The sequence below is a fragment of the Balaenoptera acutorostrata genome, chromosome 9 (genome assembly GCF_949987535.1).
Source record: "Balaenoptera acutorostrata chromosome 9, mBalAcu1.1, whole genome shotgun sequence".
Classification (NCBI taxonomy): Eukaryota; Metazoa; Chordata; class Mammalia; order Artiodactyla; family Balaenopteridae; genus Balaenoptera; species Balaenoptera acutorostrata.
In genome coordinates this window covers 83,671,878-83,743,966 of record NC_080072.1, presented here as the reverse complement: position 1 = coordinate 83,743,966, position 72,089 = coordinate 83,671,878, and the positions used below count along the sequence as shown (strand labels likewise).

The following is a 72,089-nucleotide window of genomic DNA, read 5'->3' as shown; positions in this document are numbered from 1 at the left end:
ATAATGAGATATCGCCTCATACCTTTCAGGCATGGTTATTATCAAAAAACAACAACAACAACAAAAACCCAACAAGTGTAAGTGAGAATACAGAGAAATTGGAACACTGTTCAAGGGAATTTAAAATGGTGCAAACTGAAGGGACCTTTAAGATGGAAGAGGAGTAAGACGTGGAGATCACTCTCCTCCACAAAAATACATCTACACGTGGAACAACTCCCACAGAACACCTACTGAACTCTGGCAGAAGACCTCAGAATTGTCATCATTTGTCCTAGAGTTCTGTATGTCCTTTTTTTGGTTTTTTTTTGTTTGTTTGTTTTTTTGGTGTAGTTTTTAGTGCTTGTTATCATTGGTGGATTTGTTTTTTAGTTTGGTTGCTCTCTTCTTTCTTTCTTTTTTTTTTTTTACTACTACTTTATTTTTTATTTTTAAAAGTTTCTTTTTATTTTAATAACCTTACTTATTTTACTTTATTTTTCTTCCTTTCTTTCTTTCTTTCTTTTTCTTTCTTTCTTTCTTTGTTTTTCTCCCTTTTCTTCTGAGCCATGTGGCTAACAGGGCCTTGGTGCTCCGGCCGGGAGTCAGGCCTGAGCCTCTGAGGTGGGAAAGCTCAGTTCAGGATATTGGACCAAAAAAAGACCTCCCACCCCACGTAAAATCAAACAACGAAATTTCTCCCAGAAATCTCCATCTCAACGCTAAGACCCACCTCCACTCAATGACTGGCAAACTACAGTGCTGGACACACTTTGCCAAACAACTAGCAAGAGAGGAACACAACCCCACTCATTAGAAGACAGGCTGCCTAAAATCATAACAAGTTCACAGACACCCTAAAACACACCACCAGATGCAGTCCTGCCCACCAGAAAGACAAGATCCAGCTTCATCCATCAGAACACAGGCATGAGTCCCCTCCACCAGGAAGCCTACACAACCCACTGAATCAACCTTACCCACTGGGGGCAGACACGAAAAAAAATGGGAACTACAAACCTGCAGCCTGTGAAAAGGAGACCCCAAACACAATAAGTTAAGCAAAATGAAAAGACAGAGAAATGTGCAGCTGAAGAAGAAGCAAGGTAGAAACCCACCAGACCAAACAAATGAAGAGGAAATAGGCAGTCTATCTGAAAAAAGAATTCGCAGTAATGATAGTAAAGATAATCCAAAATCTTGGAAATAGAATGGAGAAAATACAAGAAAAGTTTAACAAGGACCTAGAAGTACTAAAGAGCAAACAAACAATGATGAAAAACAAAATAAATGAAACTAAAAATTCTCTAGAAGGAATCAATAGCAGAATAACTGAGGCAGAAGAATGGATAAATGACCTGGAAGATAAAATAGTGGAAATAACAACTGTAGAGCAGAATAAAGAAAAAAGAATGAGAAGAACTGAGGACAGTCTCAGAGACCTCTGGGACAACACTAAACACACCAACATTCGAATTATAGGGGTCCCAGGAGAAGAAGAGAAAAAAAAAGGGACTGAGAAAATATTTGAAGAGATTATAGTTGACAACTTCCCTAATATGCATAAGGAAATAGTCAAATCCAGGAAGCCAGAGAGTCCCATACAGGATAAAACCGAGGAGAAACTTGCCAAGACACATATTAATCAAACTATCAAAAATTAAATACAAAGAAAAAAAAAATTAAAAGCAGCAAGGGAAAAGCAACAAATAACATACAAGGGACTCCCCATAAGGTTAACAGCTGATCTTTCAGCAGACACTCTGCAAGCCAGAAGGGAGTTGCAGAATATATTTAAAGTGATGAAAGGGAAAAACCTACAACCAAGATTAATCTACCTAGCAAGGCTCTCATTCAGATTTGACAGAGAAATTAAGACCTTTACAGACAAGCAAAAGCTAAGAGAATTCAGCACCACCAACCAGCTTTACAACAAAAGCTAAAATAACTTCTCTAAGCAGGAAGGACAGGAAAAGGAAAAGACCTACAATAACAAACCCAAAACAATTAAGAAATTTGTAATAGGAACATACATATCGATAACTACCTTAAATGTAAATGGATTAAATACACCAACCAAAAGACATAGACTAGCTGAATGGAAACAAAAACAGGACCCATATATATGCTGTCTACAAGAGATCCACTTCAGACCTAGGGACACATAGAGACTGAAAGTGAGGGTATGGAAAAAGTTATTCCATCGAAATGGAAATCAAAAGAAATATGGAGTAGGAATTCTCATATCAGACAAAATAGACTTTAAAATAAAGACTATTACAAGAGACAAAGAAGGACACTACATAATGATCAAGGGATCAATTCAAGTAAAAGATATAACAAATTGTAATTATCTATGCAGACAACATAATAACACCTCAATACAAAAGGCAAAGGCTAACAGCCATAAAAAGGGAAATCTACAGTAAGACAATAATAGTAGGGGACTTTAACACCCCACTTTCACCTATGGACAGATCATCCAAAAGGAAAATAAAAAATGAAACACAAGCTTTGAATGATACATTAAACAAGATGGAATTAATTGATATTATTAAGACATTCCATCTCAAAACAACAGAATACACTTTCTTCTCAAGTGCTCATGGAACATTCTCCAGGATACATCATATCTTGGGTCACAAATCAAGCCTTGGTAAATTTAAGAAAATTGAAATCATATCAAGTATCTTTTCTGACAACAATGCTATGAGACTTGATATCAATTACTGGAAAAAATCTGTAAAAATTATATACACATGGAGGCTAAACAATACATTACTAAATAACTGAGATATCACTAAAGAAATCAAAGAGGAAATAAAAAAATACCTAGAATCAAATGGCAATGAAAACTTGATGGCCCCAAATCTATGGGATGCAAAAGCAGTTCTAAGAGGGAAGATTATAGCAATACAATCCTATCTCAAGAAATAAGAAATATCTTAAATAAACAACCTAACCTTACACCTAAAGCAATTAGAGAAAGAACAAAATGACCACAAAGTTAGCAGAAGGAAAGAAATCATAAAGATCAGATCAGAAATAAATGAAAAAGAAATGAAGGAAATGATAGCAAAGATCAATAAAACTGAAAGCTGGTTCTTTGAGAAAATAAACAAATTGACAAACCATCAGCGAGACTCGTAAAAAAAAAAAAAAAAAGGTGGGGGGAGAAGACTCAAATCAATAGAATTAGAAATGAAAAAGGAGAAGTAATAACTGACACAGCAGAAATAAAAGGGATCATGAGAGGTTACTACAAGGAACTGTATGTCAATAAAATGGACAACCAGGAAGAAATGGACAAATTCTTAGAAAGGCACAACCTTCCGAGACTGAACCAGGAAAAAATAGAAAATATAAACAGACCAATCACAAGCACTGAAATTGAAACTGTGATTAAAAACCTTCCAACAAACAAAAGTCCAGGACCAGATGGCTTCACAGGCGAATTCTATCAAAAATTTAGGGAAGAGCTAACACTTAGACTTCTCAAACTCTTTCAAAATATAGCAGAGGGAGGAACACTCCCAAACACATTCTATGAGGTCACCATCACCCTCACACCAAAACCAAAGATCTCACAAAACAAGAAAACTACAGGCCAATATCACTGATGAACATAGATGTAAAAGTCCTCAACAAAATACTAGCAAACAGAATCCAACAGCACATTAAAGGGATCATACACCATGATCAAGTGTGGTTTATTCCTGGTATGCAAGGATTCTTCAGTATATGCAAATCAATCAATGTGATACACCATATTAAATTGAAGGATAAAAACCATATGATCATCTCAATAGATGCAGAAAAAGCTTTTGACAAAATTCAACACCCATTTATGATAAAAACCCCCCAGAAAGTAGGCATTGAGGGAACTTACCTCAACATAATAAAGACCAGATATGACAAACCCACAGTCAACATTGTTCTCAATGGTGAACAGAAACCATGTCCACTAAGATCAGGAACAATACAAGGTTGCCCACTCTCACCACTATTCAACATAGCTTTGGAAGTTTTAGCCACAGCAATCAGAGAACAAAAGAGAAATAAAAGGAATCCAAATCAGTAAAGAAGTAAAACTGTCACTGTTTGCAGATGACGTGATACTATGCATAGAGAATCCTAAAGATGCTATCAGAAAACTACTAGAGCTAATCAATGAATTTGGTAATGTAGCAGGATACAGAATTAATGCACAGAAATCTCTTGCATTCCTATACACTAATGATGAAAAATCTGAAAGAGAAATTAAGGAAACATCCCATTTATTATTGAAACAAAAAAATAAAATACCTAGGAATAAACCTACCTAAGGAGACAAAAGACCTGTATGCAGAAAAGTACAAGACACTGAAGAAAGAAATTAAAGATGATACATACAGATTGGGAGATATGCCATGTTCTTGGATTGGAAGAATCAACATTGTAAAAATGACTATACTACCCAAAACAATCTACAGATTCAGTGCAATCGATATCAAACTACCAATGGCATTTTTCACAGAACTAGAACAAAAACTTTCACAATTTGTATGGAAACACACAAGATCCCGAATAGCCAAAGCAATATTGAGAAAGAAAATCTGAGCTGGAGGAACCAGGCTCCCTGATTTCAGACTATATTACAAACCTACGGTAATGAAGACAGTAACATACTGGCACAAAAACAGAAATATAGATCAATGGAACAGGATAGAAAGCCCAGAGATAATCCCACACACATATGGTCACCTTATCTTTGATAAAGGAGGCAAGACTATGCAATGGATAAAAGACCACTTCTTCAATAATGGTGCTGGGAAAACTGTACAGCTACATGTAAAAGAATTAAAGTAGAACACTCCCTAACACCATATTCAAAAAGAAAGTCAAAATGGATTAAAGACCTAAATGTAAGGCCAGACACTATAAAACTCTTAGAGGAAAACATAGGCAGAACACTCTATGACATAAATCACAGCAAGATCCTTTTTTGACCCACCTCCTATAGAAATGGAAATAAAAACAAAAATAAACAAATGGGACCTAATGAAACTTGAAAGCTTTTGCACAGTAAAGGAAACCATAAACAAGAGAAAAAGGCAACCCTCAGAATGGGAGAAAATATTTGCCAATGAAGCAACTGACAAAGGATTAATCTCCAAATTGTACAAGCAACACTTGCAGCTCAATATAAAAAAAAAAAAAAAAAAAAAAAACTATCCAATCCAAAAATGGGCAGAAGACCTAAACAGACATTTCTCCAAAGAAGAAATACAGATTGCCAACAAACACATGAAAGGATGCTCCACATCACTAATCATTAGAGAAATGCAAGTCAGAACTACAGTGAGGTATCACTTTACACAGGACAGAATGGCCATGATCAAAAAATCTACAAACAATAAATGCTGGAGAGGGTGTGGAGGAAAGGGAACACTCTTGCACTGTTAGTGGGAATGTAAATTGATGCAGCCACTATGCAGAACAGTATGGAGTTTCCTCAAAAAACTACAAGTGGAACTACCATATTGACCCAGCAATCCCACTACAGGGCATATACCCTGAGAAAACCATAATTCAAAAGGAGTCATGTACCACAATGTTCACTGCGGCTCTATTTACAGTAACCAGGACATGGTGACAACCTGGGTGTCCATCAACACCTGAATGGATGGGGAGGATGTGGCGCATATGTGCAATGGAATATTACTCAGCCATAAAAAGAAATGAAATTGAGTTATTGGTAGTGTGCTGGATGAACCTAGAGACTGTCATACAGAGTGAAATAAGTCAGAAAGAGAAAAACAAATACCGTATGCTAACGCATATATATGGAATCTAAAAAAAAAAAAAAAAAGTATGAAGAGCCTAGGTTCAGGACAGGAATAAAGACACAGACGTAGAGAATGGACTTGAGGCCACGGGGAGGGGGAAGGGTAAACTGGGAAGAAGTGAGAGAGTAGCATGGACATATATACATTACCAAATGTAAAATAGATAGCTAGTGGGAAGCAGCCGCATAGCACAGGGAGATTAGCTCTGTGCTTTGTGTCCACCTAGAGGGGTAGGATAGGGAGGGTGGGAGCGAGACGCAGGAGAGAGGAGATATGGGGATATATGTATACATATAGCTGAGTCACTTTGTTATACAGCAGCAACTAATACAACAATATAAAGTAATTATACTCCAATAAAGATGTTAAAAAATAAATAAATAAAATAAAATGGTGCAACTGTTGTAGGAAACTATGTGCTATCATTTTCAGCATGTGTGTGGCTAATACAGGAAAGTAATGTGAGTTAGAAAGGATACACACAAAAGGGATCCTTAGGCCTTTGAGTTTGTTAGAGCAGTATTACTATTAGTATGTCCAAAGCAAGATGTGGTTTGAATAGAAAGCATGGTTTTTTACAACTCTCATCTCACTGCTTAATCAGTCATGACTTGCAGTTGTGAAACATAAGTGCAGAACTCCAATGGACTCACCACATGTGAGAATTCAGGAAGACTCAGGACAACACTGCACAGGATTGATTGGATATTGCTAGGGAGGACCAGGAGGGGTCAAGTCTGACTCTTAGGTTGTCCTCTGCTGCAGATCTTATGATTCACTGACAGTGATTTATATTATAATTCTAAGAAGGAAATATTTGAAACATTATGAGAAAATATTACTATTCTTAGAAGACAGTTGCATGAAATTATAAGGAGTATATGTTTTGAGTAAGAGAGCTTGTATTACATGTATAAAGTAGAAATAATATGAGCGTGGATAAGATGTGAAAATATAAAAGATGTAATGCCTGCTGGGGAATGGTGATACTTTTACTATTATATTGATTGGGCATAGATGGCAATAGTTGCTCTATTATCCACTAGGCAGAGTAAGTGTGCAGTTTATCTACTAGTAAAACAGGGTCATGAAAAATGAGAAAAGTTCAGCTTGAGTAAAAGTATTTTTAAAATAGTAATCATAAAATTTATGGAAAAGCCATTTACTTTCTGCAGGCATAGGGTGTCATGTTTTAAATGTAATATTGTATTTTTAAAATTATTTTCCATTATAATTTATTACAAGAAATTGAATATAGTTCCCTGTGCTATACAGTAGGACCTGTTGTTTTATCAATTTTATACAGAGCAGCTTGAATCTTCCAATCCCAAACTCCTGATTTATCCCTCCCACTTTCCCCTTTGGTAATCATAAGTTTGTTTTCTATGTCTGTGACTCTGTTTCTGTTTTGTAAATAAGTTCTTTTGTATTATATTTTAGATTCCACATATAAGCGATATCATATGGTATTTGCCTTTCTCTGTCTGGCTTACTTCACTTAGTATGATAATCTGTATGTCCATCCATGTTGCTGCAAATGGCATTATTTTATTCCTTTTATAGCTGAGTAATATTCCACTGTGTGTGTGTGTGTGTGTGTGTGTGTGTGTGTGTGTTGTGTGTGTTTCTGTGTGTGTGTGTGTATACATATATATATACCACATCTTCTTTATCTATTCATCTGTCAATGGACATTTAGGTTGCTTCCATGTGTTGGCTATTGTAAATAGTGCTGCAATGAACAATAGGGTGAATGTATCCTTTTGAACCATGATTTTCTCTGAATGTATTCCCAGGAGTGGGATTGCTGGATCATACAGTAGCTCTAGTTTTAGTTTCTTAAGGAACCTCCATACTGTTCTCCATAGTGGCTGTACCAATTTACATTCCCACCAACAGTGTAGGAGGGTTCCCCTTCCTTCACACCCTCTCCAGCTTTTACTGAAGTATAGTTGATTTACAATATTATATTAGTTTCAGTTGTACACCATAGTGATTCAGTAGTTTTACAGATTATACTCCATTAAAAGTTATTACAAGATAATAGTTATAATCCCCTGTGCTGTACAATATATCCTTGTTGTTTATCTATTTTGTACATAGTATTTGTATCTCCTAATTCCATACCCCTAATTTGCCCCTCCACTGTCCCTCTCCCCTTTGATAATCATTAGTTTGTTTTCTGTATCTGTGAGTCTATTTTTCTTTTCCATATACGTTGGTTTGTCTTATTTTTTTAGATTCTACATGTAAGAGATATCATACAGTATTTGTCTTTCTCTGTCTGACTTATTTCAATAAGCATAATAATCCCTAGGTCCATCTACATTGCTATAACTGGCAGAATTTCATTATTTGGGTTCATTTCATTGTTAGGGTTTATCATGTTTCAGACCCTGGGTGCTTCCTGTATTCGGTGTCTGTTTTCTTCTTCAAGTTTGGGAAGTTTTCAGTCTTATTTCCTCAAATACATTTTCAATCCCTTTCTCTCTTTCTTCTTCTGGGACCCCTATAGTGCAAATTTTGGAATGCTTAATGTTATTCCAGAGATCTCTTAAATTGCTTTCATTTTTTAAATATGTTTTTCATTCTGCTGTTCTGATTGAGTGATTTCCATTATTCTATTTTCCAGATCACTAATGCATTCTTCTGTATCACTTAGACTCCTATTCATTCCTTCTAGTATGTTTTTCATTTTAGCTATTGAATCTTTCATTCCTGATTAAAAAAAATATTAATAATATTTTCTTGTTAGAATAATCAGTGTTTAGATCAATTCTTTTCTCTAATTCAGTTAACATTTTTATTACCAATGTTTTGAATTATTTTCTGGTAAATCATTTATTTCTGTTCTATTTATGTTTTCTGGGAGTTTTCTCTTGCTCTTTCAATTGAAAGTAGCTCCTCTGCCTTTTCATTTGCTTAACTTTCTTTGCCTCTATTAATTTAGGTGAAAGAGTTACTTATTGTGGTATTGAAGGGGTATTCTTATGTAGGAGCATCCCTATACAGATTGCATAAGCCCAATGCCTTTGATGGGAGGGTGGGGTTTGATGTGGATGTCAGTTTCATCTTTCCTCAGATAGTTCTGGCAGCTATCACCTTGGTAGTGTGTGGGACTGGAGATGGAGGGGCTAGAGCTGGCACCAGGTGTGGAGGTGAGACTTCCTCTGTACCCATTGTCCATCACTGCTCTGTTAGAAGCCCTTGTGGTCAGGCTCGAACAGGCTTTGTTCCCTTTAAGTGTATTTTAAACTCTCCCCACACTGAGATCTTTGCTCCAAGTGGGCAAAGATCTGAAGAAGCAAGTGCTGAAGATCTGCTGAAGCAAGTGAGGCCCATGAACAGACAGAAGTCTGATACACTGGCTGTGTAGGCATCTGCGGATACTCTCAGATGAAGCCTCGGCTACAAGTCCCCTTTGTCTCTCACAGCCTAACATAGCCCTGCCTCTTCCCACTCCCACCCCACCCTGTGTGGAGCTATTCTGCAAGGCAGGTGGGGCTTGTGTAGTTTCTCTGCATGTACTGGGGAGATGAGCTGTGGTGGAGTGACTGCCCTCAGAAATCTAGGCAGCTGCTGGAGTGCCACTTGTGTAAGTGCCAACAATGACCACCACTGCCCCACCTGGGCTCTGCCCTGGGACCAGGTCACCTCTGCATCCCAAGGTTGAGTATTTTCCTAACTGCCCCAGATCCAGTACCATGCTGAGGCATGGAGTTCACAGGGCCAGAGAGTTTGCTGGGCTTGAGCTGGGGTGCATGGTAAAGTAGTGGTTGGAAACCCGGCAGCCACTAATGCACACCTCTCTCTGCCTTGTCTCAAGGGCTAGCCAGCACGCACTCCTCACAAGTGAAGTCCAGGATTCTCTCAGCACTCAGCATTCCTCCAACCTGCCAAGGGTCTTGTCCTCTCCATGTAGGACCCGAGACCTGGGATACTTAGTCTGTGGCTCAACCTGCTCACTCCCCAGGGTGAGGATCCACCATGTAATTGCCCTTTTCCTCTGAGTCTCCTCCCATGGACACAGATCCTGACCTGATCAATTTTCTTTCCTTTCTATCCAATTATGTGTGTATCTTTCTTACAGCCTTAGCTGTACAGGAGTCTTTCTGCCAGTTTCTAGTTAGTTTTCAGTAAGAATTTTTCCTCATGTAGATGTATTTTTGATATGTTTGTGGGGAGAGGTGAGTTCCACATCCTCTTACTCCACCACCTTGATCCCCCTCTCTGGTGTTCCCAAGTGTTTTAATCTAGTTCACAATCAAGTGAAAGAAAATATCAACTGGTGGAATTGTAAGCAGACCATTTTTTTTTTTCAAGGCATGAAGAATTTATACTAGTCAGAGCTGTCCAGAGCTACCTCAGGAATTTTGACATTTATTTTTCCTAAATCCGAAGGTGATAAATGTGTATGTGTATGTGTATTTTATATATATATATGTATATATATATATATATATATATACATATATATGTGTGTGTGTGTGTGTGTGTATACACAATAAATAACTTCACAATATATATAACATATATGTACATATATACTATATATATACATATATATTTCATAAATATATGTAAATTCAAGAAATGGATTGGAGGTTATATTAGGTCCATGGCTCCAAATTTTTCTTCATTCTCATTTTGCAATCCCAAAGTCTCAGATGTGTAATAAATATGTAAATTTCCAAACCCATTTAATACTCACTGAGTATCTTGTGGTGTGGAATCCATAATTCTGCATTATTTAAAACCCTAGAAGTGATTCTGATGTGTTCTGTCTATGGAGCTGGTGACCTAGATGACTTTAATATCCTTCCAAATCTGACATTTAATTTATTCAGTTTCTATCAGTTCTTGATTTTCAGGGAATGAATCTCATGCCTTCTTCATTTGCAAGGCCTTGTTCATAATTGTCATCAAATAAATGTTTCATGAATAAAAGAACAAATGAATGATTGAATAAAAAGATAGAACATCTCATTCCCACCCCCCCATCAGCTCTGTAAAATACTAAAAATCCTCTTAAAATGGGCATAGAAGTTAATGAAATAAGTATTAAAGTTAAAATAGAAATCAGTGGCAAGAGAGAGAAAATATGGGTAAAACAAATTGAATTATTTAGTGCTTTTGGGCAGAGAAAGAGATTAGGGAGAAACTATTTAAACTAAGATAAGATAATAAGTTTGAGAAACTAGAACCTGTTGAGAAACTTGAAACCATAATAAAAGAAAGGAATACACCAAATTTGAGAGGCTGAGGAGTAAGAGACAGGGAAGAAGAAAGCTGTGTCTCTGAAGCTGATATTATCATCATCCAGAATTGGCACAGAAAAAAAAAAAATATATATATATATATATATATATTTCCTTTTGCTCAAGAAATAGCTTATTTACAGGGACTGTAATGTTATAAACATTTCACTGTTCATCTTCAGGGCATGACACATGACACATGACCTTTTTCTTCTAGTCTGGCATGTTCTATAGGACAAAATGATTTGGTGGCTGTGGTTTTGACATCTACAAATATATCAGATTAAAGCTTAATTAAGTCAGTGCACTCTAAGTTATTTTGGCAAAAGGTAGATTTTTTTCTTTTTTTTTTTTTTGTTTTGTTTTGCTTTGTTTTTATTTTGGATCAAATCCATTAACCTGCATGTGTGTGAACATGTACACACTCACACACAAACACGCTTGGTTTGGAGGCACTGGTAGGGTCTATAAAATAAAATAGTTTTCCTAAAAAGATTTATTAACTACTGCTTCTCAAGTTAATCAAGATTACTTGTAAGCAGAACTTTTGCATGAAATATTCAGGAGATGCTTCATTGGATAATTACCTATTATACTAATAAGTTATGGGGAAAATAACAAATGACAGTTTAAAACAGTAAATACATAGGTGAGAAGCTTAAAAACTGAAATATGTAATATCAAGGAATCATAGTTTCTCCATGCAACTAATCCCTTCCATCAGTATCCTAACTCATGATACAGTCTCATAATGGACTGACCAAAAAAAAAAGTCAGATTAACAGTGCAAAACTGTGCATATTCCACTGTAGTTTAATAATTCAGGGCTGCATTAAATCCTTATATAAATTATATATTATATAAATATATTATTATATAAATATAAATTTATAATTTGTATTATAAGTTAAAATTATAATTTTGGGACAAAAATTATAATTAATTTATTTATCATAAATTAATCACCTGATTCATTGATTCGGGGACATGTGCTAGTTAATGAGCTCTCCCATGTATAGACGTTTGTCAAGTTTTTTGTTTTAGCAAACCTGGGAAAGTTTTCTGCATCTAGCAATACAGTGGGTAAAAAAGCATGGTGTCTATAACTATTGAAATAATTTCTATGCATATTTGTCAGAATAATTTTCTGAGACACAGATTCTTTTTCCTTTGCATCTTCTATTTTATTCTTCCATTTTCTGCCTTTTCTTTCCCTTCTTTAAACAGGTAGCCATACTGTGCTTTCTTTCTCCAGGTGGGGTTTGTGTTTGGGCTTTTTGACTTTTATTTCCAAATGTCTAAACACATTGAAAAGAATATAATTTGAAGAGACATAGTTTATCTCTAAACTAAAAAAAAAGATGCCTCCAAAAGAGAAGTGTGCACCTGTATGTGTGTGTATGTGTGTGTAAGTTCTGCCCTTTGAGAAGAGGGATTTGTCAGTATTCCTGAGGATGTGGCAGAACTTCAGAATTAATGGCACCAGGTTACATGGAGAAGACTGAAAGAGTCCAGTGATTCCGATCACTACAGTGATACCCACTTCTAAGGAAACCACAGAAGCAGCAGGTAATTGGACTTGTCAACTGGAGTAATGGAATTCTCAAAGGAAACAGATCATCAGTGACCAATCATTCTTCCCTGGTGTTCAATATGGTGTAAGATTATAGAAGTTTGAGTGAGGAGAACTGCAAGCATAATTGAAGTTAAATATTCCACCTGCTTGGAGAAATTATGAACTGACATTTGTATACAATACATAGAAGTCACTGTTAGAAAATATTCTGAACATGGACCAGAACAAGAATAATGACCATAACCCTGAATGTGTGTGTATACTCTGTATGTGTGTTCCTATAGATGAGTGAAGCTCATTGAAATCAGAAGTCATATATTAGTCATATATGGGCATGGAATTCTCTTAGATATAGAAATATTTGAACTTTGAATACAGCTCCTAGAGAAATATTTACCAACTGCTTAAGTGGGGATGCTGGAATTTTCAAAGAAAAAAAAAAATGTCAAGATGCTAGGAATTCACTAGATCTGGATCCAACCTCCAATGCAAGTAGATGAAGATTATCTGCTAATTCTTATTCTGTGGTGACAGAGACACACTGGCACCATCTTGTGATGAAACCAGAGAATAAAACTACAGGTAAAAATAATAGAACATCTCAGAAAATGAAGAAGAAAGACACAGGAGATCCATGAGATTGACCATTTCTAGGTAGTATGTGAAGTGCTAACATCTGATTAAATATGAGTAGCATTGGAATGCATTTCAATAACACAATGATGGCCATGCATGCTTTGTTGAAATCAGTGAATTATTAAATGGCTATATCATAGTGATACTTGTATTTTTACAGTGAACATTTCATCCTAAATAATTTTCTCACACTTCACATAATATATATTATTTGATCAGGAGTCAGGCCTGATTTAGAAATTACCTTTTCAGGTTTCTACTCCCTTATCTGTAAAGGGAAAGATGGATTATATCAATTGATCTATTAAGCTGCTTTTAGATTTATAAAATGCCATAGGTTAGTGCTGGTGATACTAGAGTAATGATTCAACTTATAGAAGCAAAAACTTTGTGGTTCATTATTTCATTTATTCATCAAATATTTATTGTTGTCTGTGGTTTACTAGCCATTATATTGAGTCTTGAAATTACAAATATGAATAAGATAAGGATCTTGCCCCAAAGAGGCTGAAGACTATAGGGAAAGACATTCATGTAAATAATCACTTAAGATATACTTATCTGCATCTAGAATGCAACCAAGAATGAGGCTCTGTAGCCCCAATCTTCTGTGTCATGAAAAAACAAAATTTCTCTGTTGTCATATATCAAGTCAAAATTATAACATTATCCACCAGAACCCTTCATTTCACAAGTACTCTTAATGAATAGAAGGGGGAGGGTAATTAGAGTCAGGGTATTGGAAAGATAACCGAATATTTTCTCCCCATCTCTTAAAGATCAGCCATTTGCTATGTCAGTCATTTTTTTTCTATCCTCTACCATCAACCTTTATTGCTAGCTGAAGCTAACAGGTTAACTAACTTAAAAGATTTCAGGGAAACTGGGAAAAGACATGATATCTTAAAATGTCACTTCTCCTGTTACACTGCTCTTTAACAAACTTATAAATAGCAGTTTATTGTGAACTAATGGAGTCTTACTATAAATTAGATTTCTAGGATTTTTCTGTTATAACTTTCAAATCAGGTTTGTAGGTTTAGGAAGCATGGAGTAAAGCTAAAAAGATCTAGTATAGCTTTGAACATCATGTTTTCTGGATTGAAGAGTGGCAAATTCCAGTTTCTGTAGAATTACTTTACCACTTCTGCCCTTTAATCCAAGTATTCGTGATATCTTACCCAGAATACTGCACTAGTATGGCAGCTGGTTTCCTACACCATTCTCGTCCTTGTCCAACTTATTTCTTTTTCATGGCTTGCTCTCATATCTCCCCAGCCTCATCTGCTTCATTATTCCCTTACTTTCTCATCACCAACTCAGTTTTCTTTCAGTCAGTGACTGCATGTGCCATGCTCCCTACCAAAACTGAACATTTGCTCATTTCATTATATTCTTTCTGCATGGAATACTCTCGTCTTTCTTCTCCTCCCTTTTCCATCTTAGATTCATCATTCAGGAGTCTTACTCTGACTATGCAGATTAGATCTAATCTCCCTGGACTCTCATGCTACCTGTTTCTTTAACCTACAATAGTTGATTTTTAAAAATTTATTTGTGTGATTCCTTGAATAGTAAATGATTTCCCAACTGGATTGTAATCTCCAAAAGAACAGGGCAACTACCCTTTACTCTCCATCTCCATTTACTATACCAGTATTATTTACCACAATGTTTGGAGTAGAGTTGGAACTCAATACATTTTTAATGAATGAATGAATATCTAAGACTGAAAGAATTAGAAAAGAGGAGTACTTGAACATGAATTTAAGTAGTAAGGAAGGTGAATAAATGGGATGAGAAAAACAAACCAGCATTTGTTGAGTATGTGCCAGACACTGTGCTAAGAACTGAACATTTTTGCCTTACCTAATTTTTACAAAACCTAAGTATTATCAAATTGTATATTTGTGTATGAGGAGACTCACATCTCGATTTTGGCAGCACTTTTCTTACTTCAAGTGATAATTCTTGAAATAAGAATATGACCTATTCCCTCAGCTATCAAACTTTCCTAGGTACGAAAATTAGAAAATTTACTTTGGAGATGGATTCTTTTTCCTGTTGGTAATAAGTCTTAAATAATGGAATAGTGTCCTGAGAGAATGGTAGAAATTCTACTGATTTTAGAACATATTAAATTAAACAAAATAACACCATTCAACATAATTCTGTTGAAATTGCAATAAAACTATAGCCTTATCCTATACGTGACTCTAAAATCACTCATTTGGGAGGATCCCTGTTCTCATTGAAGACTTCTTCCTTTTTTTTGTTTGAGTGGAAGGACTGATTCTAAAGAAATATATTCCAGTTCATCCCATTAATAATGTATATTTTAAGGAACAATCTTGTGCTGGTAGGTGTATGGAACAGTTGAGCCAAGAGGTCATTTCAATCTCTCTTATTTCTATAACTCTATGAACCTGCTCTGACAGTGTGAGTACTGGAACTTCCAATAATTTTAAGACCTCAATTGTTGTGAATCAGGAATTTGATATCTGGCTGCCAATATCGGTCAGCCTAAAACTGCTGGTAGGGAAGGGATCATTTAAACTCCCTAGCAAGACTGAGGTAAACCTGGCAATGTTACTGGATGGTGCATTTGCTAATTAAACTACAGTCTCTTAAATTGAAAGGGGAAAACAGCCAGATAGAGAAAGAAAATGAATAACACATTTGTACATGTAAAAAAAGAGATGTAACTATGTATATTGGTTGTAGTATTATGTATAACATCAAAAGTTATAGATACTCTATATCTATAACAATAGGACAGTGCATGATTAAAAATTTAAGTGGTAGCATACAATGGGATACCATGCAGTAGTTTTAAAAGTCAGTATATTATGTTTGATGGAGAAAAAAAATGAAAGATTTAGTTTTAAATTTAAAAAATAAGTTGAAGAATATAATAATACTATGTCATATAAAAGTTAGCAAATTGTAAATTTGTGTATTTGAATATATTTCTATGTAGTACAAAACTCAAAATTATTAATATCGGTTACTCAGCAAAGAAAGATGGAGTTTGGGGATAATGATATTTATATTTTTAAAAATACCACTTTTTTATTTTTTGAATTGCATACAACTATTATATAAGAATGGAATCCTAGTAGTGTTTAAATAAAAGTATATAAAATAAAACAGTACAATCTCTGCCTGATTTTACATAGTTAATTTGCAAAAGAGAAGAATATAAGGGAAAGAGTTTTGAATTTGGAGAACTGAAAAAGTCTATGCACAGGTCTTGGTCTTTCTTGGTCTATATTTATTCATCTGTTAATTCAGAACAATAACAGCTACATCACAAGGCTATTGAATGAGACACTCTATACACAATCCCAAGTAGAGAGTCTGCCATAGAGTAAAAAGCCCTCAATAGCTACTAGTTAGCTTTCTTGTTTCTCTTCCCAGCTCACAGACTTAGAGCTTAAAAAAAAAAAAAAAGGAATAGTCCCTCACAGACTTCCATTATAGTTCTGAGAAATGAAACTGTTCAAAAGACAAGTGAAATGTAGGAAATGAATAAAACAACAACAACAACAACAACTAGCCGAAGTGTCTCACTATTTAGAATTATAGTGAAACATTTGTTTCAGGACTAATTATTGGCAACAGTTCCAAAAATGAAAAGATGTTGAACAGATGAACTTTAAAACATAGGCAGAGATGAGATCTGCATTTAGATGTGTGGCTATTTAAAAACATACATATTTCAAAGGGAAGAGTTAATAGTTGTGAGGAAAAGGTTAGTGAGTTACTGGTGTCTATTTTGGTTTTCCCTTTGCCTTGTGAAGGATTTGGCTGGAAGTTATATGGGAAATCCCATTAATAAATTAGATATATTCACTAGCCATTTATCTTCAGCCTGTGGCCCATCAAACTGGTGCTGGGATGCTGAGACTGCTCCCTGCTCAGAATGTAATTCATCAACCTTGCTGCGAAGAGGATGCTTTGCCAAGAATAGTATATGCAAAACAGGATGAAGAGAAGGTCACCAAACTCATAATCACAGAAGCATCCTGTAATGCCATTGATGAGGCTCTGCAACCCTTGAAAAAATTTGGGAACTTCTCTTTGGTTTATCAGTTTAAGAATTAGGGCTGAGACTTGGCAACCTAAATTCTCACGTGGTGGTTAAGATTCCCCTAGAAATAGAAAAAAAGAACATACCAAGCCCTTGAATGATTTTTATTTCTGGGTATCCTATGTTGTCTTTTTCTTCATCCTCCAACCACCTTGGCCATTATTTTTCTTCTAGAGGAAGGATCTTCTAAGAAAAGTCCTCTTCTTACTGCTCCAACTAAGAAAAAGAATAGGGAGCTTCCACTTTTGGACAGAAAAACTTCTGTCTATTCAGACCAACTACAGAAAAACTTCTATTCAGAAAAACTACAAAACTAGACAAAATGTAGGAAATGACAGTTTCACACATTCAGTAACCAGCAGTACAGGATAATGATCACTGAGAGGAGAGGGGCCACAATATGCAGAAATAAATCACTACTGCCAACTGGACAGTCTGGGCACTCAGGTAGATTCCCACAATAAGTAAAGCCTGTTCTCTGAGGAAACTGACTATAATCAAGTTGCTGATGAAGCCAGCACTACCCAGTCACTGCTATGTCTACTTGAATCCATCATCAAACCAGACATGGTAGCACGTCCACCATCATGGACTGGGAACACAGTTAAGATTATATATGTTCTGATGCAAAAACTACAACTGCATGTCAAACTTGTGACTTCTGCCAACAATGATCCCATTTATCTCAGGGTGACAAAGGCCATATTGTATGAGGTGAGCCCCTGACTGCTTCTGGCAAATAGACCATGTAGAATTTTTAGGCCTATCTTGGGGCAACTGTCGATGCTTCACTGCTATTCTAGTCTGACCAGCTGACTCTGGTATCATATTTGCCCTTGAAATAAAAATTGTGTCATGTTTTCAACTTTTCAGATCATCTGTGTTCTGACAGTTGTGTGCATTCTGTCTTAAAGACCACTTAATAGATCAATTGTCATGGTATTCGATGGGCACCTTATTATCCTCAGGTTACTGGAGTCGATATGAGGTGGAACGGATGTCTGAAAGGAAACTAAAAAAGATTTCTGATTCTTCCGCTCTCAAATCTTCCTGTTCTACACATCTGAGTAAGCCAGTTTGGTCACTAAAAATGACTGTCCCCCAACAAGGGTTTCTTTCCTTTGGTCATTGCCAGGTTAATGAAGAGGGTGAGGGGTTAGATAGGGCTAATTTGATAATTGATTTCTCCTTCATTTTTGAAGGATCATTTTTCTGGGTATAACATTTTTTTTTTTTAATTTTTTTATGGCTGTGTTGGGTCTTCGTTTCTGTGCGAGGGCTTTCTCTAGTCGCGGCAAGTGGGGGCCACTCTTCATCGTGGTGTGCGGGCCTCTCACTATCGCGGCCTCTCTTGTTGTGGAGCACAGTCTCCAAACGTGCAGGCTCAGTAATTGTGGCTCATGGGCCTCGTTGCTCCGCGGCATGTGGGATCTTCCCAGACCAGGGCTCGAACCCGTGTCCCCTGCATTGGCAGACAGATTCTCAACCACTGTGCCACCAGGGAAGCCCTGGGTATAACATTTTGGGTTGACATTCATTTTCATTCAGAATTTTAAATATATCATCCCATTGCCTTTGGCCTCCATGATTTCTAATAAGAAGTTAGCTGTTAATCTTATTGAAAGCCTCTTGTATGTGTTGAGTATCTTCTCCCTTGTTGTTTTCAATATTCAGTTTGTTTTTAGCTTTCAAAAGTTAACCCATAATGTATTTCTGGGTGGATGTCTTTAAGTTCACCCTGTTTGAAGTGTGTTGATCATCGTGAACTTGTAGTTTGTTTTTATTGATACCATCTAATTTGGGAAGTTTTTTGACCATGATTTATTCAAATATTCTTTCTGTCTTTTTCTCTTCTCTACTTCTGGGACTCCTATCATGAGTATATTGATAATGTCCCTCATTTTCCTGAAGCTTGGTTTACTTTTTTTCATTCTTTTTCTTTTTTGTTCTTTAGACTACAAAAATCTCAATTGACCACTTTTAAAGTTTATTAATTTTTTTTTTCCTTCTGCCACCCAATGCCTCTGCCAAGCCTCTCTACTGAATTTATTATTTAAGTTATTGTACTTTTCTACTCCAGAAATTCAATTTGGTTCTTCATAATTTCTATGATTTTACTGATATTCTCTATTGGTGGAATATTATTTTCATACTATTTTGTTTCTTTAGGTCTGGTTTTTGTCATTCTTTGAATGTATTTATAATAGCTGATTTTAAGTCTTTTTCCAATAAATCAAATGTCTGTATTTCTTCTGGGACAGCTATTTTTTCCTCCCTGTGGAGTTTTTTTTGTTTGTTTTTGCTTCTTACCTGTTTTCCTCCCTTAGTTTAATTTTTTCTTCTTCTAATTTTTTGTTGAAAAATTATATTAAATTTTAAAAGAATTGGACATATTATATTATATAATATAACAACTCTAGAAATCGGTCTTCCAACTCCCCAGATTTGTGGTGAATTTTCTGGTTATTGTTGCTATTCCTTTTTTTTTAGTGATTTCTTTGGACAAATTCTACAAAATCTGTATTCTTTGTTGTGTGTGGTCACACACACACTTTGTTGCATGTGGTCTCTTTTCTGTAGTTTAGTGGTCAGTTTATGATTGGAATTCTTAAATGGGTAGAACCATTAATTCTCCAAGTCTTTGTTGAAGGAATCTGTGTGTATGTTGGGACACTCATTCAGCATCAGCCAGACAGTTAACAACTCTTCCTTAACTTCACTTTCTGCTTTTGTAGAACCTCAAAGTCAATGAAAGGTTATAGCTTAAGACTTACTCTTGTCTTCCCTGAGCATATGTATACCTTTACAAATTCTATGGGCTTCTCATGTTCTAGCTTTTTCTTTTAAGTTTTTGGCTAGCTTGTTCTTTGCCTGTACTGTTATCCATAGCCCAGGCAGCTGCAAAATTAGTCAATTTTTTTCTTGCTGTTTTATACAAATATCTCCAGTGAAAAGGCTCCTTTTTTTTTTTTTTTTTTTTTTTGCACTGGGAAGCCATGAATCAGTTCATATTCATACTGCCTGGTAATTGAGGTCTTCCAAGAAATCATTAAAAAAGTCAATTCATGACAATTCTCTGGAATGTGGCTTTGAAATAGCTCCAACCTTGATCTTCTGTCTCAGGAGACTACCATCCTTCTTGTTATCACCATGATAGCAGTCTGTTACTGGTTTTCAAGTCTACCATGAAACTAAAAAGGGGACATGAAAAGAAGGAAAAGTAAAACACCACAAAACTTACAGTTTTTACCAAGATTTAGCTTTTTAAAAAAATACTTATAGGACTGCTGCAATCCTTTCATTAATTTCCAGAGTTCTGAAACATTTTACTCTGACAATTTTTGCCAGTACACCCATTGCCTCTATGGAAGAGAGAATTTCCAGAAGGCTGTACTCCTTCACTCAGGAAGTGCCAGCCTCTACTATGATTTTAGAGTATTCTTTTAAACTAATTTTATTTCTTCCACCCACAATCAATGTATAACCAAATCTTGTTAGCATTTTTCCAACAAATATGCAGAATATAACTGCTTATCATGATTCTGTGCAATCATTTTGGGCTAAGCCACTATCATATCTCATCTTGATTAGTAGTATATTCTTTCAAAAGCTCTGAGTCAGCTATTGTGTCCCTAAAGAACCCAAACAAGCAGCTAGAGTGACTCCTTTGAAATGTACATCACCATGTCATTTCCCTGTTTAAAATACCCGGTTTCCTGTCTCACTTAGAGTAGAATTTAAGATCATAAAATGCTTAAAAATCCTTACATGATCTGACACCTAGCTTCCTTTCTGCTTTCTCAGTACTTCCTGTTTTCTCACCTTACTTCAGCTGCACTGGCCCTTTGCTATTTCTCAAGCATGCTATGTAGACTTGTGTGATTCTACCTCAGGACTTTTACATTATTTTTCTTTATCTATGCACAGGTCTTACTTAATCATTTACAAACAAACTTCACTGGAGATATATCTCTTGATTTTCTTATATAAACAATAGACCTCCTGCTCCATTGGTAGTCTTTTTCCTCTTAACCTGTGTTATTATTCTCCACAGCACTCACTATCTGACATATTATTTTCCTTTATTTTTATTATTACTAGTTTTATTTATCTACCCTAGAATGTAAGTGACATGAGGATCTGATATTATACATTTTATTTCTTACAGTATCTCCAATCCTTAGAGAAGTGCCTGGAAGAGTGAGTATGTTATAAATATTTTCTTAAATAAATGAATGGACCAGAGTTTTAGTCAGTAAATTAAGGGGAAGAGACCTAGAGTTACAGTGACATTAATAATTTTCTATTTCTGAAATAAAATAATAAAGTGTTTAAATATATTTTGTAATTTTTCAGCATTAACTGATTTATTTAGAGGGTTAGATTAATTGCAACTGTGTTCTCATTTAATAGAATCCAGATAAATAGAAGAGACAACAATTAATTCAAGATGATTCCCCCCTTCCTATTCAGAATCCAACTATGAAAAGAGGAGGAAAAAGTAGCCCCATCTCTTTGTTTCTCTTCACAAACACAAAATTGGTGAGGACATCTTTGCCTGACTCAGCTTCTGCCTGAACAGTCTCCATCTGTTCGACACCATGTGGTACTTGAGCATATGCCAAACAATCAGTCATTCTGCTGTTTGCAAGGAGAGACAATGAAAAGATTAATAAAATTCCTTTTACTCTGATGAGAAACACAATAGCTCAGTGATCTCACACACGTATTCTGGAAATTACTGTGCTACAGAAAACCGTTAAACTCATTTCTGGGCTGAGTGGAATATTAAAAAAACAATTTGACAGAGCAAGTATAATGAACAATGTACATGACAATCCCCTCTAGTCTACATTTTCTTGCCCAGGTTAATGAGACACATTGGGAAAAATCTACACAAGATCCTCAGAAGAAGATGTTTCTTTTGTGTTAAAACCCAAAGGCAAGTTAAGGTCGAGTGGTTGAGATCGACCTTAGAGATCAGAGCAAGAGGCCATCCATATTGGAAATCAACATTGCCACAAAGTTTTCTTTCCCTAAGATCTCCTAAAGTTTTCTGGAAGAAAAGAAAAGTTCAGGGAAACTCCAAGTTTATCAGCAGGATGATTTTAACCAGGTTTTCCCAAGCACCAGTTTGGAATTTAGTAATTGATCTTAAAGCCTGGTGGGAACTTTATTCTCAGTTCCCGCTTCACTCATGGTCACCTTCTCTTAATTTGTGTTAATTTCTCAGGAAATAACTAATTATTATAATCACTAAAGTTGGAAATTCTGGGTTATAATTTCTTTATAACTTTTTTCCTTATTAAATATGTGATACATATTCTTTGGCAGATGACTTGAAAAATATAAACAAATAATACATCTAAATTCCTACAATCTAGTCATGCACTATTAATATTTGGTAGTATATTCTTCTTGAAAGATATATTTTAAAAATTTTATTTGTGTGTACAATATACATAGATACAATATATTTATACATTTACGTATGTTGATATATATACATATAGATAGATATATATGTATATTTATATATATGATATATATATAAAGTAGTTATAATATTTTGACAGGGAACTGAGGAATGCCCAATGCTGTTAACAATTATTTTACCTATTTTTCATATTCCAGGGAAATTATATAACCCAGAGGACAAAGATTTGATTACTAGTTGGAACTTTAATGTGGAAGCATGCTAAATTAGAAATGTGTGTACCAGGAAGGACATCTTTTGCTCAGGTTAGGTAAACCTCATTCTTGTCTCACCTTTTCTTACTAAGGGAGGATGGTCAATGAGGCAACTTCCTTCCAAGCAAGAAAAGATGGTAAGTCCTGTCTTACAACCACCCTGTGCAAGGGAAAATTAGAGAGGTGCAGGTTATCTTATTAAATGTGGCAGATTGAGACATATTGTACCTCAACTCCTTTCCAAAAACCACACTAACATGAGAATACTTTTAAAATAACACAAAATCAAAGGAATAAAGAGAATGTGAAATAGAGCCGAGCAAAATATGTCTATACATACAATTTTGGAAGGTGAAAATTAAATAGGAAGTGACATCCAAGTTGACAGACAAAGGAAAGTGAAACTTTAGCCTGACTGAGAAGAAGCCAAGGAGAAGCTAACTGATTCATGCCTAACAGTTTTAGAAAGCTTAGAAATGAGAGTCAGTGAATATCTAAGTAGAGAAAGGTATGGATTTAGGCAAGATAAATGAGGACTGGTTGAAGGTTTTTTGGTTTTTTTTTTTTTCTTTACTTATTTGTTTGTTGTATAAAGATTTTTCAGTCCTCCTACTTTCCTCAAACCCAGCAGAAGATTGGAGTTTAAACTTTGGAGAGGCTGAATTAGAGGGGCTCTGTACTCAGAGGTGCTAGGCACAACTGAGAGTAGTAGTAATATACCTGAGAACCGAGATGAAGTAAAAATATTTGTACAATGAATTGGGAAACTTATATTCGTTTGGCCTGTGTGATTCACATAAAGTCGGCACAAGTTAAGTTAAGCTTAAGGCACAGCAGAGCAGTACATTTTTCAAAAGCAATGCTGATGGTCAGAATTTAGTAAAATTTAGAATTTTAATTCAAAAATATGAAAGTTATTTTCAACCTAGAATCTTATTCCCTATAAACAAGTAAACCTAAACTTTTTCACACAAGCAACATCCAAAAGAAATTTACCTCTCACATATTTTCTCAGAAAGCTACTCAAGTATATGCTTCAACAAAAGAAGGGCTGTAGGCTGACAGGACTCCAGTTGAGATTGGAACAAAGGACAAGGGATCATTAAAAGAAGAATTCATGAAAAGCAAGTGAAGAAAACAAGAAAAGTAAAACTTTTAAGATAGCTGCTCTGTACACATATGATGAGTGGATATTTACACTTACGTAGGAGTGTTTGGAGATGAGATAGTTATGGCTATGTAGAAAAATAAGCAAGCAAACAAACAAAAAGACACAATTATGAACACCAGAGCAAAAAATTTTACAGAAATATGATTAGATATGGATTGTGATTCAACTGTGAATAATTGTATACTCATAACAACATATATTAAATATTGGTTTACTCAAAAAAGTTTTACGTAAATAAACTGAAAGGATGCTAGGGAAGGTAATGATTTCTTTGTGGGTAGCATGTAAAAAATTAAATTCTGTCATCCCTATAAAAGTTCAATACATTGTGCCAATTCTCAAATAGCAGTATGAGTTATTACTGAGAAATATGACAGTAAATATCACAAGACACAGTTAAACGATGTTAATAGACTTTCTCTCAGGGAACAAGAAACCAGATTAGGGAAATGGGTTTTAGATGCCTGCTGTTTTGATGTAGAGGTGATAGTGGTTGTACCTATGACAAGCCCAGTTTACAAAAGAGAGAAAGAAGGAGAGAAGGAGAGAGAGAGAGAGGTAAAGAAGAAAAGGAGAGAGAAGAAAAGGGGAGAAGCAAGGAAAAGTGAGCCAAAGAGATAGGGTAGGCTTTGTTCCAAGCGGGCAGTCCTGGTCCTACTTGCCTTCAAAGATTTGTGACTAAAAGTATGACAGAGGTACAACCTACTCCCAAGAGGGAAAGTTATGAATCTTATTCACATCTTTTTTTTTTTTTTTCCTTAAATAAGAACATCCTGGAAAATAAACAACCTGATATATATTCAGACTTTTGTCTTTGCTCAATCATTCATGATATTGTGTTCATAGAAAAGAGTGTGACATGAATAAACATTAACAGCAAATACACAAAAATGAATTTATATCTGAATTGCAGATAATCATTATATATGTTTTCACCATGAATCTCAGTCTTGACTGAACATTAAAATCACTTAGGGTGTTTTTTTTTTTTTTTTAATTTATTTATTTATTTATTTTGGCTGTGTTGGGTCTTCGTTTCTGTGCGAGGGCTTTCTCTAGTTGCGTCAAGCGGGGGCCACTCTTCATGGGCCACTCTTCATCGCGGTGCGCGGGCCTCTCTCACTATCGCGGCCTCTCTTGTTGGGAGCACAGGCTCCAGACGCGCAGGCTCAGTAGCTGTGGCTCGCGGGCCTAGTTGCTCCGCGGCATGTGGGATCTTCCCAGACCAGGGCTCGAACCCGTGTCCCCTGCATTGGCAGGCAGATTCTTAACCACTGCGCCACCAGGGAAGCCCACTTAGGGTGTTTTTTAAAATTCAAGGCTGGTCCCCAAAACACTCTCTGGGGACAAGGTCTAGGCATCAGTAGTTTTAAAACTCTCCAGGCAATTTTAATTTGCAGGCAAATTGAAATTATGACTGTTTCATGTGGTCCTCAGACTAGAAGTATTGGCATCATCTAGGTACTTCTATTAAATGTAAAATCTCAGAACCTACCCCCAGACCTACAGAAGGAACAGTTTTGGGTGTAGGTAGCAGCAATCTGAGTTTTAATAAGACTTTCAGGTGATTCTGAAGCACACTATAGTTTGAAAAACCTTGCTTTAGGGTCTTACTTTATACAAGGTAGCTAATGGACCTATTGGGTTGACCAAAAAGTGCCTTCGGTTTTTAAGTAAAAGTAAAAGACACATTTTTCATTTTCACCAATAACTTTATTGAACAATGTATTCACCCTTTTGTTCCACTACCCTCTGCCATTTTTCAGGCAACTTCATAATTCCACATTCCTAAAACTTTTTATCTTTTTGAGCAAAGAACTTTTCCTGGTGTCTTTTACAGTTTTCCGGGGAATTGAAATTTTTTCCATTAAGAGAATTTTGTAAAGACCTAAATAAATGGAAATCCAAGGGTGCAATGTCTGGCGAATACAGCAGATGAATCAGAACTTCCCAGCCAAGCTGTAACAGTTTTTGCCTGGTCATCAAAGAAACATTCAGTCTTGTGTTATACTGGTGGAAGATGTGTTTTCTTTTGACTAATTCCGGATGCTTTTTGTCGAGTGCTGCTTTCAGTTGGTCTAATTGGGAGCAGTATTTGTTGGAATTTATTGTTTAGTTTTCCAGAAGGAGCTCATAATAGAGGACTCCCTTCCAATCCCACCATATACACAAAATCACCTTCTTTGGATAAAGACTGGCCTTTAGTGTGGTTGGTGGTGGTTCATTTTGCTTGCCCCACAATCTCTTCCATCCCACATTATTGTACCAGTATCCACTTTTTACCACCTGTCACAATTTGTTTTAAAAATTGAACGTTTTCATTACGTTTAAATAGAGAATCACATGTGGAAACAAGGTCAAGAAGGCTTTTTTCGCTTAGCTTATGTGGAACACAAACATCAAAGTGAGGAACATAACCAAGGTAGAGCAAATGATTTTCAACGCTTGATTTGGATCTTCTGAGTATGTGTGCTATCTCCCACATGGTATAACATTGATTGTTTCCAATTAATGCCTCGATTTGATCGCTATTAACTTCAACTGGTCTATCTGATGGTGGAGCATTGTCAACGAGAAATCTTCAGCAGGAAACTTCACAAACCACCTTTGAAATGTTCGATCTGTCACAACACCTTCTCCATATACTGCACAAATCTATTTTTGCGTTTTGGTTGCGTTTTTACCTTTCTTGAAATAATAAAGCATAATATGCCAAAAATGTTGCTTTTTCTTCCATCCTCAGTATTAAAATGGCTACACAAAAATTCACCAATCTTGATAAGCCTTTTTTTAAATGCTCGCTGATATGACAGCTGTCACATAAATTCTAATAAAATTATTTCGAATGAAGTTAAAGACAACTAAGTGCTGCTAGAGCCATCTTACATAAAAACCCAAAAGAAATTTTTTGGCCAACCCAATACAACTAAGCATACCAACTATCCCAGTTTACCAGGATAGTCTTAGTTTGATATTTAAAGCCCCATGTGCTAGATAAACCAGAATGACTGGCTACCCTAAGCAGCATTGTTACTTGAAATTTTCTTGTAAATAAAAAGTGTCAGGGCCTCCCCTAGACAGCCTAAGTTCAAATTTGCATTTTAAGGAGAGATCTAGATGACTTGCATGTGCTTGACAATCTGAGAAGCACTGCTCTTAGACAGTAATGGTTTTCTAGCCTAAAGCACATTAGAATCACCTGGGTGTCTTTTTAAAAACAATGGTACCCAGGCTTTACCCACGATTGAATCAGAGTTTCTGGGCTTGAGCTCCAGGCCTCTATGAAACTATGATTGAGCACAACTACAAATTTCTTGTTTTGTTTTGCTTTTGTTTGTTTATAAACATTTGAAATTTTATTAAAAATATCACAACCAGGAACATTGTTACAGTTAGAGGCCTTCTTGGTTCTCTACAATGATACTGAGCATGTTTGTAAGGGGTTCCCATTGTTTGGTCTTAAACAACCATCTTTCAAAGAAGGAAAAAAAAAACTTGGCACACTACCATTTAACTTGTTTGTTTCTTCACAAATGGTGAAAATACTAAAGTACAGACAAGGAATAATCATAATGTTGTGGCCAACATTATAAATATGGAATTATAAATTTAAACATTTGTGCAGGGAGCTCATCTTGGTGCTCTGTGGTGACCTAGATGGATGGGATAGGGGGGCGTTAGGGACGTCCAAGAGGTAGGGGATATATGTATATATATGGCTGATTCACTTTGTTGTACAACAGAAACTAACACAACATTGTAAAGCAACTATACTCCAATAAAAAAACAAATAAATAAAATATAAAAAGTAAATAAATCTGGTAGTCAGTGCAGCTCCGTGGGGTCTCTGCATCTAGTAGGGTCAGTCTCTGCATTCCTGACAGTGCTCACCTTTATCCATTTTCCCATGTCCTTCACTCCTGCCTCTTATTCCTCCCATCTGTTCCATCAAAGGTCCAGTGGGTCCCCCAGGCCACCTTGTCTTCCTCTACCAAAGCCACCCTTTGTCCATGCCCTGGCCACCACAGAAGCCACCTCTGTCTCCACCACAGCCACCTCTGAACATTCCACTAGAACCACTATGGTCCATGAGGCCACCTCGTCCTCCCAGCATGCTACCAGGGCCACCTCTGCCACGGTCACTGCCCGGGGGCGGGAAAAGTGGTGGGAGAAAGTCTTCAGGCTTTGGGACCTTACACTGGTTTCACTCTGTTCTCCAGGTGAAGTTCTGCTTTGCACACCCCTGATTGGGGCACTGCCAGTCTCCAGCTTGGTGCTAGACCTTTCCTCCTCCAGACAGGTCCCCTTGGGAACTGCGGGGCCCTCTTGGTGGGAAGCCTCCTCTGTCTCCTCCTCGGCCTCCAATGTAACCCATGGGTCCTCCAGGACCTCCTGGGCCCCTTGGACCTCCTTGGAGAAGTGGTGCCATCCCTCTGCCTTCACAGGGTGACATTCCTCCCTGCATGCTGTTCATTGGAGGCTTCTTCCAAGCCAGAGAAATTTTAAGTTTGTTCCCTTGAAAATCCTTCCCATCAAATCACTTGACAGCAGTATTGGCAGTTGGCGGGTCTTCAAAGGACACTGTAGCATCACCTTTGCACTTTCCTGTTTCCTTGTCAAAGTATATATACCTCATGGGTTATCCAGTCCTCTTGTTCATCTTAACAACTCCACACTGCTTAAAGAAGTCTGCCAGATCATCTAGAGTCACACTGTCATTTAATCCCTGCACATAAATTGCACTGTTGTCAGAGTCTTCATCTGGATCTGCAGGTGGGCCTAAATCAAGATCTGGTCCTTCATCTATGGGTCCACCAGGTTTATTGAAGCCACCTTGCTCTTCAGTGCCCATTCCACCACATCCTCCCCACCCACCTGTGCTCATGCCTCCAGGATCAAATCCCCCTCTTCCGCTGCCTTGGTTATCAGGGCCACTCATGCTCTGGTTCTCTCCTGGATTTAGGTTTCAAAGAATTATCAGTGTTCTGTGGTTACAACAACTGAAAAATCTCAACAAAAATCATAGTGAAAAATCAAAATTGTTGTCCAGACTAGGATAAATATCTAAAGATTCACCATGTCTTTAGGCTAAAATAGATCTTGAACAATATTATGCTTTTACTTGTTAAGATATGAATTACTGTGCTTTACCTGCACTAAGTAACCACTTTGAAACACATTGTTTTCGGGGTATTATTAAGAAGTAAATATATAAACAAAAAATCTCCATGGAATATATTAAGCTTTAGCTGTAAATTAGCTGTTTTGAGCACTTAATTAAAATACTATGTCATTCTTTTCTTAAGTAGAGTGATTTTCCTATAAGAGAGTTTAAGATATCAAGAACATGAATTTGCAATCACCCGGCTTAATCAAGCCTGAGTACCCCCATTGCCTACTAATCTATCAGAAACTGTTGTGGTCATACATTGTTCATTCAGGTGTGATGCTGAAATGACTCATACTGGCAGAAAGCTCAGGTTCATTAGGTAAAAATCAAACTTGATCTTGCATTGTAATGCAGTCTTCTAACATGCATTTAAGAAACAATAGGGGCTTCCCTGGTGGCGCAGTGGTTGGGAGTCCGCCTGCCAATGCAGGGCACACGGGTTCGTGCCCCGGTCTGGGAAGATCCCACATGCCGCGGAGCGGCTAGGCCTGTGAGCCACAACTACTGAGCCTGCGTGTCTGGAGCCTGTGCTCCGCAACGGGAGAGGCCGTGGCGGTGAGAGGCCCGCGCACCGCGATGAAGAGTGGCCCCCGCTTGCCACAACTGGAGAAGGCCCTCGCGCGGAAACGAAGACCCAACACAGTCAAAAATAAAAATAAATAAAATAAAAAAATAAAAAAAAAAAAGAAACAATAGTGTAGCTCTTTGTGGTTGCAACCACTTCTATTATTTTCTCCTAAGATATTGTGCATATGCTCTTTTGAGTTAATCAAATGTGTTACAATCACACTTTATCTTACCAACACAACTTTTTTTGAGTACTAAAAAATTCCTCCTGACCCAGTTAAAGAAGAACATGAGATAGAATTTTATTCTTAGAGAATGGGAATGAATTTTTTAATTATCCATAAGTTCCTACCCATAATTCCAAGGACACAGATCTGCTTGACCACTGGCTAGAAGTAAGAGTATCTGGAAGTATGAAGTCAAAAAGCAGAGCAAAACTGTGTTTACATGAGGTGAATTCTAAATTTTGGTTACGTTAAGTTAGGGTGCGAGCTTTCTCAGCTACCACTAACTGGAATGCAATTATGTATTACTGATCAGGTATTCAATAGTCAAAAATTAGTGGTACATAAAGTATTGTTTTGGCATTTAAGTAGTTACTATCCTCATGATCGATATACTGTCTTGTCATGTATGACAAGATCTGGGACCCAAGTGATAGTCTGAGATACATACCATCTTGAACAATTTTACATACGTGAGACAGAGTGGGCTAGATACTTGCACCACTCTGATTTGATCTGATTGGCTTAGAGCTTCAAGAAGCCAACTGTATAATAGCTCTATTGGTTATTAGGATTCCTTTTCCTTGCTTGTCTTTTTTATAGGATCTCTGAAATGCATGCTCTGTTATGGTCAATAGTTTTAGAGAACGAACTTATGATTACCAGGGGGAAGGGTGGGGAGAAGGGATAGACTGGGAGTTCGGGACTAACATGTAAACACTGCTATATTTAAAATAAAATGCCTTTCCATGAAAAAAAAAATTTTTGTTTTCTCAGATCATTTTTTTTTATGCCAGAAGACTGTTATTTGTAATAAGTTTTTTCATGTCATATAGTTTTTTGAGTCATATAGCAAGTATTGTTGCCATGCAAACTATAGGTGTAAAACAGAGAAATTAATGGTTATTCTTCCTTTCTTTTAACAACCATGCAAGGAGCACCACCAGTTTTATGCAGGACTAACTCTGAGAGACACAGAAAGATGAATAATGAAGCAGCCATTGATCACAGGGGTTAACAATCCAGGAGGGAAAGCAACAAGTACAGATACTTACAATAACTACAATTGTTAAAAGTGCATTTCATGAGTGGTGTTGAGAAATGCTGGGGCTACGAAAGGGAAAGATCAATTTGACTTTGGAGTATCAGGAAAGACTTCACGAGGTCAGTAGATAAAGCAATGTTTGTAGATAAGCACTGCAGAAAACCAAAATTTAATCTCTTCTTTCATTTCCTATTTGATGTTTAAATCTCCGTACCTCACTTGACCTTTCTCATTTGTAACAGGAGATTTAAAACTTTTGTCTTAAGGACAGATTGCATATCTAAATATAAAAGGCAAAAAATAAAGGATTTACAAAAAACTCATAGGAGAAAATCTGTATGATCTTGGAATAGGAAAAGCTTCCTTAAACAGTACATAAAGAGGTTAAGAACATATAAATCTTTTGTTTTGTCTTCATCAACCAGTAAGACAGTGGAAGACGGATGGGCAGACTAGAAGATGTGAAGATATTGGTGATACTATGTCTGAAAAATGACTCATATCTTAAATATTTTTAAAGATCTCTCAGAATTAGGTAAGGAAAAGACATTTAAAAATAGGTGAGAGACTTGCCAGTCACATCACAAGATAGGATGTCCACTTGCCCCATAAACATGAAAAGTGTTTGACTTCATTTATTATTGGAGAAATGCAAAATAGAATCACAGTACATATAATTTTACTAGAAGAGTGGAAATGACAAAAGAAAATTCCAAATGTTGAGGAAGATGTGGAGGAAATAGAATTTTCATGTACTCTTAGTAGAACTATAAACTGATAAAACCACCTAGGAAGCTGTTCGACAGTTTCCAATCAAGTGTAAGTTTACGGTATGACTCAGCAATTCCAGCCCTAGGAATATACCTGTATTGTATCCTATTGCTGCTGTAACAAACTACCTTAAACTTAGTGGCTTAAAACAACACAAATTTGTTATCTTAGAGTTCTTTAAATCAAAAACCTCATCAGGTCTCAGTGGGCAAAAATAGAGGTGTCTTATGTTCCTTTCAGCACATTCTAGGTTAGAGTCCCTTCTGAAGCCATTCCCAGCTTCTAGAAGAGTCCTGCATTCCTCGGGTCATGGCCAAGACCTCCATTATTAACGCCAGGAATGTTGGATTCTCTCACCCTTCTTCCTTCATTATCTATCTGTCTCTTTCTCTCTCTCTTTCTCTCTTGGCCTGTCTCTCTCTCTTTGTGCCTTTCTGTCATCTCTCTGCCTCTCTCTTTGCCTGTATTACTGTCTCTCTTTGCCTCTGCCTCTCCTTTTCTCTATCTCTCTGATTTTCTTTCTCTCTCCTTCTCTCTTTCCTTCACCCACAGTAGCCAGAAAAGTATCTCTGCTTTTAAAGACCCATGTGATCAATTGGGTCCATCTGAATAACCTAGGTCACTTACTCCATCCATCTCAAAGTTCTTAATTTAGCCACATCTGTAAAGTCCTATTGGTCATGTAACATACTGACAGATTTAAGGATTTAGAAAGTAGTTATCAAGTTCAAAAACAGGCAAAACTCATCACTACATTAGAAATCATGATGGGGGTACCCTTGTGGAGGATGTAATTTATGATTAGAAGGGGACATGGGTAGGGGACATTTCCAGGATGATAGAGCTGTTCTGTTTCTTATCCTGGGCACTGGGTAAATTGTTTAGTGTGGGAAAATTATGTATGTTATGCTTAAATATTACATTTGAAAAATCTGTTGTACTAACTTCACAGAGCAGTAAATATAATAACCAAATGATATAACAATATTGGAAATTATTTTTATTAGACTCTACTATTTGACAGATGTTGTACAGATTTTTTTTTCTGTTCCCACATAGCCCATATGATAAGCATTATTATCCCCATTTAACAAATGAAGGGGCTAAGAACCAGAAGTGTTAAGTAGCATAGCTAATAAAGATCACCTTGACTTAAAAAAAAATTAGTTTCGTTTTTTACTTTTTGCTTCTATATAATGGAAATCACCTGGTATCTTACTTATATCAAACTTTATCCCTTTCTATATAATATTGGAAATTTTGACCATGCTTCTTTATTAGATTCTATTTACTATTTTCTGGTCAGAGGCAAATAATTATCTATAACTACATGCAGCATATAACCAAACTATTTAGGAAAAGAGTTTCAGTTGCTTTCATGCATTTTCCAGACGATAGCATTGAAAACTGAAATGGCATTGCCTTCCAGAGTATACAGCCAGGATTTCTGCTTTTCAAAAGGATATTGTTCTCATAAATCATGGGAGCAAAAGAGGCCCTGGAAATGCTAAAGGAGTCTGTAGAGCTATGGGATTCCCTCAACCTTTACCAACAGTTTTCTAGATTACTCCAATTATCTCTGCAGGATCAGGTATGCTTAAGGTGAACTCTTCAACACTATAGAGAATACATTCCTTGCCTAGTCTTTGAGGTAAGAAGATTGTTTCATAGAACTTTGGGGTTGCTTCTCTACTCTAAGATTCTGAGTTTGGAAATGCTATTTGAGATGGGTCTCCTTAAACGCTAACTAAAATATTTGGTTCTTATGTATTGGTCTGATGGTGGCTACTAGGATATTTGGTTAATCAGTTGCATACTAAAAAAAATATAATGAATTTTTAAATTTCTTATACTTTAGCCACTTCTTGGAATCAATTTTACCATTAGGTCCTGGTAAGACAAGATAGATCAGAAACAAAGCAAATTAAGATTCAACTTAAATTCAAACTACGTACTTCTTTATCACATATTCTAGTTATATATTATCAGGATATATCAGTTATAGGAAATAAATCTGATGCTTTAAACATATTTAACCCCAATTTTTTTAGTTTTCTTATTTATATTGGGACTTCAGCATTATTTATTCCAGGCACCCGAAATAATGGGTCAGAATTATTCACATAATTAAACTTGTATACTAAATATGTTTACACATTTCTCTCACACATAAACTACAAATGTGAGCTCTAAAGATTTTTTTCATTGAGCTCCAGACTTTTAAAACATATAATTCAAAATATTATTTTGAAAATATTTAAAATATCTATACAAATGACACTTGAAAGTGCTAGAAAATCTTCACCTTGGAGAAGGACAGAGAGTTGGGGAGGGTCAACATCATAAAAAAATTAGATTTTGAAGACAAATAAGAGAAGAATAAAAATAAAGGAAAAGCTGCATTACTATAATCACCTGACAAATGACTTCTACATTTTTATGTTCTTTTAATTTTGGAGTAAGTAGAAAAATATTAAAAGACATGCCAAAATGAGATATGAGATATAGATTTTCCCCTTGTTTTCTCAACTTATAGAAGAAAAAAAAAAGCAATATTGTTTTTTGTTTCTGCAACTAGGAAAAGTCAAAACGAACTGGCTAAAATGCACATCCTCCCACAATTTATTTTTGGTATGCCAGGCCAAACTGTTGAAGGATACTTGTTGAATTTCAATCTGGCTTGCCGTGTATCAGCACTTCAGTGCACTTCCACCATCACTTTGCATGCAAGATTAGTAGACAGGTAAGGCTACGACAGGAAAACATGGTAGTTTATCACATGGAGGCTGCAACCCAGAAGACCTGGATTCAAATGCAGAAAGTTATGCCTCTCTATGCTCTGCTTTTTTTCATCCCTAAAATGAGAGTAACATTAATAATAGCGCCTACCTCACAGTGTTGTTGTGAAAATTAACTGAGCTAATATTTAAAAATTGCTTAGAACAATGCCCAAAATATTAGAAATGTTGCATAAGTTTTAGCCACAGTATTATAGGCTTTTCTTTAGCTCAAGCGAAGGCATGATATTTCTTGGAAATGTAGAGGGAACTGGCCTTGAAGGCCAGTAAATATATGTTTGAAAAATATTATCTTTATCCTGAAGGAGCAGCTAAAGTTATTGAAAGGATTGCCAGGACACATTCACTGGTTATCTGACTTTCAGAATGGGCTCTGAGCCTAGAGCTGGATTTAGTCTCCTCTGTTTCTAGAACTGTCTACTGGCCACACATTTAAATGAGTACTTTTATTGCTCAGAAACATACAGACATCAGGCTAAGCTTTCTATACGACAACAGAAGAATCTGCACCTGACTAAGCTAAGGCAGTGCCCCTATAGGACTGCATAAGTCCTAATGAATGGCTGTCTGTACTACTACTGCCTGTGTAACTAATTATGTTAGAAAGAGAACATGTCTCTGGTAAATGATTCTCGAACACATGAGTGAAGTAGCATGCATATATATGGATTTTGTTTTGTTTGGTTTTGTTTTCTATTTACACTCAACATCTAGAGAATAAACAACATGTACTACAATGTGTACCACATTGAAAGAAAACTCAAATGATATTGTTGAATTTATAAGGAAAAAGCATTAGAGTGTTACCACTAAGTTTTACTTAAAGAGATTTACCAAATAATTCTTAAAATAAGCCATATCCCCTAGAGCATTTCAAACGTTTTCAATATTCAAAATGTATTTATTGAGCACTAATATGGGCCAAGTACCAATCTTACCCGATCTTAATTTAAGAGGGAGTAGATGTAGAAAAAATACTGTATTGGAATTCAAACCATCTTTCTTTCTTAGCCTTTGTTATTTGACATTTATACAAGTATTTTTTTGTATACTTGACATTACTAAGTATAATTTACACAGTTAATTTTCCGTCAATGGGTACTTGAATCACAAAAACACTAAAATTACTTCCAGTTATAGTAATACATAACTTTACTGATTTTTCCAATCAAAAGTGAGTAAAAACAATAATTTAAGAATATATGACATTATTGTCCCTTATATTAACTAATGTGGTCTGTAAATTAGTATACTGCTGAATGTTACTTAAAAAGAAGAGAATTGGAGGAGATAAACCACTGCGGAGCAAAGTTTAAACGTATATTCCTCTGTTTCTTGTAAACTGGTTATTATTTTCTTTAAATGTTATTAAACGGAACAGAGGCTCTCTGAGATAGTCAACTGTTCTAGTATTTATATCTATTTTTTAATCTCACAAAAGTGTAACCTTTAACCGTGAGAACTGAGATGACCCTAGAGTTTTCTTTGTTAATAAGAAATTGAATTTGTCCATTTGACTAAAGCATAGCTTTTGACTCCACTCTTTGGCAATGTGGATGCTGTCTGAATTATTTTTTCATATTCACAGCAGGATGGCAGTTTCATTTGCAAAGCTCCTAGTGCAATTTTAATACCTAGCCAAATTTAATCCATGTGATTATGCAGATCTGAGATTTTACACTTTCTAGTCTCATTTTCTGAACTTCTTTTATCCTAAATAGATGCAACTCATGAGAAATAATGAGACTCTAACCTCCTACACTTAAGGATGATTTTTACAGCGCCCAAGTTATAATTCTCCACCAAAACTTCCTCTCTAAATCCATCCTGGCTTGTTTTCTCAGTGTCTCTGTCTCCTAATGAAAAGAAAAAGAAAAATATTGATGAAAGACTAAAACAGATTAGGAAAACAAGTATCTATAGGGCAGGATAGTTGCTCAGTTTCAAAGCTGACCCAAAATTACATTTTCAACCAATTGTTCAAATAATTGAAAAAAATAAAGGGTATGTCTACCTATTTATGGAAGGGAAAGCAGTGGTGAGCCACTTCTGCTATTTTATACTTGGTTGAGCAAGTGTGTATTTTTTTAAATATAGTACTTCTCCTATTTCAATTACTAGATATTGCTCCTTAATTTTTGGCAACTGTTTGGCCTTCATTTATTGTTTTCATACTTTTCTCTGTCTTCATGTGTATTTTACTGGGAAAATAGAAGGCATTGTTTGAGGCTGCTGGACCAATGTCATTTTTTAAAAACAATTTTATTGAGATATAATTTACATGACATAAAATTAACTCATTTCAAGTATATAATTCGATGTTTTTTAGTATGTTCAGAGTTCTGCAAGCAGCATCCTAACCAATTTTAGGAAATTTTAATAAACATTAAAAAGAAACCCAATAGCCATTAGCATTCTCTCCCCATTTCTTGCCCAAATCCTCCAGGCACAGGCAACTACTAATACATGTTCTCTTTATACATTTGCTTATTCTGGACATTTCATACAAGTGACATAGAATATGTGGTCTTTAGTGACTGGATTCTTTCACCTAGTATAATGTTTTAAAGGTTTATCCATGTTTTGGCATATATCAATACTTTATTTTTTTTGTGGCCAAATGTTAGTCATTTGTATGTATATACTACATGATGTTTACCTGTAAATTAATTACCTGTAAATTAATGCATTGGTTCAACTTTTTGGCCATTGCTAGGAATGCTTCTATGAACATTTATGTAATTTTTTTCCAAAACTTTTAGTGGAGTATAGTTGATTTACAATGTTGTGTTAGTTTCCAGTGTACAGCAAAATGAATCAGTTATATATATACATATATCCACTCTTTTTTAGATTATTTTCCCATATAGGCCATTACAGAGTACTGAGTAGAGTTCCCTGTGCTATACAGTAAGTCCTTATTAGTTATCTATTTTATATATTGTAGTGTGTATATGTCAATCCCAATCTCCCCATTAATCCCTCTCCTCCTCTTATACCCTGGTAACCATAATTTATTATGATTACTCTATTTCTGTTTTGTAGATAAGTTCATTTGTACACTTGTTTTTAGATTCCCCATATAAGCATATTGTATGATATTTGTCTTTCTTTGTCCGACTTACTTCATTCAGTATAACAATCTCTAGGTCCATCCATGTTGCTGCAAATGGCATTATTTCATTCTTTTTTATGGCTGAGTAATATTTAGTTGTAAATATGTACCACTTTTTCTTTATCCATTCTTCTGTTGATGGACATTTAGGTTGCTCCCATGTTCTGGCTATTGAAAATAGTGTTTCAATGAGCATAAGGGTGCATGTATCTTTTTGAATTATGATTTTCTCCAGATATATGCCCAGGAGTGGGATTGCTGGATCCTATGGTAGCTCTATTTTTAGTTTTTAAGGAAACTCCATACTGTTCTCCATACTAGCTGTACCAATTTACATTCTCACCAACAGTGCAAGAGGGTTCCCTTTTCTCCACACCTTCTCTAGCATTTATTGTTTGTAGATTGTTTGATGATGGCCATTCTGAGAGGTGTGAGGTGATATATCATTTAGTTTTGATTTGCATTTCCCTAATAATTAGTGACGTAGAGCATCTTTTCTGTACCTCTTGGCCATCTGTATGTCTTCTTTGAAGAAATGTCTATTTAGATCTTCTGCCCATTTTTTGATTGGGTTGTTTGATTTTTTGATATTGAGCCACTTGAGCTGTTTATATATTTAGGAGATTAATCCCTTTTTTGTTGCTTCATTTGAAAATATTTTCTCCCATTCTGAGGGTTGTCTTTTTGTTTTGTTTATGGTTTTCTTTGCTGTTCCAAAGCTTTTAAGTTTCATTAGGTCCCATTTGTTTATTTTTGTTTTTATTTTCATTACCCTGGGAGGTGGATCAAAAAAGATCTTGCATACTCTGACATAAGAGTGTTCTGTCTATTTTTTCCTCTAAGAGTTTTATAGTATCTGGCCTTATTCTTAGGTCTTTAATCCATTTTGAGTTTATTTTTGTGAATGGTGTTATGGAGTATTCTAATTTCATTTTTTTACATGTAGCTGTCCAGTTTTCCCAGCACCACTTATTGAAAAGACTGTTGTTTCTCCATTGTATATTCTTGTCTCCTTTGCCATAGATTAGGTGACCATAGGTGCATGGGTTTATCTCTGGACTTTCTGTCAAGTTCCATTGATCTATATTTCTGTTTTTGTGCCAGTACCATACTATTTTGATGACTGTATCTTTGTAGTATAGTCTGAAGTCAGGGAGCCTGATTCCTCCAACTCCGCTTTACTTTCTCAAGATTGCATTGGTTATTCGGGGTCTTTTGTGTTTCCATACAAATTGTAAAATTTTCTCTAATTCTGTGAAAAATGCCATTGGTAATTTGATAGGGATTGCATTGAATCTGTAGATTATTTTGGGTAATACAGTCATTGTGACAATATTGATTCTTCCAATCCATGAACCTGGTATATCTCTTCATCATTTGTTTGTATAATCTTTTATTTCTTTCATTAGTATCTTATAGTTTACTGAGTATAGGTCTTATGCCTCCTTAGGTAGGTTTATTCCTAGGTATTTTATTGCTTTTGTTGCAATGGTAAATGGGATTGTTTCCTTAATTTCTCTTTCTGATATTTCATTGTTAGTGTGTAGGAATGCAAGAGATTTCTGTGCATTAATTTTGTATCCTGCAACTTCACCAAATTCTTTGATGAGCTCTAGTAGTTTTCTGGTAACATCTTTAGGATTTTCTATGTATAGTATTATGTCATCTGCAAACAGTGACAGTTTTACTTTTTATCCAAGTTGGATTCCTATTATTTCTTTTTCTTCTCTGATTGCTGTGACTAGGACTTCCAAACTATGTTGAATAATAGTGGCAAGAGTGGACATCCTTGTCTTGTTCCTGATCTTAGAGGAAATGCTTTTAGTCCAAAAGCAGCAGAATACACTTTCTCCTCAGGTGCATATGGAACATTCTCCAGGATAGATCACATCTTGGGTCTCAAATCAAGCCTCAGTAAATTTAAGAAAGTTGGAATCATATGAAGCATCTTTTCCAACAACAACACTATGAGATTAGAAATCAATTACAGGGAAAAAAAAACATTTAAAAACACAAACACGTGGAAGCTAAGCAATATGTTACTAAATAACCAGTGGATCTCTGAAGACATCAAAGAGGAAATCAAAAAATACCTAGAGACAAATGGCAATGAAAACACGATGATCTAAAACATACAGGATGCAGCAAAAGCAGTACTAAGAGGGAAGCTTATAACAGTACAAACTTACCTCAAAAAAGAAGAAAAATCTCAAACCACCTAGCCTTACACCTAAAGCAGCTAGAGCAAAAAGAACAAACAAAACCCAATGTTAGGGGCTTCCCTGGTGGCGCAGTGGTTGAGAGTCTGCCTGCTAATGCAGGGGACATGGGTTCGAGCCCTGGTCTGGGAAGATCCCACATGCCACGGAGCAGCTGGGCCCGTGAGCCACAACTACTGAGCCTGCGCGTCTGGAGCCTGTGCCCCACAACGGGAGGGGCCGCAATAGTGAAAGGCCCGCGCACCGCGATGAAGAGCAGTTCCCGCACCGCGATGAAGAGTGGCCCCCACTTGCCGTAACTAGAGAAAGCCCTCGCACGAACTGAAGACCCAACACAGCCAAAAAAAAATAAAATAAATAAATAAAATTAAAAGTAGCTATAATTAAAAAAAAAACCCAATGTTAGTAGAAGGAAAGAAATCATAAAGATCAGATCAGAAATAAATGAAATAGAGACAAAGAAGACAATAGCAAAGATCAATGAAACTAAAAGCTGGTTCTTTGAGAAGGTAAACAAAATTGATAAACCTTTAGCCTGACTCATCAAGAAAAAAAGGGAGATGACTCAAATCAATAAAATTAGACATGAAATAGGAGAAATTACAATGGACACCACAGAAATACAAAGGATCATAAGACACTACTACAAGCATTATACACCAATAAAATGGACACTTAGAAGAAATGGACAAATTCTTAGAAAAGTACAACCTTCCAAGATTAAGCCAGGAAGAAATAGATAATATGAACAGACCAATCACAAATACTGAAATGAAACTGATGAAAAATCTTCCAGGGGGACTTCCCTGGTGGTCCAGTGGTTAAGATGCCATGCTTCCAGTGCAGGGGGCATAGGTTCAAACCCTGGTCAGGGAACTAAGATCCCAAATGCCTTGTGGCAAATAAATAAATAAGCAAATAAATACATACATACAAAAAATAGCAAAATTTTAAAAATTCTTCCAGGACTAGATAGCTTTACAGTTGAATTCTATTAAACATGTAGAGAAGAGTTAACACCTACCCTCCTGAAACTCTTCCAAACATTTTCAGAGGAAGAAACACTTCCAAGCTCATTCTATGAGGCCACCATCACCCTGATACCAAACCCAGACAAAGGTATAACAAAAAAAGAAAATTATAGATCATGAACATAGATGCAAAAATCAACAAAATAGTAGAAACTGAATTCAACAACACATTAAAAGGATCATACACCATGATCAAGGGGGATTTATCCCAGGGATGCAAGAATTTTTCAATATACACAAATCAATCAGTGTGAAACACCACATCAACAAACTGAAGAATAAAAACCATCTGATTATCCCAATAGATGCAGAAAATGTTTTTGACAAAATTCAACACCCATTTATGATAAAAACCAGAAAGTGGGCACAGAGGGAACATACCTCAACATCATAAAGTCCATATATGACAAACTCACACCAATCATTCTCGTGCAAATTTTTGTGTGATGTATTTTCATTTCACTTTCATTTATGTTGGGTATATATCTATCAAAAGAATTCTGAGTCATATGGAAACTTTATGTTTATGTTTAACTTTTTGAGGAAGTGGCAACATGTTTTCCAAAGTGGCTGAACCATTTTACATTACTATCAGAAATACATGATTGTCTCAAATTTGCAAATTCTCACCAATTCTTTTTACTATCTATTAGATTATAGCTACCCCTGCAGGCCTGAAGTGTTATCTTATTGTGGTTTTGTTTTGCATTTCTCTTATGACTAATGATGTTGAGCATCTATTGATGTGCTTATTGACCAGTTGTAAGTCTTCTTTGGAGAAAAATCTATTCAGATCTTTTGCATACTTTTTAATTGAATCATTTATATTTTTGTTTTTGAGTTGTAAGAGTTCTTTATATATTCTAGATAAACTCCCTTACCAGACATATGATTTTTTCATATTTTATCCCATTCTTTGAGTTGTCTTTTCACTTTCTTGAAGGTATCATTTCTAGCACAGAAGTTTTAATTTTAATGTAATCCAGATTTTCTATTTTTTCTACCATCATTTGTGCTTTTAGTATCATTAGTGCCTAACCCAAGTTCACAAAGATTTACTCCTATGCTTTTCTTTAAGTGTTTTATAATTTCAGTTCCTACATTTAAGTTTGTAATCCAATGTGAGTTAATTTTGGGGTATGGTGTGAGGTAGAGGTCGAACCTCTTTCTTTTACATGTAGACATCCAGTTGTTCTGCTACCATTTATTAAAGACTATTTTTCTTCATTGAACTGTCTGGGATCCTTATTGAAATGAGGATTATTGATCATAAATGTAAAGGTTTACTTCTGCATTCATAATTCTATTCCATCAATCTACATATCTATCTTTATGCCAGTACCACCCAGTATTGATTACTCTAGTAATAAGTTTAAAAATCAGGAAGTGTGTGCTCTCCAACTTTGTTCTTTATCAAAATTGTTTTGACTATTTCAGAACCCTTAAATTTTCATATTAAGTTAAGATCACCTTGACCATTCCTGAAAAAAAATGTCAGCTGGATGTTTGATAGGGAATCTAACAATATTAAATCTTCTGATCAATAATCTTTAGATGTCTTTTTATTTATTTAGATATTCTTTCATTTCTTCCAATAATATTATGTAGTTTTCAGTGTATATGTAGTCTTGTGCTATTTTTCCTTAAATTTTTACCAAATTATTTTGTTCTCTTTTATGCTATTGTAAGTAGAATTGTTAGTTTCATTTTCAAAGTGGTCATTGTTAGTGTATAGAAATATAATTGAATTTTTGTATATTGATCTTGAATTTTTTAATCTTGCTGAACTCATTTGTTATTTCTAATAGATTTTTGGTAGAGTTCTCAAGTTTTTCTAAATATATAAGATATGTGTATTTCCAAAAAACATTAGTTTTATTTCTTCCTTTTTCTAAAGTGGATGACTTTTATTTGTTTTTCTTGCCTATTTGCCCTGACTAGAACTTTCAGTACAGTGTTGAATAGAAGTGGAGAGAGCAAAGATCCTTATTGTTTTCCTTGTCTTATAGAGAAAACATTCAGTATTTCAACATTAAGTGAGACATTAGCTGTGGTTTTTCAAAGAAATCCTTTATCAGATTGAAGGAGTTCCCTTCTATTCCTAGCTTATTGAGTGTTCTTATCATAAAAGAGTGTTAGATGTGACAAATACATCTTCTGTATCTACTGACACAATCAAGTGTTTTTTGTATTATAATCTATTATCATGCTGATTTCATTAATTGAATTTCATATGCTAAAACAATCTGGCATTCCTGGGATAAATCATACTTGTTTACGTTATATAATTATATATATGTATATGTATATGTGTGTGTGTGTGTATTGCTGGGCACACAATGCTAGTATTTTGTTAAGATTTTTGTGTCTTTATTTTAAAAAAAAGATATTGGTCTATAGTTTTGTTGTGATATTTTTGTGTGGTTTTGATAAAAAGTGCATTCTTAGCCTCATTGAATGGAAAGTGTTATCTCAATTTTTGGAAGAGTTTGTGAAGGATTGGTATTAATTCTTCTTGAATGTTTGGTATAATTCACCAGTGGAGCCATCTGTGCCTGGAATTTTCTTTGTAGGAAGTTTTTATTTGTTTGTTTAATTGAAGTATAATTGACTTACAATCCTGTGTTAGTTTCAGATGTACCAATAGTGATTAGATATTTTTACACATTAAAAGGGGAAGGTGGGGCAAATTAAGAGATTAGGATTGACATATATATACTACCATGTGTAAAATAGATAGCTAGTGGGAACCTGCTGTATAGCACAGGTAGCTCAGCTCGGTGGTCTGTGATAACCTAGATGGGTGGGATGGCAGGGTGGGAGGGAGGTCCAAGAGGAAGGGGATATATGTATATGCATAGTTGATTCACTTCATTGTACAGCAGAAACTAACACAGCATTGTAAAGCAACTATAATTCAATAATAAAAAATATCATCTTGCTAAGCCTAGTTACCATCTGTCACCATACAAAGTTATTACAATGCCATTAACCACATTCCTTATGCTGTAGGAAGTATTTAGATTACTGATTCAACCTCTTATGTTATAGTTCTAGAGGTCATAAGTCTGAAATGGATATAACAGACTGTGTTCCTTCTGAAACCTCTAGAGAAAAATCAGTTTCCTTGCTTTCTCCAGGTTCTAGGTGCTGCCTGAATTCCATGGCCAATGGCCCCTTCCACTACTTTCAAAATCTATCACTACAAATTTTACTTCTGTGGTTACACACCTTCTCTCACTCTGACCCTCCTGCATTCCTTTTATAAGGACCTTTCAGATTACATTGAGAACACCCAGATAATACAGGATAATCTTTCTGTCTTAAGGTCTTTAATTTACTCCCATCTGCAAAGTCTGTTTGCCATTTAAGATAAAATATTTGCAAGTTCTGGAGATTAGGACTTAGACATCATTGGGGGTTATTATTCTGTCTACTGCAACCCTTATGTAATTTTCTCTTCCTCTTTTTTTTATTCACTATTGTTGTTATACCTGTTATATCTACATACATTATAAACTCAACAATACATTGTTGTAATAATTACTTTAGTTCATTTTAAGTTTTTAGAAATCTGGAATGCAAAAGGAGAACAAGTATATATTTATGGATTTTGTTATATTCACCTTTTTATTTATCATTTTTGTTGTCTTCATTGTTTCCTGTGGAATCACGAAACTATTTGACGTTATTTCCTTCTTCCAATATATTTTTGACCTCACCTACATTCTTTATCCAGTTATTGTCAAATGTATTACATTCTTATGTGATACAGAACCATTAATGTAATAAAATATATGTTGTCTTATGTAATTGCTTATTAAATAAAGACAATAAAGGAGATGAAATATGCAATTATACTGTTTTTTATAAGTCCCTACATAATTAACTTTATTTTTTGTTTGAAGTTAAACTACTGTCTGATGTCAATTGATTTCAATCAGAACTTCATTTAATATTTCTTACTATGTATTTTCCAGGAAAATATGCACCTTATTTGGCCTATCATTTTTTTCTATTACTTTGAATATGTCATCCTACTGCCTTATGATTTCCACTGTTTCTGATGGGAAGCTAACTGTTATTATTATTGGGCTTTTCTTGTATATGACAAGTGTTTTCCCCCTACCTTGATGCTATTAAGATTTATTTTTCTTTCAGCATTGTTACTGTGATATGCTGTTTGTGTATCACTTTGAATTCATCCTATTTGGAGTTATTTGAATTTCTTGGTTGTACAGTTTAACAGTTTTTTATCAAATATGAGAAGTTTTGCCATTATTTTTTCAAGTATTTTTTTCATGTTTCTCCTCTCTTTCTGGCATTTCCATTAAGGGTATGTTGCTTAATGATATCTCGTATTTCTCTGAGGCCCTTTCAGTTTTCTTCTTTTTTCTTTTTTCTCCTTGCTCTTCAGATTTAGATTCAGATAATCATTTGTCTTCAAGTTTGCTAATGCACTCTCTGCCAACACAAATTTACTGTTGGGCCTTTCTGAATATTTTTTACTCTCTTTTAAAACTCCAATGTTTCGATTTTTTAATAACTTCTATTTCTTTAATACTATTTTTAATTTAATGAAATATGGATATCATACCTCCTTTACATCTGTAATCATAGTTTCTTTTCATTATTTGATAATATTTATAATAGATGATTTGAATTTTTTCCCACTAAATCTAATATCTGGTTTCTGTCAAAGGCCATGTGTGTTGCCTGCCTTTATTGTTGTATATGGGTCACGCTTTTATGTTTCTTTGTATGTGTCATAATTTTGTAGGATATTTTAGATACTATTTTGTAACAACTCTGAATATTGACAACCACCACCACTATATATCCAATCTACAGGGGTTGTTTTTGTGGTGTATAGCCAGCTTGTTTTCTTGTTTATTTGCCTTGTTACTTCGCTGGACTATTTTAGTGGAATGTATTTACCCCACAATGTGCAGCCTTTGATGTTGTTCCTCAGAAGTTTTAACCTTGGGCATGTATTCAGACACCTTTCCCCTTCCCTTTTCAAGGGTGATATCTGTTTTAGCTGGACTCTGGATGTTTTTTTCTTTGATATCTCTAATACGTTGCTAACTGATCTACCTTTTTTCAGCTTTATTTAGATATTATTGACATATAACATAGTGTAAGGTTAAGGGAAACAAAGTGTTGGTTTGACACACTTACATACTGCAAAATGATGACCACCATAGTGTTAGCTAACACCTCCATTACTTCACATAATTACATTTCTTTTCTGTGGTAAGAACATTTAGGATTTACTCTCTCAGCAACTTTCAAGTATATCATTAAGTACTAGTAACAATAATCTCCATACTATACATTAGATGCCCAGAACTTATTCATCATAGCATAGAAATTTGTAGGCTTTGACCAGAATCTCCCCATTTCCCCCACCCCTCAGCCCCTGGTAACCACCATTCTACCACCATTCTACACTCTATTGTTATGAGGTTAGGGTCTTTAGATTCCATGTATGTGATAACACAGGATATTTGTCTTTCTCTTCCTTATTTTACTTAATATAATACCTTCAAGATTCATCAACATTTTCCCAAATGGCAGGATTTCCCTCTTTCTCATGGCTGAATAAAATTCCATTACGTATATGTGTATGTATATATATATACACATACACATATATGTCATCCATTTCTCTATTCACAGACATTTAGGTTGTTTTCATATCATGGCTATTGTGAATAATGCTGCAACAAGTATGAGATTGCAGATAACCCTCTTATACTGTTGGTGGGAATGTAAATTGAATCAGTCACTATGGAGAAGAGTATGGAGGCTCCTTAAAACACTAAAAATAGAATTACCATATGACCCAGCAATCCCACTACTGGGCATATACCCAGAGGAAACCATACTTCAAAAAGACACAGGCACCCCAATGTTCATTGCAGCACTATTTACAATAGCCAGGTCGTGGAAGCAACCTAAATGCCCATCGACCGATGAATGGATAAAGAAGATGTGGTACATATATACAATGGAATATTACTCAACCATAAAAAAGGAATGAAACTGGGTCATTTGTAGAGATGTGGGTGGACTTAGAGACTGTCATACAGGGTGAAGTAAGTCGGAAAGAAAAACAAATATCGTATATTAACACTTATATGTGAAATCTAGAAAAATGGAACAGATGAACCATTTTGCAAGGCAGAAATAGAGACTTAGATGTAGAGAACAAATGTATGGACACCAAGGGGGAGGGGCGGGTGGGATGAATTGGGAGATTGAGATTGACATATATACACTAATATGTATAAAATAGATAACTAATGAGAACTTGCTGTATAGCACAGGGAACTCCACTTCGCTGTACAGTAGACACTAACACAACATTGTAAAAAGACTGTACCCCAACTAAAGAAAAAGATTCATCAATGTTTTGCCAAATGTCAGGATTACCCTCTTTCTCATGGCTGAATAATGTTCTATTACATATATGAATTTATGTATATTATATATATATGTATATATATGTGTACATGTATGTATATATATATATATGTACACATATATGTCATCCATTTATCTATTGACAGACATTTAGGTCATTTCCATACCATAGCTATTGTGAATAATGCTGCAACGGATATGAGATTGCAGATATCTCTTCAAGATCCTGCTTTCATTTCCTTTGGATATATAAATATGTATATTTTTATTTATTTATTTATTTTTAAAGTGGGATTACTGGATAATATGATAGTTCAATTTTTTTTTTAATTGGGATATAGTTGCTCTACAATGTTGTGTTAGTTTCTGCTGTACAATGCAGTGAGCCAGCTATATGTATAAATATATCCTCTCCCACTTGGACCTCCCTCCCACCTGCACCTATCCCACCCATCTAGGTGCTCACAGAACACTGAGCTGAGCTTCCTGCACTACACTGCATGTTACCACTAGCTCTCTGTTTTACACATGGTAGTGTATATATATCAGTCACAATCTCCCAATTCATCCCAATCTGCCTTCACCCCCTCATGTCAACATGTATGTTCTCTATGTCTGCATCTCTATTCCTGCCCTGCAAATAGGTTCAGCTGTACCATTTTTCTACATTCCACATATATGTGTTAATGTACAATATTTGTTTTTCTCTTTCTGACTTACTTCACTCTGTATGACAGACTCTAGGTCAACCCACGTCTATACAAATGACACAGTTCCATTCCATTTAATGGTTGAGTAATATTCTGTTGTATATATGTATCACATTTTCTTTATCCATTCATCTGTCAATGGACATTTAGGTTGCTTCTATGTCCTAGCTATTGTAAATAGTCCTGCAATGAACATTGGGGTGCATGTGTCATTTTGAAGTATGGTTTTCTCAGGGTATATACTCAGTAGTGGGATTGCTGGGTTATATGGTAGTTCTATTTTTAGCTTTTTAAGGAACCTCCATACTGTTCTCCATAGTGGTTGTATCAGTTTACATTCCCACCAACAGTACAAGAGGGTTCCCTTTTCTCCACACCCTCTCCAGCATTTATTTTTGGTAGATGTCTTGATGATGGCCATTCTGACGAGTGTGAGGTGATAACACATTGTAGTTTTGATTTGCATATCTCTAATAATTAGTGATATTGAGCATCTTTTCCTGTGCATACACCATCTGTATGTCTTCTTGGTGAAATGTCTATTTAGGACTTCCACCCATTTTTTTTTAATTGGGTTGTTTTTCTTTTAATATTGAGCTAAATGAGCTTTTTTGTATATTTTGAGGATGAATCCCTTGTCAGTTGCTTTCTTTGCAAATATTTTCTCCCATTCTGAGGGTTGCCTTTCTGTCTCGTTTATGGTTTTCTTTGCTGTGCAAAAGCTGTTAAGTTTAATTAGGTCCCAATTTTTTATTTTTGTTTTTATTTTCATTACTCTAGGAGGTGGGTCAAAAAAGATTTTGCTGAGATTTATGTCAAAGTGTGTTCTTCCTATGTTTTCCTCTAAGAGATTTATAGTGTCTGGTCTTATATTTGGGTCTTTAATCCATTTTGAGTTTATTTTTGTGTATGGTGTTAAGGAGTGTTCTGATTTCATTTTTTTATTACATGTAGCTGTCCAGTTTTCACATGACCACTTACTAAAGAGACTGTCTCTTCTCCATTGTATATTCTTGCCTCCTTTGTCATAGATTAGGTGACCATAGGTTTGTGGGTTTATCTCTGGGCTTTGGATCCTGTTCTATTGATCTATATTTTTGCTTTTGTGCCAGTACCATATTGTCTTGATTACTGTCGCTTTGTAATATTATCTGAAGTCAGAGAGCATGATTCCTCTGGTTCTGTATTTCTTTCTCAAGACTGCTTTGGCTACTCAGGGTCTTTTGTGTTTCCACACAAATTGTAAAAATTTTTGTTCTAATTCTGTGAAGAACACCATTAGTAATTTGATAGAGATTGTATTGAATCTGTAGATTGCTCTGGATAGTCTAGTCATTTTCACAATATTTATTCTTCCAATCCAAGAACATAGTATATCTCTTCATCTGTTTGGGTCATCTTTGATTTCTTTCATCAGTGTCTCATAGTTTTCTAAGTATAGGTCTTTTACCTCCTTATGTAGGTTTATACCTAAGAATTCTATTCTTTTTGTTGCAATGGTAAATGGGATTGTTTCCTAAATTTCCCTTTCTGATCTTTTGTTGTTAGTATATAGGAATGCAAGAGATTTCTGTGCATTAATTTTGTATCCTGCAACTTTACCAAATTCATTTATTACCTCTAGTATTTTTCTGATGGCATCTTTAGCATTTTCTATGTATAGTATCATGTCATCTTCAAACAGTGACAATTTTACTTCTTCTTTTCCAGTTTGGATTCCTTTTATTTCTTTTTTTTCTCTGATTGCAGTGGCTAGGAGTTCCAAAACTAAGTTGAATAATAGTGGCAAGTGTGGACATCCTTGCCTTGTTCCTGATCTTAGAGGAAATGCTTTCAGTTTTTCACCATTAAGAATGAAATTTGCTATGGGTTTGTCATATATGGCCGTTATTATGCTGAGTTAGGTTCCCTATCTGCAAACTTCTTGGAGAGGTTTTTTTTATCATAATTAGGTATCAAATTTTGTCAAAAGCTTTTTCTGCATCTATTGAGATTATCATATGGCTTTTATTCTTTAATTGTTAATATGGTGTACTGCATTTATTGAGTTGCATATAGTGAATGATCCTTTCATCCCAGGGATAAATCCCACTTGATCCTGGTTTATGATACTTTTAATGTGTTGTTGGATTCCGTTTGCTAGTATTTTGTTGAGTATTTTTGTGTCTATGTTAATCAGTGATATTGGCCTGTAGTTTTCTTTTTTTGTGATATCATTGTCTGGTTTTGGTATCGGGGTGATAGTGGCCTCATAGAATGAGCTTGGGAGTGTTCCTTCGTCTGCATTTTTGGAAGAGTTTGAGAAGGATGGGTGTTAGCTCTCCTGGACTTTAGCACCCCCTCTCCCCCCACTGCCACCAAGGCCTCTTCTGGAACATGGGTAGTTCAATTTTAATTTCTGGAGAAAACACCATACTATTTTCCACAGTAACTGCAGCAATTTACATTCCCACCAATAGTGCACATGGGTTCTTTTTTCTCCACATGCCTGCCAGCATTTGTTATTTCTTGTCTTTTTGATGATAGATTCTCTAATGTGTGTAAGGTGATATCTCACTGTGGTTTTGATTTGCGTTGCCCTGATGATTAGTAATGTCGACCACCTTTTCATGTACCTGTTGGTCACTTGCATGTCTTCTTTGAAAAAACATCTATGCAGTTACTCTTCCCATTTTTTGATCTTGTACTTTGTTTTGTTGCTATTGAGTTGCATAAGATTTTTAATATAGTTTCAATATTTAACCCTTATAAGATACAAGATTTGCAAATATTTTCTCCCATTTCATAGGCTATTTTTTCATTCGTTGATTATTTCTCTTGCTGTGAAGAAACTTTTTAGTTTGATGTAATCACAGTTGTCTATTTTTGCTTTTGTTGCTTGTGTTTTTTGTGTCATATCCAAAAAGTCATTGCCAAGATCAATGTTTCCCTATGTTTTTTCCAGGAGTTTTATGTTTTCAGTTCTTATATTTAAGCATTTAATGCAGTTCTAGTTATTTTTGTGAGCAGTGTAAGATAAGGGTCCAATTTCTTTCTTCTGCACATGGTTATTCAATTTTCCCAAGACCATTTATAAAAAAGATTATCTTTTTTCCTTTGAGTATTCTTGGCTTCCTTGTCAAATATTAGTTGACTAAATATGCAAGGGTCTATTTATGGACTCTCTCTTTTTTTCCATTGGTCTAAATTTCTATTTTTATGACAGTATTGTACTCCTTTGAATGCTGTAGCTTTGTAGTATTGTTTGAAATCAGGATGTGTGATGCCTCCAGCTTTGTTCTTCTTTCTCAGTATTTCTTTGACTACCTGGGGTTTTTTGTGATTCCATACAAATTTCAGGATTATTTTTTCTAGTTCTGTGAAAAATGTCACTGGAATTTTGATAGAAATTACACTGAATCTGTAGATCACTTTGGGTAGTATGGGCATTTAAACAGTATTAATTGTTCCCATCCATGAACATAAGATATCTTTTCATTTGTTCATGTCTTCTTCAATCTATCACTGTCATGTAGTTTTCATTGTACAGATATTTCACTCTCTTGGTTACATTTCTAAGATTTTATTGTTTTTGATATTGTTGTGAATGGGAGTGTTTTCATTTATTTTGTGTGTGGTTTGTTGTTATTGTATGAAAATGCAACTGATTTCTGTATGTTGATTTTGTATCCTGCATCTTTATGAACTTATTTATAGCTCTAAGAGTTTTTGATGGTCCTTACAGTTTTCTACATATGGGATCCTGTATTTGCAAACAAAGATAATTTTACTTTTTCCTTTCTAATTTGGATTCCTTCTTCTTTTTTTTTTTTTTCCTAGCCTAATTCCTCTGGCTAGATCTTCCTCTATTATGTTGAATAGGAGTGGTGGGAGTGAGTACTCTTGTTTTTTTTTTCTATTCATAGAGGAAAATCCTTTAACCTTCACCACTAAATATGCTGTTTGCTGAGGCGTTTTATTATAATTGATGTTGTATTTTGTCAAAAGTTTTATTCTGCATCTACTGAGATGATCTTATGGTTTTTATTTCATTCTATAAATGTGTGCATAACATTAATTGACTTGTATATGTTGAAACATCTCTGTATCCCAGGGGTGAATCCCACCTGACAATGTGGTATGAATCTTTTAATATGCTTCTAATTCAATTTGTTAATATTTTGTTGAGAATTTTTGCATTTATATTATCAAAAGGAAATAACAGTGTACTTTTTTGTGGTGTCCTTATCTGGCTTTGGCATCAGGCTTCATAAAATGGATTTGGGAGTGTTCTCTTCTCTTTAATTTTTGGACAAATTTAGGATTGGTGTTAATTCTTCTTTAACTGTTAGTAGAATTCACCAGTGAAACCATATAGTCCTGTGATTTTCTGTGTTGGGGGGTTTTGATTACTGACTCAATATCTTTAGTCATAATTGATCTTTTCAGATTTTCTATTTCTTCACGATTCAACCTTGGTAGGTGGTATGTGTCTAGGAATTTACCAATTTCTTTTAAGTTATCCAATTTGTTGGTGTATAATTGTTTATAGTAGTCTCTTATAATCCCTTTGATTTTTGTAGTTACAGTTGTAATGTCTCCTCTTTCTCTTCTGATTTTATTTCTCTTCTCTTTTTTCTTAGTCTAGCTTAAGTTATGCTGATTTTGTTTATATTTTCAAAAAATTGTCTCTTCATTTTATTAATCTTTTCTTTAGCTTTCCTATTCTCTATTTCTTTTATTTCTGTTCTGATTTTTGTCATTACCTTTCTTCTGTTTACTTGGACTTTGTTTGTTCCTATTTTTCTAGTTCCTTGTGGTATAAAGTTAGATTGTTTATTTGATATCTTTTTTTCTTAATGTAGGCATTTATTTCTATAAACTTCTCTCCTAGAACTGCTTTTGCAGGATCTCAGAGGTTTTGATATGTTGTGTTTCCATTGTCAGTGGTTACAAGATATTTTTTGTTTTCCCTTTGGATTTCTTCTTTGAAATTATTTGTTCAGGAATATGTTGTTTAATTTCCACATAATTGTGAATTATTTACCTTTCCTCCTGTTATTGATTTCTAGTCCCTACCATCGTGTTTGGAAAAGAAAATACCTGGTATGATTTTAATCTTCTTAAATGCAAAGACTTGTTTGGTGACCTCTCACATGCTCTGTCCTGAAGAATGTTCATGTGAGCTTGAGAAAAATGCCTATTCTTCTGCAATTGGATGGAATGTTCTGTACATGTCTGTTAGATATATTTGGTCTAAAATATGGTGCAAGACAAATATTTTCTTGTTGATTTCTGTCATTACTTAAAGTGGGGCATTGAAGTCCCCTACTGTCATTATATTGCTATCTATTTCTCCCTTCAGATATGTTAGTATTGCCTTAATATAAATATGTGCTTCAATATTGGTTGCATATCTATTTAAGAGTGTTATATCTTCTTGATGAATTGACCCCCTTATCATTATAAGGGGGTCATCATATAATGAACTTCTTTGTCTCTTATTACCATTTTTGGCTTAAAGTCTACTTTATTTTATATACATATAGCTACCTCTGCTGTCTTTTCATTTTCACTTTTATGGAATACTAACTGATCTGCATTTATTGGTATTGCACCCAGCTGTTCACCTCCTCTAATTGTTAGCTGATTTTTCTTGTTATCAATGATGCTCCAGTACAGAAATTGTTAGACAATCATAGAGTTGAATTGGAGCTCCTTTTCTAGGTGTTTTTTGAGTCTAGTGTTTGAGGCTTGCTCTGACTCCAGAAAGACTCTTTTTAGTTGCCTCTGCCTCTAGTTTGTATGCTAAACTTCCGGCTGGTGTATCTTGCTGCTTTCATGGAGCTAGTAGTATTAATTGTACACTGCTAAAATGTCCATTGTTTCTGGAAGTGCCCTTAGACTTGAAATTCCTCATTCTCAGTTCCAAATAAAGTCAGTCTCCTTGTAGAGCTAGTTGTTCTTAAGGCTTGAATCTCTGCTGGTCCTAAATTGTGCACTAATGTTCTGAACCTGGAAAGTGGGAACATAGTCTTCTGCTCTTAGATTGACTCCCTGCTCTATGAGTGAGACATTAGGCAAGAGCAGTAGTTGTGGTCTTCGTTTTTTTTTTGGGGGGGGGGTGGAATCTGTGGTCAGAATACATTTATTGACTTTTTTTTTTAACATCTTTATTGGAGTATAATTGCTTTACAATGGTGTGTTAGTTTCTGCTTTATAACAAAGTGAATCAGTTATACATGTACATATGTTCCCATATCTCTTCCCTCTTGCATCTCCCTCCCTCCCACCCTCCATATCCCACCCTTCTAGGTGGTCACAAAGCACCGAGCTGATCTCCCTGTGCTATGCACCTGCTTCCCACTAGCTATCTGTTTTATGTTTGGTAGTGTATATATGTCCATGCCTCTCTCTCACTTTATCCCAGCTTACCCTTTCCCCTCCCCATATCCACAAGTCCATTCTCTAGTAGGTCTGTGTCTTTATTCCTGTCTTGTCCCTAGGTTCTTTATGACCTTTTTTTTTTTTTTAGATTCCATATATATGTGTTAGCATATGGTATTTGTTTTTCTCTTTCTGACTTACTTCACCTTGTATGACAGATTCTAGGTCCATCCACCTCACTACAAATAACTCAATTTCGTTTCCTTTTATGGCTGAGTAATATTCCATTGTATATATGTGCCACATCTTCTTTATCCATTCATCTGTTGATAGACACTTAGGTTGCTTCCATGTCCTGGTTATTGTAAATAGAGCTGCAATGAACATTTTGGTACATGACTATTTTTGAAATATGGTTTTCTCAGGGTATATGCCCAGTAGTGGGATTGCTGGGTCATATGGTAGTTCTATTTTTAGTTGTTTAAGGAAGCTCCATACTGTTCTCCATAGTGGTTGTATCAATTTACATTCCCACCAACAGTGCAAGAGGGTTCTCTTTTCTGCACACCTTATCCAGCATTTATTGTTTGTAGATTTTTTTGATGATGGCCATTCTGACTGGTGTGAGATGATATCTCATTGTAGTTTTGATTTGCATTTCTCTAATGATTAATGATGTTAAGCATTCTTTCATGTGTTTGTTGGCAATCTGTATATCTTCTTTGGAGAAATGTCTATTTAGGTCTTCTGCCCATTTTTGGATTGGGTTGTTTGTTTTTTTTGATATTGAGCTGCATGAGCTTCGTGTAAATTTTGGAGATTAATCCTTTGTCAGTTGCTTCGTTTGCAAATATTGTCTCCCAATCTGGTCTTCTTGAATTGCCTTTCTCAGTGTAAAACCTCTGCCATTTCAGCAAGCTGGGGTAAGGGTAATCAGGGCTCAGAGTTCTTGGCTTGTGCAACTGGCGTAGAGCTTTTTCCTTATGAGTCGGTAGCTGGATAGAAAAAAGATGCCCAGATCTCTTAGTCGCTCTTGCCTAGAATAGAGCTTCTCCAATACAAAGCTGAGAGGAATGAGAAATGCTGGGATTCTGGCCTTCCTGAAGGAAGAATCCATAGTCCCTTACGGGAAACTGAGGGGAGAGGGAGTCCCATTCTCTTTTCTTTCTTATTTTCTGCCTATAGTGGGGCTTCCAACATGCTGAGCTACAGATGGGCCAAGAGTGAGTTATGCTTCCCCAAATTCAGAGTTTATCCCTGTTTTTACCAAAATTTAATGGATTTTCTTCATTAAATATTTCTAAATTTTCTGTGTGCTATTAGAATAAATTGCAGAGATTTTAAATAGCTGTTTACTTTATAATTTGTTTTTTGCTGAGGAGAGGGTTTGTGATCCTCCTCATGCTATCATTCTGCAATTGTCTTTCCCTAAACAATGTAATTTTAAATAAAAATCATATGCTATAATTCCAAATCCTTCAAAATTGCTTTAGAAAAACAATTATTTTTATTAACTTGCCCCTGGATAATATAGACATTTTTCTGATTAGTATGTATTTTCTTGGGAAAAATTTTAAATGTGGTAATTTAATGAGTGTATCGCAAAGTTCTCATAATTCGTTTCAAAAAGTAAATTGATTATTATTCAAGGTATACTCTGTTGTCACCAGCTTTCATTTGACTTCTGTGTTTAGCCATGGGAGAACCTAACAAATGATTGGAGGCCTGTGGTTTTAAGGTCAGAATATTTCTTCCCTGATCCCCTCCCCGCTATCTGCCTTGGTTCTATGGTTGTGGCTGTGGTTCTGTCCTTTTGTAACTATAGCTCCTTTCAGACTCCTAGTGCCAGTTCTCACATGACTCTGGTAATAGTTTTTCTACTTACCTTGAGAGAGCTTTTCACCATTGCTGGTCTGTAGGGCCTCATCATCCTTTGTTGGTTCAACCATAAATAGTCCCTTATTTAAACTTACTTCAAAATGTCAGCTAAGTGTGGCATTTATTCCTGGTGGGACAGTGACTCGTTTTCTTGGTGAGTGGTTCTGGGTCAGAGAAAAGAATATTAACTTCAAGAGAAGAACATGTGACTACAGATCAGGCTCCTATTTTAAATAGTTTCCTGACAATGTACATTTACTATCTATTCATAGTCTGCTGTCTACTTTGCAGGACCCAGGATCAGTCATTGTTCTTAGTTGCTGCTACAGACATTGATATAGACATAATTAAACAGAAAAAATGAATTTATCCAAAGGGTGTTACATAACTCATTGAAACTCCAGGAAGCCTAGAGAACTGGGACTGGAAAATTGAGGAGGAACAAGGACCATGGTCAAAATCAGTAACACTAGTCCAGTGAGAAAACTGTTGCAATTGCCACAGAGAATAGGCACCCTGGGATACAGTGCCTCCATTGTTGATGCTGAAAACTGGACACTGTCCTTTGCTGCCTCTAGACCTCTAGGGTTTGCCCCTGCTACTAATGCTGTACACTGACATAATGGGTTCTTTGTCCTTTCCTCTCAATTCCAAGTCCAGAGTTGGTGAGTTGGATTGACAGAAACAATATTTCATCCCATGCCCTGACAAAACTATCTGTCATTTTCAGCTTCCACTAATACTCGCCAGGTAAGGAATTGCCCATCCATAAAAGGGGACTGAATGTTTGTCATAGAGAACATGCTAAATACCCATTGCTATGTGCCTATTTGTCTGACAAGCGGTTGTTACTTTTGGCTGTCCAGTTCATGTAGTTATACTTCAAAAACAAAAACAGAATGAAACAACTCCACCTTAATGTACTACACCATCCTTCATGAAAATAAAATGTATTTTCACCTTCCCCCAAAGAAGGAGAACTCAACATTTCATCAGTTACTGCATCCAGCCAGAGCACCAATATCTCTGGGGAAATGTATACTACTCTTTTTCTTCTGACTTCGACATGCCTTGATATTTTGTAACTACAGAATTCTCACCACAAATATGTCCTATAGAAAATAGTAAGAGGAATGAAACTGAAAGAAAATGAAAGAAGGAATAAAACAAAGGACTTTGTTTTTCATCTCTTTGGGATTCTTTACTTACTGAAGTGGCTGGAGTGACTAAAACTTTTCTTCAATTCATGAAAATTGTGCTCCACCTGTCTATTGCCTAAGTCTGTGGATTTCTCCCTTTATTTTAAATGAAGATGCTTCTGTCATCTGAATATCCATCAATGTGCCATTGGATCTAGTTTCAGTTAACTAAGCAAACAATCACAAAAGCTCCAGGCAGCTTCAATTATTGTACCAATGAATAATCTTTGATAACCTTGTTAAACTTTGTGATGAATGCAGAGTTCATGATGCTGCTTTCTGGAGCTTTGTGTGCTGGTAAAGGAGAGTTTGAAATAACCTGAAGAGTGTTCAAGATCAAATCCAAGTGATTGGATTCTCTTATGACACCTGATATTATAAAATTAGGATGGCTGGAATAAAAAAAAAAAAAAAAAACTAAACTAAAAATTATTATCAGCTTGCATTATCTCTGCTTGAGATAAATTATACAGTTACCTAAATTTATAATTGCTCTTTGGAAAGTGAAATTTTTGAAGTGCTCATGTCATGGTCCAGCTTGCTTTCAACAGCAATTAACTGGTATGCATAATGTAAAGATACTTTTAAAGATATGGCATATATTATCCATGTGTTCTCTTTTCTTTTTTCTCAGGCCAGGAATGAGCATCAAGTAGAATATCTTTCTCCGTAGTAATTTCTTATGTGTTGATTTCAGTTTATCCAGCAGATCCTTCCTTGACTCAGTAAAATTGGGCTACATATTAAGTCTTATGTTTTTTTTTTTTGCTTTGTGTCAGTCATTTCCCCAGAGGTTTGAAGTCAGCAACAATAGAATTTTGCAGTTCACAGCAGAAGACTCCTGATTATCAGCAGAAGCTCCATGATCTGTCTTGAATTCTCTGTTTCTCAGCTCCTTCACTAAATCATCTTACTCCTCCATTGTGACCTTATTCAGATCTTCCAATATATTCAACACTTTCTTCTGTGTCAACATAGTGCTTAGTGGTACCCCATGCTGGTTGTGATTAACAATGCACTGAAAAAAGTTAATTTTCTGATTTTTTTCAAAATTATTATACCATATATAAATAACATGTTGAAATTTTCCAGCACCAACCACATTTTATAATTATTATTTATTTTCTCATGAAGAGAAGCAACTCACATGCACAGTAGATGAGAATATGTACATAGTCATGGTTATGTCTTTTATGTAGTCACACTTTACTACTTCCAAATTTTCTTCTAATGTATGATTATTTCCTGCCTCTTAGGCTCACCTACTTTCTTCACAGGTGTATATACTTCCTTAGAATGCCTTTAAAACTTACTTATGAGGGGAAAATGATAGGAAAAATACACAACATATTTTTTAAAATGCAAGCATAAGACAAAAACCTATAGAAAAAAATTGCTTAGATAAGACTACATCATATTCTACATCTTTTCACATTGATACTCATGCAACTCAAATATTTTTACTGACACCTACATGTAGGTTTGTCTACCAAGTTTTCAATTTATATAGTGAATATTGTTTAGATTTACTTGAAAGATATGCCAACGTATATTCAGATGAATAGAGTTCAGAATATCAAGTAATATTTTTGTTTACTCCATTGCATGCTAAACATAGCAGAATTATTTCCCCAAATACCAGTTGAGTTTTTCATTTCAGCCCTGTCTAGAAAATTAACTGATCACTTAATTAATTAAGTGATCACTCCCCATACCAGTTAAGATTCCTTGTTTCATGCAGAAGAACAAACTGGGTAATTTAAGCAGAATATTTGTGAAGAGGATAACGAGTAGTACACAAAAAATTAGGAAGTCTAGAGAATCAGGTCAGAAAAATGGCCAGGAAGAGGGGAAACTATGTAGCTGCTAGCAACAGGCTAAAGGCCACATCAAATATCAGCTCTGTGATAACAGTTCTACTGCTGTTGCAGCTGTTGAACACCACACAGACCAGCTTGTACTCCTGCCACTGTTGGCACCAAACACAATACTCTGTATACACTGTGCTGCTTCCACTGTTGCTGCTCCTATCCCTGGAACCTGGATAATGTTGCTACTATTGTCATAATTGATGTTCCTTGGCCTCTACCCTAAATTTACAAAATCCCAATTCAAAGTCCAAGATGGTGCAAACTGATTGAAGGAGCAAGGTCACATACTGTCAATCTAGTTGCAAGAGAGGCTGAAACTATCATACTTGTCTCAGAGAAAATAGGCTTTGTCTATACTGACACTCAGAGGTCAAGAAGAAGTCAAATATGGGAAGAGTGATCATATTCTGGACAGCCAAAAGTCAACTCATATTGATTACATGACTTATGAATTTTCTATTGTTTAAATGAGTTGAAGGAATTGACCTGTCAGTAAAAAGAAAATCAGCAACCCTAAACATAAATTAATAGATCAGTGGGATAATAATGCTTATAATACCATTAGTGTTGGCTTTAACTTGAGGTTGAAACTACCAATTCAGCATTTTATGGGAGTACTTTAAATCCTCCTTTTAGTTATGGAGTTAGAAATTCAAAAATTCAACCCTTATGAGTGAAGCAGAGCAAGCATTTATGAAAATACTAACCTGGGTTAAATATGTACTCTCTGGACATGAAAATAATGAGCCCATACGAGGCATGAGGTCTTGACCTTGCACTGGTCAAGTTCTCACCCGCTGAGTTAGCGATCTGTATAAGCACTATTATTCTCCTTTTCTTGCAAGATTATATAAAATTCCAATTGAAAATAGATTTTTTTTTTTAAGGCTGAAGCTAGATTTTATCAAAAGACACAAAGTTTCTATTTCTTAGCTCTATTGTTTTGCTATCTCAAACTCCTTATCACCCCTCTCTGATCCCATAGAACCCCACAAAAACTAGCAATTTAAGATCCATTCACCCAGGCAAGGGAATGTAAACATGGCAGATGAGGCTTGAAGTATGGAAATTTCAATGGAAGCAATCCAGTGTACTAGGACATACACTCCATGGTAAAAATAAACACAAAAACACTCCTTTTTTTCCTCAGAAATTCTGGAGTTTGTGTAGAATATAAATGTATATATATAACTGCCATATATCAGTTCTTAGATCAGTTACACAATGTTTTGACTCCCAACAAATTTTATATATCTTCCCACAGCTGAATAAACTTTTCCATTTCTGTTTAAGTGCTGAGTCACTAATGCATGTTCTTCTTTTCATAGAGAAGACATCCATAAGTGACCTCCCTAAGTCTAAAATGGCCACTTTCCTCCACTTGGCAGCTAGGTAAGCATTAATTCAATAAGACTACACTTCCAAAATTGTATTTGCCTTAAAAACCAGGATTATCTGTTTTCTCCTACTTCATCTGGCCATATGACTTCTAAAAAATATGTAACTGGGTTCTTTATGTGTGAATATTGGATCTGGTAGATTTAACAAAAAGTAATGATGATAAAGTACTGAGTTCCTATAGTGTGCAAGAAAGGCTGCTGTGCACTTTATACACATTACATCTGCTGACCTGAAACAAATAGACTGCCAGATATTTTTCCAGCAAAGATAGCTTATATAAGATCAGTAGAGAATTGTAATTTCGGATCTGCCACCATGGCAAGCCATGTGGTAGTTTCTGCACAGCAAGAGAAGGAGGATGCTTTTATAGGTAGAAAAAGAAAGTGAGGAGGGCTATAGTAAACAAAGACTCCATGGCTTTTGATTGGCTGAGTCCTTGCCAGGAAAGAAAAAAACTCTTTCTTCCTCATGTTGGACTCTCATCCCCCAACTCTATTCAACTGTTTCTACTTATTATTTTTTTACATATATAATGCCCCAAATCGTTACCAGATTCACATATATACAGGGAGGAAAAGTGATTTTCTCAGTGTTACACAATTTTTAAGTGGCAGAGCTAGGATTGAGTGCACTTTAGCCACATTTGAGGATCTAGAGGAATTATTTGAAAACTGATACATAAAGGGAAAAAATCAAGTGTGTATCCAGCTTTTCCAATGTGAATTGTACTTAAGTGTAACTAAATAATTGAGCACCAGAATTTCTCTTTAAGGAAGTACTCAAAACTTTAAATGAAAAATAGTAGAGTCAGAACATCACCATTTTTAAATCCAAGAGAAACAGAGATGCTGGAAACGGTTACCAATAACAGCTAAAAACCACAAAAAGGAGAGAAAGCTAGACTATATGTGTTTCCTGCTGGAACACACAGTACCACATTCCAGAATGTGATCAAGCTTCTAAGTCTAACAATAACAGGGGACAGAAGAGCATATTAAATAACACCCCAGGGATGAAAACAACCAAAACCATATTGTGGAAAACCACCTGAGTCTGCAGTAAATAAATTCTAAGAAATTGAGAAAGAGTGAGAACAAGAGCTAGAGAGAGCAGGGGATGGGGGGGGCAGAGAGAGAAAATCAAATCTATAGATTAAAAGAAACTTAAGAAACTTGCTAACCAATTGCAATGTGTAGAACTTATCAGAACACTAATTATTAAAAATCCTTTAACAGGGGCTTCCCTGGTGGCGCAGTGGTTGGGAATCTGCCTGCCGGTGCAGGGGACACGGGTTCGAGCCCTGGTCTGGGAAGATCCCACATGCCGCGGAGCAACTACGCCCGTGAGCCACAACTACTGAGCCTGCGTGTCTGGAGCCTGTGCTCCGCAACAAGAGAGGCCGCGATAGTGAGAGGCCCGCGCACCGTGATGAAGAGTGGCCCCCGCTTGCCGCAACTAGAGAAAGCCCTCGCACAGAAACAAAGACCCAACACAGCCAAAAAAAATCCTTTAACAATTATGAAACGGATATATTTATTTGAACTCTGTCTAAATATTTGGTGTTATTGAGATATTGTTTTCATGCATATTTTAGGCATAATAAAAAAGAATATTGCAGTTATGTTTTAAAAGTGTTATATTTTAGGTATACATAATAAATATCCTTTAATACAAGTATGTAATACTTTATATTTGTTTGAATAATCCATGAGGAAAGGATAGATGGAGGTAGGGTCATAGATGAAAGAAGATTGAAATTGGGAGATTAAATAATGGGTTTCATCATACTATTCTTTCAAAATTTGTAAATACTGAATTTCTATAATTAGAAAACCTACAAGTATAGTTTTTTTTTTAAATATAAACTAAAATGAGGAACTCGTGAGTCTTTTTTGACTCCCTGCAATTAATATCAAGCACCCATTTTTCTTTCTTTCAAATTCTTGGTTCCCTATGAGTGTCAATGCAACATTAAATTATGTTTGTGCAATGAAGATAGTTTCTTTAGATTTTAGAAGACTCTTACAAGGTGTGCCAGTTGTGTTTGTTGATAGTACCACACCTGCTCTTCTAAGCCTGTCATTCAAGTACAATTGTATAGAGCCCAGCAATGCCATTTACCAGATGCCCTTGCCAGCATTTTTCTATTTCAATTTTGTAGTAGGAGGCACTCAAGTAAAATGTGATAGATTGAAGAGAAGAAAAAAATCATATTATTTGTAGCATAAAATCATATTCTTATGTACTGAAAGCACATACAAGCATATGCATGACCATTGATTGGCAGAGAGAAGCAGTAGGTTTTGCCTACTTTCAGGCTTCCTCTTAAGAAACATCAAGTTTGATATGAAAGCAACGAGGCCTTTTGTGGCAGCTTCCTTGAAATTCCTTCAGGGACAGGGATAACACCAAGTTGGGATTCCGGTATGGTCTATTTTTTCATCTATGTGTTGGTTACTTGAGCGTTTGTGAAAATCATTGAGATGTATACTACGACACTTACACTTTTCTATGTATATGCTACTGTACTTCAGTAAGATGTTAAAACAAAAACAAAAACAAAAACAAAACAAAACAAGAAAAACAAGAATAGTCAGGAAGTGCTGAAAAACCTCTACCTTTTCACATTTGTTTCAATTGAGCAAGAAAAGTCATTGTGATACTGAAAGACAACAAAGACTGATCACAGATAAATTCAGATCTGCATTATTTATAGATATCCAAATAGCAACTCAACTGATTAAGACCTCAGGTTTAAATTAACCCATGCCAAATGCAGGGTAGTGATAGATATTTCCAATGTGAATAGAAGCATTCCATGGATCATTTTCAATTTGAACTTTGATGGCAATTTTGGGGCTTCTATCAGGGCCTGTACCTGCATCAGGAATTGTGAAATATTGTGAGAAACACATTTCCTGGGTCATTTCAATTTGGTATATAATAACTCAGCTTCACTGGTAATGGCATCTCAAGGTGGAAGCGCTAAACTGGGTGCATGAAAGAATTACAGGGAAAGAAATATGAGCCTCACTTACTGACCTGAAGGTCAAAAGGTGGACTTGCAAAGAAAAATCTCAGGGAGACTTCTACTTTAAGGGAAATTAATAGAGTATAATGTGTGTGGGGGAAAGGAATTAGGCTTGCTCTACATGACATATTTTAGCTTATTCTAGACCCATCAAAGTAAAACATCTGCAGAGTCTAAAAATGTATTTTGATAAAACATTCTTAAATACATTAAGATGCTGATGTATAAGATAATTATTTGTCATTAGGTTAATCAGTCATAAAAATGTCCCAAAGATTCCATAAATTAATTCTTAACTAAACAACCATAAGTATATTATATACTAATCAAAACAAACACTGTTATAGCAGGTTCTATTTCACAGAGTATTTTGACATGCCCAATTTGAATTCGTTCCTTTACCAATGACATATTATCTATACTGAACATTATGCATGTACACTACACACAGACCTACAATTCCTAGGAAATCACACTCTAAACAATCTGTTCATAACTCTGACTGCCCAGTGTGGTTTTTAATTTTTTTTAAATAATTGTAATATAAGCTTACATTTCTTTGTAAAGATTCAAATGTTAAGAAACTCTTAGAACAACTTTTGGGAAGGTCTTATTGATCTCCTTTCCTTTTTATCCCGCTCCAGACCTCAAGAAAAACCATATTCACAAATGATACGTATCCTCTTAATACCTTTTCCATACTTTTGAGGTAGATATGCACTTATCTATGCATAGGGTTTTTTAAACACATCATTGTGTTCTGTAACATTTTTCCCACTTAGTAACATGTTCTGAAATAGTTTTCCATGTTAATACACTTAGTTCTACTTCATTTGGTTTAGTCACTACCTAGTCTTCCAAATTATGGGTGTTTCATAATTCAATCAACACCTGATACAAAGGTTTACAATTTCAAATAATATACAGGTTAAAAACATGGGCTCTGTGGTCTGATTACTCTGCTGTTTAACTAGTATGGACACTTGAGCAAAGTATTTAACTATACTGAGGTGCATTTTCTTAATCTATAAAAATGAGATGAATGCCTACCTCACAGGAATACTGTGAGGATTAAGTGATATAAGTAACAAGCACTAAGCATAGAACCTGGCACATAGTAAATACTCAATAAATGTTAAATAATACACACACACACACACACGATGTATGTAAAGTACCTGACATACTGCCCAAGATGTTAAATGCTCAATATATGATATTATTATATAGATATCTTTCATGTTTTCTTCTCTGTTTTTAATAATCATTAAATATTTATCTACAAAGGTTTTATTTATATGAAAAGTATCTATCATTTGTTAATTTGTTAATATTTTTAGCCAGTTGAGTTTTTTAACTCTGTACAATCATTCTATATGAACTTTTTTCAATTTTATGAATGCAAATTACTCATACAAATTACTTATAGCTTTTAATATTTGTCAAACTTAGAAAGGCTTATGCCACAAAAACTGTAAAAATATTCTCCTATACTGTATTATTATTTTTATTTTTTCTGGAATTTTTTCCTACCTGCTTCTGGCATGCATCTTTTTATATGATGTGAGGTAGGCATCTGTTTTTAATTTTTTTCCAATGCATCACCAATTATCTCCAAGTCATTTTTCAATTCTTCCCCCATGGATTTGAACTGCCATCTTTAATCACATAATAGATGCATACTCATTCATGGCTCTCCTTCAGGACTCTCTATTTATTGGTCATTTAGATTAGAGAATATTTTTTCTTATTTTGTGATATACTTGGTTGCTTTGGGTATAAGTATTAACCTTGTCATATAGAAATAGTTGTAAACATTTCCAGATCCCTTTATCCAGAATCACATGCACTTTTCTCAGTCCATTCATGGTTACACAACATTGGTTGGATCTAGGAGAAATTGAAGAAAACTTCTTCTGTTCACCTCCAAATGTAATTATTCTTTCTTCTCCACTAGACCTGATCCTGCCTTCAATCACTAGAAATGGAATTCTGAAGAGCTACAGGTTGTGTAGTAACTATTTTCTGTCTATCCTCTACTTTAATCACCACCACTTTTCCCCTATCATTAGGGGATTTGCAGTTGTAATTACTTTTCCTAGCATTAGCCAAGTTGACTAATTCTTGTGCCTCCAAATTTTCCTTTTGTGGCACAAACATCACTTTTCATACTTTTTGAGTCCTGTAAGAATCTCTTTCCACTCCATTTTCTATCCAAATCCCACCTTTGTGTGGTAATTTCTACTATCTCTGTTTCACGCAGTAGAAGGTTGCCTGAGAACTCACAGGATGGACCTTATGCATCATAGCAATGCCTTCATAGTCCACTGTGGCAAAACTAATGCTCCATTATTCCCTTTTCATGTTGACATATATATGAATGGCTCATGTTAGATTATTAGATTATTAAATAAATGTAATGAGGTATCGGTAGTGGTAGATGTGGATGCTTTCTGAAATGATTTGATGACTTGGCAGCATCTTAAGACCCAAATTACCTACCTCTGAGGTACTTGTAGTAGTGTGGGAAGAATGCAGTGACTAGCTCCATTCTAGCATATTTCACTGGTTTGTGAAGTGATGCACATCATATGTTACATTGGTCATCAACTTAAAATACTCTTATGGCTCAAGTTAAATCATGGTGAAAAAGGGTATTGAAACAGTGTTAAAAAATAGGACCTTGATCCAGAAAGACTGGGCACTTGCTTCATATGGGAAGCATGGCTTCATAATCTGTGATTTAACTCTTTAGTTCTACATTGCCTCTTTAATTACCCTGAAATTTTAATGAGATTGGAATCAGTTTAGATGAAAAATAAGTGTTTTCAATTATTTTCATGGCAAAAAAGTAAGACTTTAAATGGTAATTTTTCATGAATGTATTATTTGAATATGATGAAAATGTTTTTCTTTCATTTATTTTAAAGACGTTGTTTTTTTTAATGTCATTAACAAGTTCAAGCCAGAGAAATCAGCTGAGCTTCTGAAATGCCACTAAATTTAGGCATATAAAATATTTTATATTATGGTTTTAACTGTAAAAAGTAAACATTTTAATTGAAAGGGTACATTTTAGGAATTAAAATTTAAATTAGAAATGGACTGCTATTCTTCTTTGTTACTGCACTTAATTTCATCCTAGGATGGACATAAAACAAAAAATAGATATATTTTGGAGTTCAAATTCATATTTTTAAAAGCCAGTCTAGTTAAGTAGTCTCATAGACATACTGTGTCAACAAACTAAGACGTAGGGAGGTGAAATAGTTGGAACAGTAAAATTAAAAATAAAATAAGTTACAGCATTTATTAGTGTAATAGAAAATGCCTGGAGCTAGAAGTCAGCAAACTAGAGGTTTTGACAAAAATCTTACAGTAGCTCATTCTGTGATGTGAAATAACCAGCTGACCACTGCAGGGCTTACATAAGAGGAGAAGTTTTCTGTCAAAGATCTTAAAGTTTCCTTTCTGACATAAAATATGTGTAAAAGTCCATGATTTTCCCAGTGCACTCTCAATGTGATAGTCCAGCTGCTATCACACATCTTTTGTTTGTTTAATATTGAATCTATTATAAACTGCCTCACTTGAAAGAGGGAAATTCAGTATTTTACAATGGCACATAGGGTTAATAGAAAATATACTAATACAGAAATATAGATCAAAAGAACAGATAGAAAGCCCAGAAATAAACTCATATGCCTATGGTCAATTAATCTATGACAAAGGAGGCAAGAATATACAATGGAGAAAAGTCAGTCTCTTCAATAAGTGGTGCTGGGAAAAATGGACAGCTACATATAAAAGAATAAAATTAGAATGTTCTCTAATACCATACACAAAAATAAACTCGACATGGATAAAATTAACCTTTCTTATGTTTGTCCATTTGACAGAGTTTTGATATGTCATGACCTGGCACATAAGCTATAAATATCCTCAGATGGAGCCATTCATTGATGTGTTTCTTCATAAGCAACAAATAAGCTAAGTATTTTTTGAGAATCCAGTAACTTGGGAAATAATATAATGATTATTGAAATTAAAAATATTTTTTATAATTAGTTATTAAGCAAAATATATAATATGTATAAAATGGCATTATTAAATTTACAGCTTAAATGCCCCAAACATAGAGGCATTAATGGAGAAAGTATTTCAGTTGTTCTTTTTCACTTATCATTGAGATATAAACTAACAGTAATAGGACAGGCTCATTAAATGTTTCATATGGTCAAAGTAAATCTCTGTTTTATGTTTATGACTATAACACTGGAACAATTAATAACAATTTTATTGTAAACAAAATTTATATCCCTTTTGATCATTTTTCGAGTCCTTAAAGTTGTTTTGATATAGTGTACAAAGTTTCACTTAATACTGTTTGTGAGACTTTCATGTTAAAACTTAAAAATTCTATTCCAAAAATTATAGAGTTTTCTCAAAAAGAAGTCTTTATTGAAACCAAATTTTAAATATACAGTGTCTTATTATATCATCAATCATTAGTAATTATAATTTTAATCCTTGCTTTTAAAATAATATTAATACAGTAAGGAAATTTAAACATGACTATTATTTTTGGAAATGCTTTTCTTGAAGATCACAGTGACTCACTTGAATAAGATCTTTTCTAAGTCTCATCTAGAGTAGAAGAATACACAACAGCAAGTGATTTAGGGTGCTTAACATAAATTCTTTTTCTCATTTGCTCATGTAAAGACTACCCAGAGCATAGCACTAAGGAATATAACAGGTAAGGTACTAGTAATGTGGTGTGTTTATAAGAACACATGGTTTTTAAGAAGGTTTTATAGATAAATATATGTAGGTTATTTCATATAATCTATAAAAGAGAAACAATAAAAAATACAATTAAATTCAACACTACCTTGAACTTATTTATGGCAGTTCAAAGGAAAAAAAAAAAACAAAACAAAAACTAAAGGGTTTTGAAATTCATCAAATTTCCTAAAAAGAGTGCAAGTATGAAGTTCCAGAATTGATTTCCAAATTTTGATTTGCTCTCCAGTATGACATGAAGTTGAATTGCTCCAAATCAGTGGCAGATGATATTACCTAGATGAAAGCAACACTGATGGAAATGAAGATAGATTTATCAGGGAGGAGTGCAGGGCAAGCTGCAATGGCATTCTCCCAAATCTTTGAAACAGTCAGAACAAAACTATGAAATGTTCTTTTCATTCTAGAATCTCAAAATATTTAAATATTTTCTTTTTTTCACTAATGGAGAAAATGGAATCCCTGGAACTGCTCACTCACCAGTGCTAGAGATTGCTTAAGCTTCTGCAGCAAACTCATATTATTCTCTCTGACAAACGTACCCTATTACTCTATGTGTGGCACATGTTCTAAGAGGCAACTCCTCTTGGGAAATATTTGTTAAGATAATAGACAAATTCATTTTCCTTAGTTACACTTAGCTGGACAATTTGTTCTCAATCTGTACATGTATTCATTTATGCACTTATATATGAGATGTGCATACAAATATGTGTATATTTGTATAAATTTAGTGCTTAAACTATAATATCAAAGTGTTCTGTTTTGTTCTGTTTTTAATTTATGATTATGGTCAGATAAGTGCCAGTTTGGGGAAACTGAAGATTTTAGCATACCCATCTCAGACAGACAAATTCCTTTACCTTATTAACCTTTGTTCACCTATAATTATGTGAATTCTTCAAGATGTCTTTTCTCTCCCTACTACCAGACACCTGACTTGAGGTCCGTCAGTATGGGGTGAAAAATATAGTCTATTGGTAAGAAGTCGTTCCAGAGCATCTAAAGAATGTACTTCAAACTGCTAAAATAACTCTCCATTTGTAGTAGTAAAGCATCCCAGGAGTGGAGAGATGGTAATTTAATATGTGGTGTCAGTGTCACAATTAATTTTCTATATTTAAGGTAAGAATCTGATGATGTTTTTACCTTTACCACACTAGTTAGTATTTTCTTGTAACTCACTGCTTCCTAACATTTAAAATTTCAGTGAAGTTTTATTGATGTTTCCTTGCAGATTGAACTGAAATTGCCTTTTAGTTAAGACTTTAACTACCATCTTGGAATAAGGATGGAATTTTTGCCCCTGTTTTGTATCTGCTGTAGACTGATAAGCTGAGTATTAGAGTTACAACTGTTAATAGTGAGAAGAATGTCCTTTTGCTTCTTCCCCACGCATATTATCAAGAATGGCCTAAGGTTGGCGAAATTGTCTGGATAATATTCTTGCTTGTGCATAACTATCATTAAAAAATCATCTGTCTATCTATCTATCATCTATCTATCTATCTATCTATCTATCTATCTATCTAACTATCTATCTATCATCTATCTATCACTTACCTACCTAATCTATTTATCCTACTTACCTATCTAATCTATCCACTCCCTATTCTGGAATTTGGAAAAGTTTCACCATAAATCTTCAAAGTACAGAAATAGATATTTGAAATGTCTTAATAGTTGAGCAATTTAGCATTCATCTGAGAGAGTGTTTCAAGCTACCAGTTATCTCACATGTGGAGAGTTTGTTTATACAAATAAACATAAGAAAGTGACTTGTAGAAGCCTCAACAACCACTTATCAGGTCTCAGAAAGATCTGAATACAGAGCAGTACTCACCTCTATTATCTATCAAAGATTCTAGTGATGCAACAGTAACACTTAAAGGCATGTTTTGTATCTTATAAGAACTGAGACACTATTTGTTATGTGCTCTCTTACCTCTGTTCTGCTGGTTCTTCCATTTCTCTCTCTTTCTCATTCTCTCTCTCTCTCTCTCTCTCTCTTTCACACACACACAGACACACAGACACACACACACCTCCCCAAATCCCACAGAGGCCATCACTAGTAAGCCATTTCCATTTGATACAGAAGCCCCTTAATTGGGCAGTACTCTCATGCCAGGCCACATCATAGGCTATTGGCAGATCTATAGATAACAGCCTTTACATGAGGAGCCCACCACTGATCTAAGCTGCAATGACCCTTGGGGGTGGAAGAAAAGGTTGTTTAAAATTTGGTGCAGAGATTTTTCAAAAAGGGTGGTGGCCAAGGAAGACTTTCAGAGAATTACAGTCTTCTCTTTAACACTTCGCTACACAGAGTATGGTCTATGCACCAGCAGCATAGACATTACCTGGGAGCTAGTTAAAAATGCAGATTCTTAGGCTCTTTTTTGATTGACTGAACCCAAATCTGCATTTTCAATTGACTGCATTTTTAACAAGACTTGAGTGATTCACATGCATATTAAAGTGTGAGAAACACAGCATCTGACAAGCTGTCCCTGGGCTCCAATTTGACTCTTAACAGGATCTGTGGTGTCAATACATCTATTTCATTATACTGAAATTTCAGATGTAAAAAAGGTGCATTGAAGGACTCTGTTACTTTCCTGAACAAAGATAAGAAAATAAGAAGTATCTCCATCTGAGCTGCATATCCTAGCTCCTAACAACCTTTGATATGTATGTATGTGATATGTGATACATGCACTTCTAAAAGGGGGGAGAGCACTGCTAAGCATGGAGATCCAAGCGTGAACTTAAATGTACAAAACACTTGGGTGTTTTTGTTTGTGACTAATTAATGCTTTAGCTAGATATCACCTCATTGAATAAAAAATGGATTTACTCCAAGAAATAATTTTATCAGTCAAGTTTCAATTTTAGGAAATTATTAGTTAGAACTTATTAAAAAATTTAAATGTGCTTTAAAAGAAAAAAATAGAAAATATATTTTATTTTCTTCAGAAGTGATACCTAACATTCTACCAAATCTATTTAATTTGTCACACCCCTTCCTCTTTTCATCCTAAATACTTGTATTCATTAATCAATATTTAGAAATCCGATTTCTAGAATCATTCAATATTTAAAACAATTAAGAAGCAATATTTGCAGCTATTTTACCTATATCATAAATAGTCCCCCAAAAGGAAATGTTAATTCGTTGCCAATTTCTTTTTCCTAGACCGGTTCTCTAACATCGTGTTTTGAT

At 35.1% G+C, this 72,089-nt stretch overlaps 1 pseudogene; it reads right to left on the bottom strand.

Annotated features, from left to right (window-relative positions):
* Positions 1–28,085: 28,085 nt before the first annotated feature.
* LOC103016211 (RNA-binding protein EWS-like) lies at positions 28,086–56,626 on the bottom strand (annotated as a pseudogene).
* Positions 56,627–72,089: the final 15,463 nt, after the last annotated feature.